The sequence below is a fragment of the Aulonocara sp. 'chitande type north' Nkhata Bay genome, linkage group LG8 (assembly GCF_057382095.1).
Source record: "Aulonocara sp. 'chitande type north' Nkhata Bay isolate Kocher_YH1m ecotype deep benthic linkage group LG8, A_spYH_male_GT1.1, whole genome shotgun sequence".
Classification (NCBI taxonomy): Eukaryota; Metazoa; Chordata; class Actinopteri; order Cichliformes; family Cichlidae; genus Aulonocara; species Aulonocara sp. 'chitande type north' Nkhata Bay.
The window spans coordinates 1,808,930-1,881,018 of NC_141351.1; the positions used below are offsets into that span (position 1 = coordinate 1,808,930).

The following is a 72,089-nucleotide window of genomic DNA, read 5'->3' on the forward strand; positions in this document are numbered from 1 at the left end:
GACATTTGATAAGTTGTCTTTGTACTGTTTTCAATTAAATAAGATACTTGAGTCATTACACTCTGGGGATTTAGTCTCATTATCTTGCCATCGTAGACACATTTTCTGGGACAAAGTTACAAATTGTGCCCCCTGAGAGTTAGTTTGCCTCAAAGGAACATTATACGTTTTCCAAAGCCAATAAACCCATCAAATGGGAGCGGATTTCTGCACTCATTCCCCACTCCCCCTGACAGCCTGAAGGAACAGTGAATACAGCATGTTTAGGATTGATTAATGATATGTGTTGAAGTCGAGGAGTGTAAGCTGAGGCAAAAGGAATAATGACTCTCACAAACCAAGCATCTCCATTAGCTGTGGAGGTAACGATTCAGTGATGCGCTTTAGACGTTATTGTCAGTAAATCACATTTTAAGGAGGATGAGTTTCAACCTCAGCTGGGATTAGTTTATTAGGAAGTGAAAGTCTGACATTCAGCAATGACAAAGTGAAAGACCCGGTTGCAACGTGCAGACTCACGTTGACATTTATGGAGAACAAACATGCAGACACACATACGCTCCGGCATACACGCACTGTCACATCCCAAGTCACCCACAAACAAGCCTTTAGTGGAAATGTACCTTCTCAACCTTGAAAATGATTGTCCGTTGCACCAAATGAGAGACATTAGAGCTGCGAGTCATTTTAAGCATTCGTAATCAGCCACACTGAGCAGACATCATCAGCAGCAAGGGGGAAGAAAAATCATGGAATATATGAGATAACGAGGGCTGTGGTCAGCCAGAGTGATTGGTGATGAGGTGATGAAGGTGGACTGAACGTGCTGAACCACGTCCTCTTCAGTGAGTTGGATGGAGGAGGGGGACAGGACTGTGTGGGGATGTGTGGTACGTCCACAAACCAAATGAGGGCAGCGGGTTGATGGAAGATTCAGGCCATAGTGGTAAACACAGCAAGGTGACCTTTCTCAGCTTAGAGAAATATGTTCATTGTAAAAATGTACACAACCAACAAAATACACGAGGCGACGTTTTATGGGAACAGGGACTGTTTCAATTTTCTAGCATTTTTATTATGTTTGTCTCTTTTTGAGATTACACCTAATGAACCCAGTAATGTACAGTTCATGTGCTGACTCTTTGGGGAGCTATAATACAGTGTGTGTTGCACTATTTTCCCTCACTGATTCATTTGTCCAATACCTGATCTAAATATAGTACAGAAATGGCACAGACTGCTGCTTTCAGTCCAAGTTTTTATTTATATATTTATTTTTATCTGTGCTTTCTATCCCACATAGCATTTCAAGATAAATGAATACCCTCTGATAAATAATACTCTCTGAGATAAATCTGATTAAGAAGTGATCAATTTTAAATAGCTCTGATAGATTATGTGTCTGTTATTAGTAAACCAATAAATTCTTGGAGTTTGGTGTGGATATATACTCTTTTTAGTTTAAATGTTCCCACATTTATGAAATCTTATAATCCTAGAAAGGGACACATGATGTAAGCGTAAGAATAAATCAGTTGCAAATGATAAGGATGGGGCTTTATAGCTCTGAACTGAGCCTCCAGTGCTTCCTCTTATTAAATGCTCTGGTATAAATGTAGATGTTTAAGGATGCAGCCATAGTTAAGCAGGATTTATGCTTTGTCAGAACTCAATGTTGCATGGTCAGGTAGTGCCATAAATCCCCCCACCATTCACATTTTCTTGATTGAATGGGGAGGTCTGTGTTAACCATTTGCTGTAACATTGTACAAGTTAGTTTCATAGTCGGAGGACTGTACTTTTGTGGCTTCATTCACGTGCACAGCCCAGTGTTTTCCTGAAAAATTGTTTGTATCAGTCCGTTTTTGGGGGTTGTGTTGTTTGTTTTTTCAATTCTGCTGACACTGAGTACTGATCCAATTCCTTTGTTAAATGAGCGTGCCGTGAGGAAGAGATGGGGTTACCGTTACCAGAGCCAAAACGTGGAGAGAAACTTAGCTCAATGACAAATACATGCAGGCATCCATTTTCTGCCTCTTATCTGATCTGGGACCAGAGGCAGGGCAACAGTCTAGCAGACTCATGCAGACCTGCCTTTCCCACAAGAAGAGAAAACAAAACTCTTACACTCTGGGAATTGGAGGTCTGTGAGGTGAGACTTCTGTACAGCATCTTAGCTGTTCCTAGGAATGCACTCTTCAGGGCAAAGACCTTTGATGTTGTGCCTGGAATCTCCTGATACTCCTATTACCACTGGTACCAATTGTGTCTCCCGTGTTGTCTCAGTTAGGCAGCCTGGTCTTAGAGTCCTTGTGTACTCTTCTGTCAACCAGGCATGGGTACTTTGGCTGTCTCCACCAATCAACATCTAAAATTACTAAAATACATTTGATAGGGCTCATGAAATGCAGTCTGCGGGTAGAGTGCATTAAGTGGCAATACAAAGCAATAAAGAAAAAGTGGAATTGATTATATGAGAAGTGCTACTTATTATTGATGGTAAATTACAATGTTAAAGACCTGCAGGGGCCAGTTCTGACCATTGCTATAATAATACATTTACATAATGAATATAACAGAGCAAGTATTAGTGCTTTATAGTCAGGGTATAGCAGACTTCCGGACACATTGTTCATCAATTAGCTAACGGACTCCTATAACGCTGCATAGTTTATATGGCCGTAAAAAAACAACCTTTACATTCATTTAGTAGATTGGGTTTTACACTTACTCGTTTATCTGCATGCTGGGGATGATGTGCAGAACAGATTTCCACCATAAATATAAAGATGTCTGTTCCATTTGATTTTTTGATTAAAAAACCCCGACAGGCCTCCGCAGGCAGTGAAATATGCTTCCATGCAAGTAGAGGAATTTAACGATGGAGGCAGGTGAGTCACTTCCTTTCCATGTTTCCTACTTCTCACTCCCCCCCAACACAGTCTCTCAATCTCTCTCTGTCTTTCTTGATTCATGTCTGTGATGAATGATTCTGAGCTGTAACTAACAGACAGACTGTGACAGATGCTGGCAGCCGATTCATCCCTCTACATAATTACTCTCTCACCACCAATAGAGGCCACACATGTAAAGCACATACAGGCACACACCCCTCGCGTATACTCAGCCCTCATGCAGCAATCAATAAGACCCTGTGTGCATACAGAATGCTAACGCTTAAACAGTCTTGTATAAATTTGAAAATGGTTCCAGGATGTTCAAAAATTATAGGATTGCCTGAAAGTCTCAAAAGGCTTTTATGTTTAGCGTAACAGTTGTCCACTTTATTTAAATTACGTGGGCCTGGGCCATAGGTCGGATATAAAAAGATGAATGAAGCCACCATGACATCACCCACTGGCTCATGGACTATTTTCTTAAGACCTTATTTGGACAAGGGGAAATGGAGAGCATTCGCTAGCAGTGGCTAGGTCTCCACAGGCAGTGAAATAGCTAGCTTGGTTGCCAAGGTGCAGCAGTAATTCATGGTAGCATTAAATATTTTCCTAGCTAAAAAAAAGACTTGCATAGATGTGTGTTAGTGTCTTGTAGTGCAGCTGAACAAGATAAAATGGCACTCACCTGTCACTCCAATCAGCCATCCCTGTAAATATCCATAAATTACTGTAAGTATCTTTTTTTTCCTTATGTTGTAAATTTGCCCTGTCACTGTATCTCTTATTTCTTGTTCTTTTATTTTATATTCCTAACTTTGTGTGAATCTGCATCTGGCTGTCACTTTGCTGCTTGAACGCATGAATTTCCTCAGTGAGGGACAATAAAGGATACTTCTATTCTATTCTATTTTATTCTATTCTAATACAATTTACATTCTACATCTGACTGCTTGTTTGTCACAAAGGGTCATCACAACTTTGATTTCGCAGTTTTACACTGGATGCACTTCCTATCACAACTCCGAGGACATTTATGTCTCTGTCCTTTCGCTTCCTAAGGAAAAATGTAAATGACTACACTATGGATCCACATCTTAATACAATTTAAATATGTGTTACTTTATATAAAAATGTATTTACTGTATGTCATAAACAGTGAAATTTGCTTTGAAAAACAATGTTTGTCTCAGGACTCTCCAAAGTTTGAATGACAACAGACAAATTTACCATGATAGAGTCCACTGGTTTCTGAAGTCCCATTTTGAAGCCCCAAGACTGGGAGGAATCTTGGAGTTGTTTTTCAGGATATCACCTTCGATGCACATATTAAACAAATATGTAGGACTGCGTTCTTCCATGTGCAATATCTGTAAAATTAGAAACATCATGTCTCAGAGTGAAACTGAAAAACATTCAAAAAATTTAATGTATTACTTACTTGTAGGTTGGATTAGTGCAATTCATTATCATCAGGATGTCCTAAAAATGCCCTGAAAAGCCTTCAGTTGGTCCAAAATGTTGCAGCAAGAATACTGACATTGACTAGAAAGAACAGGTCCCATCTTATCCTGAAGACCTCATAGTACCGTATCAGCCCAATAGAGCACTTTGCTGTCATACAGCTGGTTTGCTTGTGGTGAAATGGGAGGCAGAGCCTTCAACTTTCAATCCCCTCTTCTGTGGAACCAGCTCCCAGATTGCATTCGGGAGACACACTACATCTCTCCCTCCTTTAAGATTAGGTTTAAAATGTTCCTTCTTGATAAAGCATATAGTTAGGCTGGATGAGGTGACCCTGAATCCTCACTTAGCTACGCTCCAATAGGTCTAGGTTGCTGGGGGATTCCCATGATGCACTGGGTGTTTTTTCTTCACTCACCTTTTTTCACTCTCTATGTGTTTATACATCACTCTACATTGAATCCTTACTTGTTATTATTCTCTGGCTTTCTTCCACACCATGTCTTTTGCCCTCTCTTCTTCCCCTCACCCAAACTGGTCGCAGCAGAAGGCCGCCCCTCCCTGAGTGGTCAAGTCACCAAACCATTTCATCGCACTTTCATAGGACCAGAAGTCTTTTTGCAAACACAACTATTGCCTTCTGGTGACCTTTAGATAGAATCCAGGTTAATGGAGCTTCCACATTGGTTTTCTTTTTTTAAACCAGTTTTACACTGTCTTTGAGACTGACTCCGTTTTGGAGTGAGCCTCAAGTGGCCATTTGATGAACTGTAGGTTCTTTTGGCTTCACTTCTTAACCTGTGAAGCTGCTGCTTGGTCTGATTTCTAGTCATCTTGAGAATTTGTCAGAATATAAGTATCTAATGAAGGTTAAACTATATACAAAAATGTTCCAGATTTTTCCCTTTCTGCCCTGGACCAGGCAAAATTAGTTGCTAAAATCATTACTTATTGACATTATTTTTAAAAGGCTGTCAAGCATGGAAGCACGCACTCTTTTGCTGATTTCTGCTGTAGTCAATTTGGTGGTGTTAGATCGATTAACTGTAAGTGTGCGGTAATATTAATAAGCCAACAGGCCTTGTGTCAGTCTGCTTCCAGACCAAATCTGTCATGCGTCAAATCTCCTAAATATCCTCGTTGGTATTCTTCAGTGTATCGGTATATATATATACACTATATATTGCCTTTCTCTAAATTTGACCTCACTCACCGTTCTTCTCACCCAAGGTGACTATGTAAACCAAGGCAGATGAAACATTTCCAATATTTATCGCTCTGCCTGTGCTGCTCGCCATCACAGATTCAATGTATGGCGCTGCGGGATCATGAAACACCTGACATTTTTTATCTGGCCCCAACAAGGTCACTCCATATGATGAGAATGTGCCGCATTGCTCGACCTTGGAGCTTTTCTTCTCTGGCTCTAGAGAGGAAACGAGTCAAGCAGTAGTCTATGTCCTCTCAGTGAGAAATTCCAGCTGGAGTGATTCCTCTTTCCTTGTCATATGTTAGCAGTATACATCAACCTGAAGGTGACAGAGTGTCTTGAATCAAGATAACAGGTCTGGGGTTACAGGATTAAACACTGGGTGTGGCACATCTATGCACTGTAGACACTGCAACCCACTGTTGATTATCAGTAATTCCCCTTGTAAAGGACACACACAGAGACACAGATTGAGGTTATGTTGGGTGTGACAGAAAGCAGAGTGAGTGCATACATTACTGATATTAATTGTGATGATTCTAGGTCAACCTTTGGAAGAAAAATCATAATGGGGCCTGAAACTACAGTATTGGAGGTCTACACTGTGTCTCTTCTGGGGCTACAGCAGTTTTGCACCAGTTTAGTGTGTATGTTATAGGTCAGAAAATGGGGGAGGGAATGTAAGAAAAGATGGTGACGTGTAATCTCACAGGACAAACACGTGCAGTTCTTTGACAGCCTCCCAAGACTCACACACACACACACACAAACTATTTTGCTCACTCTTTTCGTATCTATAACATAGGCAGAGGAAATTACAGATGGACATCCCGGTGTGCTGACTCTTCTCAGAAAAGCAAGAAGACACAGTCATATAAACATAATATTTGCACAGAGATAAGACCCTGCCCCATATATTAAGTGACTTTGGATAGTCTTGGTATTTTCACACCTACCTACAGCAGCCATTTAACCACTCTCATCAACTCGCTGTGTGTCTCTGTCACTGATTGAAAGCTGTCTTGCCCATCCTGACCTGACACAAGCAGAGCAATTCCCCTAATAGCAATTACATGGAGGTGCTATCTGCCAGTTTGCGGGGTGATAAAAATTTGCTGTCAGCAGTTAGTTTTTTCTTCCTTTCATGGAGGGACCTGCTGTAAAACGTTCAGATGTTATGGCCCCAGAAAAATAAACCACATATTCAAGCAGGAATTAAGATTTTGAAGCTTTCTCCACCGTCTGGGGTTATAGCTTCACATTTTTGTGAAGGGGAAAAAACAAGTTCATTCATGTTTTTAGATACATGGTATAGCCTCTTTTCATTACAACGTGTTCCGTTTCTTCTGTTTCCTAAAATCTGTTGCATTACAGAAGGAGATGTGTTGTGTTGTTTTGCGTGTTGTGTTGTTTAGAACATAAATCTTTCAGTGTTTGGCTTTCTCCTCTGAAGAGCGGACTAGTGGTGGACTAGTTGTGTTTTTTGTTTCCAGCTGTTTGTAGGAGTCTTTCATCTGAGTTTTTAAATAGTCAAGGAATCACAGAATTACCTACAGGATGTATACATACATCCCCAAAGTGAGAACGATAGCTGTAACTTCATTATTTCAATATACCTGGGTTTTTTTCCCTTCACAAAAATGTGAAGCTATAACCCCAGACGGTGGAGAAAGCTTCAAAATCTTTAAAATTCCTGCTTGAATATGTGGTTTATTTTTCTGGGGCCATAACATCTGAACGTTTTACAGCAGGTCCCTCCATGAAAGGAAGAAAAAACTAACTGCTGACAGCAAATTTTTATCACCCCACAAACTGGCAGATAGCACCTCCATGTAATTGCTACTAGGGGAATTGCTCTGCTTGTGTCAGGTCAGGATGGGCAAGACAGCTTTCAATCAGTGACAGAGACACACAGCGAGTTGATGAGTTTCCGTTTTCAGTTTTATTTGTCATATGCAAGTTAGCACAGGGTCAACATCGCAATGAAATGTATTTGACAAGCAGAAGACAGTCACTCAGCAAAATGGTACAGCAGAAGAAAAAATAATAATAAAAAATAAATAGAAAAATAGTAAAGAGCAGAATATTAATAAGATGTAGTAAAAGAAAAAAAGAGAGATTTCCAGTTAACTGACTAAATATATATATGTATATATAAATCTATGTACACACTAGTGATTAAATAAAGAAAATAAAGAATGAGCAACAGTATCGAACAGTACAAAAGTTGGGGGGGGGTTTTGTGGCAGTTGTTACAGTATTGCACTTTTTTTATATATAAATATCAATAAAGTTGAGTGACCAGTGCAGATTGTACAGAGTACTTGTGAAGCTGCAGGGCAGCTTCTGAGGGCTGTGCTGTGTGTGTTTAAGTGTTGTGGTTGAGGTGTCGCATGGCTTGATGGTAGAAACTGTGTTTAAGTCTTGTAGTCCGAGCAGACAGACTCCTGTAATGTCTGCCAGATGGTAACAAGGAGAAGAGCTGATATGCTGGGTGGTTCTGGTCCTTGATGATGCTGTGTGCTTTACGGAGGCATCGCTGAAGATAAATGTCCTGAATGGCAGGAAGCCTCATGCCAGTGATGTGCTCTGCTGCTTTCACCACCCTCTGTAGTGATTTACGGCTGCTGACAGAGCAGCTTCTGTACCAAGATGAGAGTGGTTAAATGGCTGCTGTAGGTAGGTGTGAAAATACCAAGACTATCCAAAGTCACTTAATATATGGGGCAGGGTCTTATCTCTGTGCAAATATTGTGTTTATATGACTGTGTCTTCTTGCTTTTCTGAGAAGAGTCAGCACACTATACTATACTAATTATTCCCACCATAATTAGCTATATAAGTTTGCAGAGACAGTAGGACAGGTCCGACCCCCTAAGGGTTCTTCACCTGACTCCACTCATTCCTTTTGCAAGTGGAGTCAACACATTTTCATCCTAAAACGTACCATACCGATGCTATGTGACAAATCCTCTGTATGTTACGTGTTCAGAAACATGAGAACTGTTTGGAATGAATCTACACATGTACATTTATTTTACTTTCTCATCATGAATCACTTTGGAAAACACTATCTAATATGATTAAGGTTGTGGTTAAGGTTAGGGATAAGGTTATGGTTCGGGTTAGGCTTAATGTAAGGGTTAGGGCTGGAATACACGGCTGGAAAGCGTGTTACCATCGGGAGCATCATTCTATTGGATTCTATCCACAATCCGGGGCATATCTTTGTATCGTTCCTTGATTCTGATTCTGTTGAACAAACCTAATTACAAGAACACAAGCTACTTACTGAAAATGAATGAGTTTCCTCTTTAGGAGTCAAAAAAATATCTTGTTGCATGCTCAGTCATCCAGGTAAGTAAATCTCCAAAAATTGATTCTGTTCATCGGGACGTAACGTTTTCAGTGGGAGAAACGTTTTGTCACTCATCCAAGTTTCGGCTGACTGCAGGAAGCTGACCTGGAAGCTGACCTCCCAGCCCATTGTTCCTTCAGTGGGCTAGTTTCAGTCAATATGCAAATGTACTGTTTATGAGATTGGGGAAAGCTGCAGTCAGCTGAGACTGAAGAAGTCACTTGGACCTTTGGTGAAAAAAAATAGCATTAAATATAATGCAAATACTGCTAATCTAGTCTTAACTATGAGGGAGAGACACTTGAATAATGTAAATGGTGATGAATGCTGGTTGTGGGGGCCCGGGTGCCTAGGGCCCCAAAAGACTCTAGAATCTCTACTGTTTGTTTCCTGTACAATCGACCCCCAGGTTAGGGACCACAACCACGTGCAAATAGTTGAAATTCACAAATGCTTGAGACACGATCCAAAAACACTTATAACTATCTATTTTAACTGGTCAAATACCAAATATACATTAAACCGTCATCCAAAAACAGCTTTGTGTTGGGGAATTTCTGCATTGTTTAGTGGAAGTTTTTTAAGAAAAAAAAACATGTTATTGATATTTTGCTGTGTTTACATTCATGTTAATATTTGAAAATTAGTAATCATAAAAAATGTATTTACTCACAAAAAAATGACATCATTAGCAAATTTTGAGATATGCTTTACAAAAAAGTCAGTGAATAGGTGATTTTTCCATGAATATGGAAAATTTTGATTTTTCTTTTCTTTCCTCCAATTAATCAGAGACAATGATCTGCGAATACTGAATAGTCAGGGGTCAGCTGTGTGGAGATCGGATGATTTAGGAATAGTAAATCACAATCTTTTCTTCTACACCTTACACAGGTTATATATCACAAAAAAGTGAGGTGAATTTTATTGGTTGACTATTCTGTGTCTAATACATTTTCTACTCTGTATCTTATTAGCTACATTCTCACCTGCAATGCTTTTAGTATAAAATGGGTTTGGCAACAAATCAATCCCGATTCAAGCATTTTCCTTATTCATTAGCATTGCAAACTTATGGCTAAATAGGTTTTTATACAGGATATGTGAGCTAGTATTGCTCAGAGATAAAGGAATCTGAGAAAATGTAGCGATTTTAAACCAAATGTTGCCATGGTGATCTAGCCAGATTAGCAGAGCGCCACTACTGTGACACTGAAAACTCTGTGTTTAGGGTCAACATATGTCCCCACCCTATCAGTCTGACTCTGTAGTCCCTGCATCAGGATTTGCTCGTGTTTCCTGTATTTGCTGCTCATTTCTATTTTGTTGTTTTCTTGTCACATTTTGATATATTTTATTTTTTCCTGCCAGGCCATCTTTACATTTTCTCTGAATGAATTCACTGGCCATTTCAGAACAGACACTTTTACCCAGTGTTCTTTCCTGCTGCATCACCAAACCTTTTACACTCTTTTGCTAACCTTCTTCCTCCATCTGTCCTTCGTGTATTCCCTATGGGTCACATGGTGATTCTCCTTGCATTTTTAAAATAATTTTCTCTCCGAACTGCAACAAGCCCTTTGCCTGATCACTTTTATTTTATATCTGCTTTAAAGATAGCTTTAAATCTCACAGAAAAAAAAACATTCTTGAGTCAAGGGGGAAAAAAAGTTTTTATGTACTTCGGTATCTTGTATTTGTTAACAGGTAAGAAAATAATTCTTTATACCAAGAATACCTCAACAGAATAGAAATCTGACATAGTAACAAGAAAGAGTAAAAAAAATGATTCTCAGTCTATTCTGCTGTAACATATGGGGTTTATATTATGTTTCTAGTTTCTGTATTGATGCCAATCAATATCTACTTGACTAATATCATGAAATTCACAATAACATAACATGTCAAATCCGTCTCTTCAAGCCATTGTGTTGTACTTCTTTTGGTAAACTCATTCAATTCAAAATTAACTAGAGGTGCATGGATGAGACTATGCCTGCAAAAAAGCTGACAAAAAGTCTAATTACAAATTTATTTTATATTATCATATGTGCATTAATGACATTATAGTGACATTTCAATATTATGGATGTTGTCAATACGTGGTTGTCATGACATAAAAAGTGTCAAATGTGACAATTTAGTTGGTTTTATAGCAGTTTTTTTAAATACCCACCTCTGCCAAAAGCAGAGGTCAATTTTCAAACACATACAGGGATCCCAATATATGGAAGTTGTTTCTCATTGGTTAATGTGAATCATCTTAAAGATAAAACCATAAAGTACTTAAAGAAGCTGAATATATGATGTGTATTTTTCTGCGTGTCAAAAATAAAGGAGAATTGAGTGAAACAAAGAAAATAAAGTATTTATTGACTGGGAGGGTCAGCCTGGGGGGCAGTATGCGCTACTGTCCAAGGCCGATTGTGCTGTTTTGTTTGGGGTTTTTTGCTCCATTTTGTTTCCATTCCTATTCTTCTGTTTTATCCATAATAGCCAAATAGTTTCAACTCTAAACTCTGACAAATACCACCTCCCCCAACGCTTCGAGAAATGGGCTATAAACCGACACAAAAGTGAGTTATCGAAATAAAGTAATAACATAAAAGCATCCTCTGATCAGACAATGAGTGTAAAAACACTGGCTAAATGACTGTGACATCCATTTTTTCTGAGTGCATGGTACACAGTCGGATCCTGTTGTGTTGTTCATTGGAAACATCAGAAATGATCAAGAGGGAAAAGTAGCCGTTAAAGAAACAAAAATGCTGGGGGGGATTTTTATGACATTTTGTGGCGTGTGGTGATAATTCTTAAAAGGGACCAAGAAGGAACAAATGAGCCCCGAGCTCCGACGCCGAAGAGTTCGTGCGTGAGAGCTAGAGGGGGGAGTGCGCCGGGTGTGTGTGGGAGTGGAGGATGGAAGTGGGGGGAGAAAACCTACAAAATGAGAGTCCGCCGCTGTGGAGGAACAGAAGCGAGAGCGCGCTGAAGAAGCCAGATGTACCGTGATAATTAGCCGAGGATATTAATGGGAATAACGGGATTATGAGGATTTGAGGAGAAGTCACCAGAATCCGGTGTCTCGCAGGGCGAGGGATTAAGTTAGGCGTCTTTACTTCTTCCCTCTGCCGTTATGGGGATAGACCGGCGGCGGAGAGCATCGCTGGCTCTCACCTTGAACTTTCTCGCCTTGTTCCTGGCTGTGTCGGCTCTCACCACCAGCTACTGGTGCGAAGGGACACGGAAAGTGGTGAAGCCGTTCTGCACAGGACCGGTCACCACCAAGCAGTCCTTCTGCATCAGGTTCAACAGCACCAACATCAACGACACGCGGCTGGTGCAGTACATCTGGGAGACCGGGGAGGACAAGTACGTGTTGAGGAAGTTTCACACCGGCATTTGGTTCTCCTGCGAGCAGAACATCAACATGACCGGTAAGTTTGGTTTTCTACAGAAGTAACGGCGGACTGACGGCGGGACCGCTGTGCGCGCTGAGGAGGTGCGTCACGGAGGGAGACGTGCTGCTCCAGCTGCGATGAAATAAAATTAAAAGTCCGGGTTTTAATGCATTGACTTTTACGTTCAGTTCCACATCAACAAGGACTGGATTTGGGGATTAATCACGGAAACTACTGAGAAAATTACATGGAAATGTCACCAGGAAGTCATAATCTGACAATGAGTATTATATTTAACTAACAGGTTTTTGTGCCCATTGTTCAAAGGATATCAGATAGAGAAGTTCATAGACAGATTTATATAAACTCAGGTTCAGGATGTAATGTCAGTACACGCAAAGACATTTAAATTGCAAACACAAATACATGAATAAAACGCTAATTAATCACAATTTAGTAATATTTATGATTAAACAAGCAGACAATGGAATAATCATGTCTGGGAGCCTGAAAAGAGCAAACTAAATATATGTAATGTTGATTAATTGAATTATTCTTGGAATAGTTTTTATGAGCAAAAACATGAACAAATCAAAGTTAAAGGTATATTTCACCCGCTTCAGTGGTTCTTCTATCACTGAGTGTGAAGCACTACGTGTCCGTGTGCAGACCACCATAAATGCATTTGTTGCACTGACAGTAGAATTTCTGGCCAGCACACAGCTATACGCTGCATTTCAGGCAGAAGACTGTGACACCCTAAGAGGGGGTGAGGGGGGTTGGGTGTTCTTGTTACTACATAATCACAGACTGGAACTTTTTCTTTAAAATTTTACATCGTAACTTTATCTTTGTGGAATATGGAGGAAAAACATATGAAGTCTGACATGCTATCAGCTTGGTACATGAAATAAATGTTTAATTTACGTTCTTTTACAGGTGAGAATTGCAGAAATTTCCTTTATGTTGCACCATCAAACGAAAGAGGTAAGTTTTTTTGGTTTTTGTTTGTTTTTGGGGTTCTTTTACATATAAAATGTTACTGCAAATAAAGACTTTTTCAGGGACATGGCAAAATTCTCAGTCAATCAGAGCCTTTATCAGTTTTGTCATCTCAAGGCTTAAAATAACCCAAAGATCTCTGTCATCTGTATGGCTGCTTTCTTGTGACTCTAAATAAGCAGATGAATCTGAAGTGGACGTTTCAGTAATTTTGTCAGTGTGATGAAATGCTGGCCAAAGTCATTTGGTTCTCCACTGACCCTCTTTCAGATATTTTTTTTCTAGACATTTGTTTAAGCGTCTTTAGGCCTCCAAGTGATGTATTAAGTTTTTTCTTCATCTTCTTCTTCATCAGCACTGACTTCCTGTCATTTGAAAGTGAGTCAGGTTCCACCCCAGATTTTTTTCTCACATAATTATCCTATATTGGAAAAAAAAAAATCAACAGCTATTGGTGACACCATGGAGTTGTGGATGACCTAATCACTTGTGCTGCTGCTAGGCAATAAGAAACCAAAACAGTAAATCAATCAGATCCACGTGGTTTTCTCCCAGTTAATTAGTGCCCCGAACGCTGCTGTTGTGCTAAAATCTGCCTCTCGTTGCATTCTCGGTGTTTAGCACACAGAGTACAAATGAAAGAGGATCTTGGTCTCTGGGTCTGACAAAGTCAGTGGGGAAGTGCGTTAAACATGCATTTTTCTGATGGTCAATCTCATATTCTCGTACTATTTCAAAATGGGGATTAAGCCACATCTGGGTCTTGGGTGGAGGTTGGAAACAGTCATCATGATGTCACGCACTGGTTGATGAACTACCATAGCCACAAAATAATCTTTCTGTTAACTTCCTGCTTTTGTTTTTCCAACCCAATATGAAAAACAAGGGGTGAGTGTGGATGAGAGCCCACAGACACTAACCCCCCTTGAAACAGCAACTTGTCAATCAGAAAATAGCCACACCCTAAATCATAATAATGTTTTGATCCCAAATGAGACTGACATAGAAAAATGAACAAAACCTATATAGCACATTAAACTTCATGATTAAGATCATGAAGTCATTAGGAAACTAATAACTGATGTCATTTTTAAGTAAACCAAGCAGAAGAGAAAAATATCTGTGCTATATTTCCTGGCACCAACAGTGCCATTAATTAAGCAGATCCTCCCGTGGGTCACATTCACAGGGTCAAAAATGTTTCCCAAAATCTCAACTCCTAAATTTTAATTAGAGCTAGCACGTAGTGAATATATTATGTATATTATGTTTGATACTCAGTTTTTCTTATTCATTTTTTCTCAGTCAGAATTTTATAGTAAAAGTTCAGTTTATTTTGTCAGGAGGCAGTACGACATGACAGAGAAGATACGTATTGTACCAGACTTAGCAAAACAAAAAAATTATTTTTTTATCATAAAAAAATGGGAATATTTTCTAGACCATCAGCGGGGAAGAGAGGGGAAAATGTAAATCCAAAGCCTGATTCTTCCACTGAGCCCAACCTGCTTCTTTATTTCCAGAAAAAACTGACAACAAGGTTTTTTGGGAGGGTTTCACTCAGTTGTAGTTGCTGTCAGAAATCTTCCTTTTTGTGTCATTTATAGACAGAGGTGGGTAGAGTAGCCAAAAAATTGTACTCAAGTAAAAGTAGCACTACCTCAACATAGTTTTACTAAAAATAAAAAGTAGCCATCCAAGAAATTACTCAAGTAAGAGTAAAAGAGTATTTAGTGAAAAAGGCTATTTGAATACTGAGTAACTGATCATAACATCTGATTTAATTTTTAAAAATGAGATAAATGGTAAATGGCCTGTATTTATATAGCGCTTTACTAGTCTCTAAGGACCCCAAAACGCTTTACACATCCAGTCATCCACCCATTCACACACTGGTGATGGCAAGTTAGATAATCAGACAGACAAAAATATAAAGTTTAGTGCAAATTTTAAAGACTGAAAAGCAAAAAAACATGAACATAACATGATTACAAAATAATAAATCTAAGCAGAAGAAACACTTTTCTAATTCATTATTGAACTAATATTTAGAGAAGGTGATATAAATATATGTTAGAATAGTATAATACTACAGGTAAAATACTTCCAGTGACAGTATATGGTGTTACTTTATTTCTCCAAATGGCACAACAGACTCAGCAGATAGAACAACATTAAAACAACAAATAAGAAGTCTCACTTCGACATAAACTGTAGATTTGTGTCTGTGTCTCGTGCATTTTTGGTTAAAACGTTTATTATTCATTCAGTGAAGTTACTCACACTGAGTAACCAGACTTTTTTCTCAAGAGTATCAATACTTCATAACAATGTTACTCAAGTAACAGTAAAAAGTACAGTGTAGTAAAACTACTCCTAAAAGTATTTTTTTCCCAAAAACGTACTCAAGTAAATTTAACTGAGTAAATGTAATTAGTTACTACCCACCGCAGTTTATAGCTCACTCCTCCACTAAAACCAGATCCCCAAAAATGCCTTATTTCAGTATATTTCAGTAACACAAAGAACTGTAGTGCCTAAAAACTACAGCGTACATCTGTTTTAGAAAAATATTGCTGTCTTAAAATAAGAAAAAACAATTAACTGACACCTGTTTTGAAAGACTGAGGTTAACTCCCTCAGACAATGGCAGGCTAACACTTTGTTTCATTCAGTTGTTTTATACAAAAAGAAGAAAATTCAATAAAAATGCCATCTTTATCCTTTAATCCCTCCTACACACATGTGCTTCTTTCTTTTCTTTAACTATGCAAACAATTAACTGTGTGCAGACATGTAAAATGCTGCATAACAAGATGTGGGCAGCAAATTAGTAATCTGTAACCAGGCAACTCCATATGAGCCTCGCCGCAAAGACAAAATAGATCCTCGTATAAAGAGATCTTCAGCGACTGAAACAATAACTTGGATGCCAGACTCTTTAAACAGAAGCCTGTACCGTTGTCCCTGTACAACAGGTTTAGAGCATCCATCTCTTTGCAAACCATTTGCCAGCATCATGATTAAAATACTAGGATTTAGCAAAACAAAGAAACATTTCTATGGAAGGGGCTTAATTGCAGTGTTTTAAAGCCTCTATCTTTTCCACCTGCCTAAATTAAACTGAAGAAATCTTTTACTGAAGTCAATTTAAAGCAAGCAAGAAAAAGAATTTTTAGCTGAAGGACGTATTTCTGTCCACAATTCATTCAGGGATATTTTGGGTAACAGGCATGTTACGTTTATTACACACCTTATGATTAATTAACCACACACTAACTGCCTGCCCTTGGGTGATATATGCAATTACACTACAGCGTACACTGACAGGTTTTTAAATCCGCTGATATTTTGTTCTAACACGTATATAGACTCCAGCTCAGAATGCTCTGCGTCTCTGGGTAGATCATGCTCTGTATCCTCTCCCTGACTGTGAAGGTTAATGATACGGGGGATGGGGTTGCCGGTGCACCTTTCTCCACTCACTCTTCCCCGCTTCCTCTGCCTTTTCACGTCTCTGCTCCCTTCCTTCACCCTTGCTCACCCATATTCTCCCTCACGCCCCAATTTCCCTTCTCTCTCCCCACGACGTCACACTTCAACACCACCATCCACACAACTTGATTTTTTGTCTTCTTCCTCTTGGCCATTACTTTGCTATAACAAACTGTTTTCACAGGTGTGCTGTGGCTGTGCATAGTTGCAGAGTGCCTCTACATTCTCCTGCTGGCCACCGGAGGCATCCTTATGTCCATAGAAGTGTGTCACATCGGCAACGTCATCGACGGGCTCAAGCTCAACGCCTTTGCTGCCATATTCACTGTGCTGTCAGGTGAGAAGCATTAATATAATTACCATCTTTGCCATCAAGTTAGTGAAAAGCATCAAATCAAATAGTTGTGATTCAATGAGCGCTATTTTTGTTCATGTTTGTTTTGTGCTCTCCAATGAAAAGATTACAGATACTGTGATTGTTGTCAGTATCTTTTTCCACTTTAGATGAGAAGAGCTTTTATTTGGACATATTACTAACTATACTATATATAACTATATGTTGCTGCCATTAGTGAGTCTTATAGCCTCCCAAAAGTCAACTGGAAAACCTTGAAACTAGGTTAACTGGCTTCCAAAGTTAGAACTCATTGTTGTTCTCTTGCGTTAAAGGGAGGATTTTCAGTAAAGCCAATCATATGTGGGTAGCAGATACTGAGTATCTTCTTCTGCTTTCTACGTGTTTGTAACCAAAACCTGCTCAGACAGCGTTGGTCAGTAAAATAAAGTATTGAAATTTAAATCAGAAAGATGCTGCTTCCAGGAGTCTTTGTCTTCCATTTGTCACATATAAACTGAAATGTTGCTTCCATTACTATTACTCCAGTTCATAACCGATAGTGTTCCATTGTTTGATTTTCATATCCAGTTATGCTTTTATTGCAACTATTTTAGATATGTGTCGTACTTAAAAAAAAGAAGAAGAAGCTATTGCTAATCCAGTGCTTTCCAGATGATTTTTTTGCAGGATGGGCCAAAGTCTTACAGTACTTTTCTGCATTCATTCAACTCATTCAATGTTTAATTGAGTCATTTTGACCAGTTCTCCAGCAACACTGGCTGAAATGCAGCCACAGCCTCTACCATGTTTTACAATTGACTTTAGACAGTCACTGTTGTACCTCTCACCTGATCTCTTCCATGCATATTGATGAGGATATACATTGGCAGTTCTTCCCATCTAGTTCACAAGCTCCCGAAAGAGTGTAACAATATGCCCTGAGGGGGGGGAAAGAGGTGTTTTAGAATTTACCCCCTCCAGGTAAAAAGTAGTAAGACAGATCAAGGACATTGGAGGAAATCTGGAGCTTTAGATGAAAACCAAAGCAGACAATTCAGATTTTTTATACTTAGCTCTGCATTAAGGGGTTGTGATGTCATCTTTGTACACGGGATGATGAAAGAATCTGAGATGATGGAGGAGCTGTCAGCCATGCACTCAATGTAAGGGACAAGGACAGGGCATGATTAGTTCCTGGAGGCAACTGCATGCTTGGGTAGGCTGGGGCTCAAATGGGAGGCGTTAGAACTGATGGCTGTCCTGTTTTTCTCTACTTCAGACTTTCCAAAAACCTGTGAATTGTGGTGGATCGTGGTCTCTTTGGTGTTCTGGTTTGATTATTGCTAAGAGACTTGACAGCCAGGTTTGTTATCAAATGCGCTGATAACTTGCAATATGAAGAAGAGCATATGAATTTGAATTCGAGCCATTTTTCAGTCAGTTGTAGTTTTTGTCGTGGTTTAAGCCATGCTCTCCTTTTTACAACTCACTAAACTATTAAGTTTATATTTATTTAAGGAGGAGGAAGTTAGCCTACCTTGCAAGTTTTTGCAAAAACAGAATATTTATGGATTGCTATAGTGCTGAAATGTGGAAAACTATCAAGAACCACATTTTGTTTTTTGTGGACAAGGGCCTTTCCCTTATTTTTGCACGCGATTACATTGGATAGCATGAGAATCTGAAACTCCAAAGTGAAACTTTCTTAACCTCCCTAAATGGCAAGGTTACTATTAAATTTTATTAGGTCCTGTTGAGGCATTGGCAGCTCCTGTGCACTCAAGAATGTATTTTTCAGCATTATGTAACGCACAAAAAGACAGCATCCTGTAACTTCACCTGATTTTGGTAACATACCGATGCACCAAATGAATAGTGACAGTATTGCATTGATGTTAGGCTCCTTGTCCATGAAGTCACCGCATTCTTTGCTAATATAAAACTGAAAAGTCATGCCCTGTAGAGGACCCCAAAATAAAAATTAACATTTACTGCAGGAACGTTTATCCAAGCTTTAAATACACTTTTGCTAAGTACTGTAAGAAAACTATAGCAAACGCTTGAGATATATACTGATTTTATTCCGTTTCTGTTTAACTTTAAAACCACTGAGTCCTTAGTTCTGCTTCCTTGTTGGCATTTATCCAGTCATATATTCAGGCCAGTTGTAGCCTCTCAGCCCTGAAAAGATTTCCAGCCGGTTTGCAGTCTGCCTCCCTCTCTCGGTGGAGGAATTAACAATGACCTTCTCTCTAATCCACTCTGTGAAAATGATCCCGACCACCACACTCTGGGCAGTGATTCAGCAATGAAAGATACTCGACTCCACGACAGTGACTCACAGCTTTTTGCTGCTTTGACAGGTGAAATTCAGAAAATGTGTTTTTTAAAAAACAGAAAAGGCTACAGGCTGAAGAATCGTACAACCTGTAAAACCGAGGTCCACACTTTGACCAATTTATTTAATGCTTAAAGGTTGTAACATATGTGTGTACTGTATCTATTCTTTAACTACAGGCAGTTCTAGTTAGACTATAGAAAAGACGCTTGTAGGCCTGGAGTAAAACTGATGCTATACTTGATCCACGGCTCACCCAAAATATGTTAGCATTTTGTGAAACACACTTACCAGCTTTTGTTATGTCAGTGACATGAGAGAATCAGTACTCTTCTCATCTCTGGCTAGAGACACATATTGTTTAGCATTGCTTAATTTAAAGACCTGAGGCAGCAGAGAACAGCTAGTCTGGCTTTATTGAAATATGTCTAAAACATGATAACGTCATAAATTAGCATGATGTGTTGGATTTGTTTAATCCATTCATAAACCGAAATGCAGTAATGTGCAAAAGTCTTGAGCCTTCTCATTTCTTTATATATTATGAGGAAAACGGGAAATACATGCAGAGACTGAAACATGCAGTCCTACAGCATATATGTAAAAAAAAAAAAAGAAAAATCCCCCGCTTGCCCCTGTGGGCGGTCAATCCTTCAAGCTCGGGTCCTCTACCAGAGGCCTGGGAGCTTGAGGGTCCTGCGCAGTATCTTAGCTATTCCTAGGACTGCTCTCTTCTGGAAAGAGATCTCCAATGTTGTTCCCGGGATCTGCTGGAGCCACTCGCCTAGCTTGGGAGTCACCGCACCTGGTGCTCCGATTACCACGGGGACCACCGTTACCTTCACCCTCCATATTTTCTCGAGCTCTTCTCTGAGCCCTTGGTATTTCTCGAGCTTCTTGTGTTCCTTCTTTCTGATGTTGCTGTCATTGAGAACTGCTACATCGATCACTACGGCCGTCTTCTTCTGTTTGTCTACCACCACTATGTCCAGTTGGTTAGCCACCACCATTTCGTCCATCTGTACTGGATATCAGCCACTTACTCTATCTGCCGGTGGTACATACTGTGCAGGGGCCTGTCCTTCCATGATGGTTCCTCGCCTTCCTCTTTCTTGGGTTTCTACTGCCTGAGGTATTCACTGAGCACGTGGTCGCTTGGGGCCATCTTCCTGATGTGTATATATATATATATATATATATATATATATATATATATATATATATATATATGTGTGTACTGTATGATAACAATATATAAACAGTCTGAACTGTTTTTCAAGCTTTCTTCTAAATGAAATAGACTTGAAGTAGACTTCAGGATAGTTTTCCAGGCTCCTTGATGGACATTCAAAGCACTTCTTTGGATGCTGGTTGCCTCTTTTTCAGTTCTCTGTCAAAATGATCCCACACTGCTTCAATATCAATGTTGAGATTCAGGCACTGGGAAGGCAAATCCATGACTGATAGTGTTCATTTTGTGCTTTTCTGTTCTGTGTTTCATTGTCATGCTGAAAAAAGCATGACAAAAAACCAATCAGATACTTTCCAAATCGTTTTGCATGGTGGATTAAACTCCGATGGCACTTTTCTGTGTTCATAATTTTATCAGTTTTATCAAGATCCCCAACACAGAACCATGACAAAGCCTGCCCTGTGTTTCATAGATGGTTGTACTTCTCTCCTGACCTTCCCAGAACCACACTGACAACGATTTAGATTCTTGTAATTTTTTAAAGTGATCCTGAGCTATAGTTTTCCAGGCTTTCTGAAGGTCTTTCAAAGTTTTCCTGTGGACATTGGCTGCTTTTTCACTCATTGTCATTCTAGTCTACTTTCTGTTTTTTAAGCCACTTAACATCACTATGACTCACTTAAACATATAAGCTGGTCAGATCCACAATAACATTTTCTGCTTGCATCAAGCTTGTAACTTTGCAGACATCTTGAAACCTAATTTAATTAATTAGCTAAATTAACTGTAATTTCAGTGGTCACTGGAACATAAATACTGCATGTATAGAATCACCAGTAAAACCAGAATAAAAGGTGTTTTAAAATGCTTTTAATGCCCAATACTGACTTTCCTACTGTAGGAAAGAAAAACTGTTCATTTTGGTAAAAGGTCACGACAAGGAGAGTCTCTATCAAGAACAATGTGGATACAGAGCAGTGTCCGAAAGCATTACAAAAAATGGAAATATTACGTTTGCTCAAACCCAACGAAACTTTACTTCTTTGATCTAACTCTAAGACAAGACATTGCTTTGATTGATGCTTTTCTTCAAATAGTCTGTTTTAGTGAAATGTATTTTGTTGGAAATTGGTGCAAGAATGAGGTTTTTGTCTCTGCTTGGATCAAATTTTCTGTCATATTTGTCTTTTTCAAAGAATCCGGCTTTATGTCTGTGTAGGAAAGCCCCTGATCAGAAGGCAAAGTTTTTAAAAACTTTAAGAGACCAAGAAGATTAGAGAAATTCATTCAAGAGACATATATGGATATGTGGTGAGCCTGAGGCTGCATATTGATTAGTTTGACGTTAGAGTTGGATTCCCCCTAGTCTGACTGTTGCTTTGATTTTAGTACAGAGTAACCCAAGTTCTCTTTTGATCCTGTTGGCATATGAGGCAATGACGGAGCTATAGTCTTACTAGTTAAGTGTCCTCAAAACTTCATATCGTGTATCAGGTGCCTTCTTAATCCTATATGACTTTTTTTGCAGATGAATACACTGGGAATGACCTACTTTTTCCTTAAACTGGAATATTTACAAAAAAAAGAAGTAAAAAGCAAATTGAAAGTTCTCATTCAAATAGATTTGTATAAAAGTGATATGGGTAATGCATCATATTTATCGTCATGACATCAGCACCACCCCACCCTGCTTGTAATCACAATTACTTCAAACCTACATTGCCATTACATTCAAATCACCACAAACTGTATATAAAAGATGGATGCAAGTGTCTTAAACATGCATTATTTCTAATGGCCAGCAGGGAGGGATGTTCAAAAAGGCATCAAGCTACATGGAAGTCTATGGAAAAACAGCCTTCAGCTCCTTTGACCTTAGTAAGACTTTTCCTGATCAGTTCAGATCAGTACCTTACATATTCCTCTGGTTATCAGTTTTATCACTCCTCATTTTAAAATCACCAAGATGGCAACAGTACTAACACTCTGCTCAAGCCTTTAAAGTTTGAGTTCAGGTGACCATCAAATGCACCTCCAAACCTATTGTCAGTTTAAAAAACTGGTGAAGGTTTAAAACGCTGTAGCAAGGATGTTATAAGATGGAAAAGATAACTAAGATTTACCTGATTTTTTTATTTGTCACTTGTTAATCATATTGACAGTTTGCTTTTGTGTCGTTGTGGATTGTGCATCACTGTGAATTGTGAGACTTTATTATCTCCTTTCCAAATGGGAATCTCTGAGACTGACAAATGAAGCTAATCAGAAGTGCCAAAATCTGCAGTTCCTTTAATGGCCAACTGAAGCTAGATCCATATGTGAGTCAGTCCCCCAGACTCCAGTGTTGAAATGCCCAAGTAATTGGCATTTAAAAAGCCATTACTTTACAGTAAATGGATGTAGACGATGCTGGATGATTTTATTTTATCTTCTATTTATTTCTGGTGCATTTTACTGGCAGGGGCAGGCTGAAGGTTGACACCTTTTCCAGGGTCTGTCTATCACAGCAGAAAAACTACTGACCATCACTCAGTCATCCTGTTGTGGTCTTGTGATATTTTCATTTTCACCTGATAGGTGCTGAACCTAGCATGCTCTCCTGCAACTAAACTCAGGAGTCGTGTTTTCACACACTTACCCAGTGTTTTGCCAGCTGTAACGTTCAGTAAGATAGCGAGTGAACTCTCAACCCAGGCCGTATGTGTCATGTTTTATTTATATATGGCTCGCTGTCTGAAGAAGTGAGCTGTTTGCATAAATAGAGGGGGTGAAATCTGTGAGGCTGGTACTCAAGTGTGAGTGTAGTTTTTATTTCTCTAAAACACAAAATCATTTAGAATTTTTTTACGGCTTTTGTTGCAGTTCGTCGGCTCTCAAACATCAACGGTTTAGTGTCCTTGTAACAGTTTGTTTCTCTTTTTAATGGGCTGAATATGTTATGTTAATGAGGTCTGAGCTGAAATTTTATTACACCTGTCAGTTATGTGACGTATGATGAGGCGTGTGAGGTGATGATGAAAAACAGACGTATTGGGGAAGTAAAAGAAAGAGAGGCTTACTTTGATGTGAGGAATGAACTTAAGTTGAGCTGAATTCGGGTAATTAATGTGAGCAATGTGAGTAAAAACTTCAGTTTTTGTGCTGAGTGTGTGTTAAAAAAAATAAAAACTGTGGTTTTAATAGCGGGTGCCTGCGGAACTGCCAATTTGTTCCAATAGTAAGAGTGGTCATGCTAACTGTACTGTGTGTGACAGAGACTGCTGCTCGCTAGTGTATAAAGAGCCTGAGGGGACAGAAGGAAATACTGAGCAATCTGGAGCTATTTTAGGTGATACTTAACAATCTGAGAAAAATGTGACATGTTTCTCATAAACAAAACCAAAAAAGCATTTGTATTCCTTTAATTATATTTCGCATTACTTTTAGAAAATCTTTTTAAACATTGCAGTTTATTAAAAAAACAAAACGGTTATGCACCATTTAAATACAGCTTATTAATACAATTTTTCTTGATATGAAAGAATCTTTTCTGACTTTTTCAAAAAAGCAAGTTTCTCCAAACTCTCTATTCTCCATTTGTGTTACACTCTAACTTGCCAACTGTCAGCTATTTTCTGCCTTTTTCATGCTGCCCAAACAAAAAGAGCCTCAAAGTTTCATTCTAATGAGAAAGCTATACACAAGACAAACTCTGAAACTCTGGCTTTTTCCACTGGACCATATAGATGAAAGGAGTTCAAAACATAGACTTGCCTTCAGTTGATAAGAGCACATAAAAAGACCTCTCTGAAAACTACAAAAACACCTTTGAAAATGTTCAAGTTTATAAATATGAAATAAAATATCCATAAAAATTAAACTCTACTTCAAAGAACACATGCTCTGGCGGATTAGATTAACAACACTTACCGGTAATACGCGTGTTCTCAATTTTAACAACTTTTTTTTTTTCCACCTTCCAGCACCTTGTCTTAATACCTGCAGCTTAAAGCAACTGATCTCCAAAGCAAGAGAAACGTGGCACAGCAGCAGCAACAAGTTTACTTATCTCTGACATGGAGACAAACATCTGCTAGATAACCACACTTTCTGTTTCTATTTCTTAAATTAGTGTGTGCCTAGTGTACTAAAGTGTGCATGGATGTGTTGCTTGACTACTTAAGGCACAATGAACCTGTAGTTATTTAAGAAACTACCAAAATATAACAAGAAGTAACAATTTGATTTTATGTTGGAGGACTGCAGATGTTTTATATGTACAGAACAAATATTTCAGTGTCAGTGGAGTAAAGCAATCGTTATGTTAGAGAAATCATCTGCTCACCAAGTATGTGTAACCTAGTGACAAGCCTGTGAATGCTGGCTAGTAGCACAGTAACACAGCAGTACTTGTTTTTTTCAGTCCTGTATGCTGGGCTGCATATTGTATGCTTACAAGTGTACTAATCTATCCTTAGATGCTGAAGAAAAACAGGACGCCTACAAGCTCAGGAGAAGCTATATTAGCACAGTAAAAAAAATATGCATAGAAGATGCACCTAGTGCAGCTGCTGTGATAGTGTAGGTAAGTAGAAATGCACAGATCAACCAGCCAAAGATCAGAATCAAACGAGTTCCAGGATTCTCAGCCCTGACTGACCAGTCAGCCTCATGTATGACATATTATGAGTCGTCCTGTTTCATGCCTGTGAAAAATCCACAGTGGTGCAGGGAAATGGTTGTGTGCACACTCACAGGCATACACTAATGCCACATTCCTTAATAAGTTGGAATTTCTTAGTGTCACAATTTGAATCTTGAATGCCCCCTCAACTTGGATTTCCCACTTGGAAGGTTGGAGTAGCCCTACCAACCCTCGAGGTAACGGTCCAAGATGGCAGCACTGAACATGAGCAAAAGTAAAACTGTAAAACCTGTCCTGCCAATGTTGTGTATGTGTGACTGACTAAACAAGCCATATGCAGAGCACTGACCAGGCTCTATACATGAATGTGCTCCAGCTGTTTTAAAAGCAAAAAAGTTTTATGTTGTATTGATACATGAATGGCTCTAACTAGCTTATCTACCTAGCAAATCCTGTTTTTCTTTTTTGGAAGGCCAAGTTCAGAGGTATTTGGACCGCAGCAAAACATGCACTATGACTAAAGACACAACCCACTATGAAAACATACAAAACACCTTGAAACAAAATTATTTGTTTACATTGTAAAGAAGCTAACAAAGACAACAACCCAGTTTTAACCAACATAATTTAATATAAAAAGAGCAGCTTAGAAAGGCAGCTTCTCAGAAGTAAAGATGAGGAGAACCATCCATCCATTTGCTTCTGCTTATCCTTTTTCAGGGTCGCTGGAGCCTATCCCAGCTGTCTTAGGGCAAGAGGCAGGGTACACCCTGGACAGGTCGCCAGTCTGTCGCAGCGCTAACACATAGGCACAGACAATCATTCGCACTCACATTCACTCCTATGGGCAATTTAGAGTTTCCATTGAACCTAACCCCCCTAAGTGCATGTCTTTGGACTGTGGGAGGAAGCAGAGAGAACCCACACAAACACAGGGAGAACATGCGAACTCGACAAAAGAAGACCCCGTCCTGATCCTGATGGTAGAATTAAACTCAGGACCTTCTTGCTGTGCGGCAGCAAAGCTGACCACCATGTCACCATGCTGCCCCAGTCCCACTGTTCAAGAACATGTGTCTATAAGTTGTGGGAAAATTTCATAATAATGATCTTCAGTGTAATTGTGAAGCCTGTGAATGCTCTCTTCTTGTAGTCAGAGGAATTGAAATTTGAAATTAGTGTTTTCTTTTTTTTTTGCACACATCCTCCTGACTTTTTCGGTGAAGTCCTTGCACATTTCAGCAAGCCATATTTCTCATGAACCACATACTGCAGATATTAAAACAGCGTTGGTTTGTAGTAGAAGAGTGAAGTTGTTCAGACCTTCAACCTATAAACATTTGAAGCATTGCAAAATGAAAAATAAAACAAAGAAGACCCAACACTGTTGACTAGGTAGAATACTATATCAGACAGTATTAGGGCAGTGGTGTTAAAAAAGGGGTACTACACAGTAGTAAACATGTCCCTGTACCACACTGTTAGACGTGTTGCTGCCATTAAATTACAATAAGCTAATATTATTTATCAGTTTAAACAATTGGGTTTATTCTTTTCTTACTTACACTTTATACACTATTCCAACTTTTTGGTATTGTGGTTCTATTATTTACTAATATTCCAATACGAGGGAATATGTTGCACAATATCTCTCAACAATAAATGTTTTTCGGTCTGTACTAAAATAATTCTGCTGTGTTCTTGTATGAAATCACACTGTGACATCCTGTTTCTGATGTTCTGACCAGATACTCAGAAAAAGACTGTTCTTCAGCCAACTGGAATTAGACGAGGCATAATGCCCCACAAGAGAGAGAAAAACAATTCATTGCTCTTCGTGTGTTTGTAACTTTGAGTAAAGCATATTGTTTGTGTATAATCTTTCACATGAGAGCATTGCAGATTAATGACATGCCCCTACTTGCAGTTTGGTGTTGTTGCTGTGCATAATGTATAGCTACAATTTGATAGGTCTGACATGCCGAAAAATGAAAAGTGTAAAGTTTGACATATCCTGTGACCGGTATTGTATTAGCCACAAAAAACACATGTATTTTTTCTTTTTTCATATCCGCTTTGTCGTATGACAGATTTCTCATGCAGTTCTAAACGCAGGATTAAAAGCTCAACCACCTTTTGTACACTGGATGAATAGTCATTTTCCAAACAGCGTGATAAAGGACAAATAATCCTTAGTGTCAGACTTCAGTTGTAGCTTGTGCACAATGACAAAACAGATTAAAAAAATCTAGGTGCCCCCTGTTGACTGTGAGAGAGCTTTGCAGCACAGATTAGGCTAAACTGCTTTCTCGATGTTGTACGGCTGAACTGGATCAAAAGCGTCACATCTCTGAGGCTGCTTGTATATGTTAAGTGCTTTGACACTAAAAATAAATAACCTTGCAATGGCATGTATTGACTTCTTTTGGAAAAAAGTGACCTTGTATTAGGAGAACAAGCATAATTTCCAGATGACAGAACGTGCTGAGACTCGGGACTGCAATTTGTTCCACTCATCCTGATGCACGGCTGCCTCTGATCTGCATAACATTATGATAATGTAGCACTGTCATATCTTTAGGAATAAACATGAGCTCTGATAGGGATGAGATGAGAATTTAGGTGTTTGGTACTGAATCTGGTGCACTCATGTTCGGCCCAGGGATTTGTGGAGGGGGGGGGGCTTATGTGGTAATCGGATTGGTAGGCTACAGGCAAAATCCAGCACAAAAAAATCAGGTGCAAAGATGAAAATAATAAATGAAGCGAAGCACAGAAAACCAAGCAAGAGGCAGACGAGGGGAAGAGATGGGAAGAATATGAAAGGACAAAGAGTATACCGGATAAGTGGAAGATGCTGCTAATCTCTACTTTACGTTTTGCACCCAGTTCTTGGTATATATGGATTGGACTCAGTTGATGGCTGCTGAAACCTCCAACAAACAATAGTTGTCCTATTACAGGATGAAAGCACGCCTGTTGAGCATGAGATTTCTTCACATAATGAAAAGGGTGTAAATAAATAGGAGATGTCTTGTAATGTCTGGGCTATCTTTTATTCTAGCTTCTCCAGCTCAGTACAATCTCCCATCAGTGTTATCCAGCTTGCTGAAAGTCAGAGTGTGCTTTTTGTTTCCATCTTTTCCATTCATAAAGAGAAAAAAATATTAAATATGATTTACACAAAGATAGGAAATTTTAACACCTTTGCTGTTTTCCATTTTTTACACAAAATCAGATTGGAATATTTTTCACAGTTGTTCTTTCTCACATTTGCCACAGCAGACAATTTTATCCTGCAGATATGTTTGCACTACTGTAAATAAACTATGCCTGAAGTACACAGGAAGCTGAACTGGTAGATGTAACAGGAAATGGTACCAAGATGCTAAACAGCTTATATTCTAATACATTTAACACTGCAAATGTGGGAGAAGTACAAATGGCAGCAAGCATGTCATTCGTTGGTGTTGTCTATATCTGTTAGTTTTTTCTAATTTCTAGTTTTAATCTCAATTTTTGGCATTTATCCTGCAAACATGCCCAGATAATAAAGAGCTGCTTAAAAAGAACAGAGCAAAAAAAAGCAGTATGAATAAATAATATATGCATAATAGCGAAAGACTCTTTCGTGGCTAGAGTTTTCATTATTACCATCATAAAAGGTGAAACACTGTACTGCGCTATTAATGAACCGTTTGTTTTTTAATAAAATAAAAACTAAAGAGTAAATTTGTTTAGAACGAACAAAAAAGTATGTTTGTGGCAGGCACTGCTGCATCCAGTTAATGGTTCCTCTGAGTATAAAGCTTTATTATCTCTAATTAGTAGTACATTCAAAAACTTCATAATTTTAACAAAGTTGAAAAAAGTTAAGTTAGTTAGGAAAGCTTGTGCATGTTCTTATCCATCATTTTCCTTTCGTATTTTCATGTATTCTACATGGATCTTAAGCTAGTTGGAAAGCTAACTTGCTGCCCAAGATGCATAGTTTTACTTTTACTTGCTCAGTATCGCAAGTAAAAGTACAGAATGTTACTGTTTGGGTTTTTAAAATCATTTGGCTAGAAAAAAAAGCTACAGCTACATAAAAACTTCAGCCAGTTCACAAAGTAAGCTAACTGTCGCTTGTTTGCTAACTACAGCTCATGTGCTAGCAGTAGCAACAGCATTGCTAATATATTTTTTTTCCTTGTTTAGTCTAGTGTGTGTGTGTGTGTGTGTGTGTGTGTGTGTGTGTGTGTGTGTGTGTGTGTGTGTGTGCGTGTGTGTGTGTGCGTGTGTTATTGTATTGCAATGACTCACACGTATCTTTGAGACGAATGTGACCCTGAGGACACTTTGACAAGGCAGTTTTGAGTCCTTTCATAGGTTGCTATATATAGTTCTGTCTGTGGATGTATTTTATCAAATTAATAATATCAGTATTATAGGAGGGCTGATATTAAAAGCTAATATTAGCTTTTTTGATAATCTGCTAGCGACAGCATTTATAATGGCCAATAAATGAAAATTTTAAACTCGAAAAAAGATGTAGGAGAAACACTCCAATCCACCAGGGGTCGAATGTTGGGTGTTTTTAACAGTAAATTATAGGGAAATCTATTTTCCTGTCGTGTGTCTAAAAGAAAAAATATCGCCTGATATATCAGAATATTGGAATGCTAAATCACCACATCTATATCATTGGGGTGCATTGCATCTGTGCTAGATGCTTTTCTGAATGTTTACTGGTGTGCAGTTAGGATTAAAGGCAGGTGAGAATAAGGCAGTGCTGGGAGAAATTCAGCTCTACCCTCCTACCATTACCTGAGGTCTGAGGTCTGGGTTTCTCTGCTCCACTGCTGCCAACACAACCCAGCCACAGATAAGCAGCCAAAACTGGATGGATGAATGTTTCTACAAAATATGTTTTTCACCAGCGTGTTGCTGGTGTAACTCAACTGTTTGATTCAAATGTAGTGTAAAAATTACAATTAGTTAAAAACCTTTGTTGTTTTCCTTGTAAATTGCATATTGGCCTTGAGCTGAGCATGCCTAGCAACAGAAGCTTAAAGGGAACAGGGTTTAGGGAAAAATGAATTGTCTCTCTGTTTTCCCCTTGACTCTCGTGGTCTTCATCTCACAAACAGTGGCACGCTGAGATTGGCTGTAATTACCATATTTATGCCTTCATTTCTTTCATTGCATTAGTTGATCCTATTCCCAAGCAGAAGCCTGCTTACGTGCAAAAGTAAATAACTCCACCAACACTGCTGTATTCTGAAATTTACTGCAAGATTTATTAGCAGCAGCAGCACTGTGAATGGTATTGTTTTCACCTCGTGAGTCAGCTTGTCATCATGGGAAATTGTGGGCCTGGATATACCTACTTTAGCAGGAGCTGCTCACAGAGGCTGTTTTGGGAGCAGTAGCTGTGCCATGTTTTCAAATAAAACGGTAAAATACACCCAGTTTATAATTAACTAATAGTTAATGAAAAATAGTACATTAATTACTCACTAACATAACAAAAAGCTCTCTTCAATGAATGGTTTAAAACACCGACAAAGTGCAGACACAAGGATGGCAAAAGTGAAAGGCAAAGTTACTAGATACTAGTTAGGTCTGCTATAATATATGGTTGGAGATGGTGGCACTAACAAAAAGACAAAAGTGGGAGCTGGTGGCGGAGTTGAAGATGTTAAATTTTTCATTGGAAATGATGGACAAGATTAGAAATGAGTACATCAGACAGACAGTTTGGGATTCATGGATGTAGAGAAGGAGGATATGATGTGTTTGGTGTGACAGAGCGAATCTTATGAGCTTAAGAGATGCACTCAGTGGCCACTTTGTTAAGGTAAAAATACTAATCCATCACTGTAACAGGGACCCAGTGGTTTCAGGTAAGTAGGCATGGTGAAGATGTCCTGCTGATATTCAAACCGAGCATCAGAATGGAGAAGAACGTTGACTTAAGTGGCTTTGACGGTGGGAGGGTTGTTGTTGCCAGGCAAGCTGGTCTGCCTGGCAACAACCTGGTCCTTTCAGAAACTTATGATCTACTGGGTGCTTCCCACATAATCACCTCCAGGGTGTACAGAGAATTGTCAGAAACTGGGAGAAAATGTGTTGTTGATGTCAGAGGTCAGAAGAGAATGCCAGAATACTTTGAGCTGATAAGAAAGCAACAAAGCTCCCTTGGTTACATCTGCAGTACGCAGAAGTGCATCTCTGAATGAACCAGGTGAAGCAGATGGGTGCAGCAGCAGAAGACCACGCGATGTACCAGCTAAGAACAAGAAACAGTGGCACCTGCTGGGTCATAGGCTAGCCAAGATTGAACAACCGCGTGTGATTTAAATGCCGCAGCTTATGTAATATTTTTTAAAAACTTTTTTATCAGAGTTCTCCGTGTTGTTCCCAGTTCCTTGGTGCGCTGCTACTTCTTCTGGTTATTAAGGAATAAATGAGAAAATAATAATGCAGTAGACAAAGAAAAGTTGGTACACCTGAAAGTTGCATTTCACTGTTTATTTCTCACAGTTTTAGTTTTATTTTGTGCTCCACTTGGACTTTTCTGATTGATTTTTCAGCTGTTAGTGAAGTCTTGTCTATTTTTCTTTATGTATTTATTTCGTTTTAAGAATGTGTGAAATAAGTAAAGAAACAGAGAATCAGTGCCTAGTCTGGCCACATAGTTAGAATTTCAGCTCCTGTAATATTTCTCTCTGTATGTGATCATTTGCCAACCCTAAAAGAAATACATTCTGTAGATAGCAGCACTACTCGGTGTGACTCGCTTAAACAGTGACTCACTGTAGCTCAGTACCCCTTGCAGTAAAATGAATAGTGAAGGAAACATGCAGATTCAGCAAATACAGAGTATGACTAATCAGTCCATGTGACAGTGTTATTGAATTATTAGACCATTAATACTCATTTTTAATAATATTTTAGTTAGTTCTGTGGTTTCATATCCTGGGATTGGTCAAAGGATATGTTAAATAGCTGAGAGGTAGTTAGAGAAAATTCTTCTGCTCTATTTTATTGCGTTCTTAGAGGTTTAAACTTTGTGTAATAGCAGTGTTTGACATGTATATGGTTGCAAACAGCTGCTCGTGTATGCGTCGTCATGTGTTACATTGTGCAATACTGCCATCAAGTGGTGGCTATCAAGAAATACACTTAGCAGGTTCTTTGGCTGCCAGTGTGGGTAAATCTTATTGATTTATCAGTGTTTGTGTACGTGTGTGTGTCCAGGTCTGTTGGGGATGGTAGCCCACATGATGTTCACCACAGCCTTCCAGCTGACAGTCAGTCTGGGCCCAGAGGACTGGAAACCTCAGACGTGGGACTATAGCTGGTCATACATGTGAGTGATGTTGGTTCTTTTTATTTTGCTCCCAAGCAGCCAGACATTCGTGTCATTTTTAAAGTGCTCTTGAACAATAATTCTCCAGGCTTTCTGGAAGTCTTTCAAAGTTTTTGTTCGGACATATAATCTAAAAATCAACAAGGTTTGTGAGTCACTCCAAGCCGAGTTTGGAGAATTTTTCTGAGCATTAAATTCTGACGTCTTTTTTAAATTTATTTGTAGCAAAATCGGTGAACTGACTGTAACTCAACAATGATTCCTTCTAATCATAGTTTTGTACAGATAGCACATCTATAAATTACACATTGTCATGCAGCCATGTGCGTGTTGCACATAAAAACAAAGCAACCCCTTTGTTTACTTGTCAAATAATTATTATTACTTGATCGTGACAAAAAAAATTACCTTGACAGTATTTTATGTTGTCACAAAGTAACTGTTTTCCCAAGATATCAAAATAATATGACAACCTGTTTTCAGTAGTCTGAATTTTGGAGGAAAGAGGCTTTTTGTGTTTTGATCATTAAATAAAAGAGACTTTCTATCAAGATAAAGTTTTCAAAATCATATTTTCATGTTTCTATGAATGCTTTCACTTGAGGATGCATTTGTCATACCTAGTCTGCTATCAGTATTTAACCTCTTAAGCCCCAACTCCCCCTGATACGGGGGCAAAAGGTAGGCTTGGGGCTTAAGAGGTTAAAGTAAGGAGGTGGAGGTGCCAGAGTTGAAGAATGTGACATTTTTATTGGGAGTGGCCACGATTTAAATGTTAGTATATCAAAGGATTAGCTCAGGTTCTGTAAAGGATAGAAAACTGAACAAAGGGTGTTGAATATGGAGCAAATGAAGGAGTTCATGGTGTTTTCGTTTCTTTCCTTAGTTTGGCATGGAGCTCCTTCACGGCCTGCATGGCATCCTCAGTCACCACCATCAACCGCTACACCAAAACCATCCTGGAGTTCAAGCACAAGCGCAGGAACATTGAGAAGAACCTGAAGATCAAGCAGAAGCTGTTGGAGCTGGACTCTCCGGAGCAGGTGTGGGACATGTACATCAGCTCTGTGCCGAGCACTGCCGAGGAACTGCTCGACCTGTCGTCAGGTGGACGCAAGCTGTCCAACACCTCCATCTTCTTAGACCTCAATGACCTGCCAGATCCACAGGGAGAGGAATACTGCTAGACAAGCAGCGTGTAGCATTTTGAAACATGATTCTGTCACTGTCATGTCCAGTGTCTTACAAGGATGTAAATACTTTAAGGATAATGAGATCATGATTGAGACCTCTGGGGATTTTAAGTGATTAGCCAAAATGTTCAACATTTAGCATCGTAAATCACAGCACTAATTTGGAAGCATATTTCTGGTCACCTGATAAACATAACTCATGTTTGGTCTTCACCATTCCTGAGAACTACAACAGGATGTTTAATTTCAGGTTTTTCACTGTGTTCAACAGATACTTGCTGACGGGTGATGACAGCCATGAACCCAAAACCATAAAAGCACAGCAGGATATTACATATTTTCAGCATAATAACTTCATATTTAAGGCAGAAGATTTAAAGGTTTGGGGGTTTTTTACACATCCTTAAAAAAATCCAGTTTTAGTTTTATATTCATGCGTCATTAGCAAGGTTACAACAATTATTGTTATTAGCAGGAAGACTATTTACCTTACTTTGAATAAAAAGTCAATTAAAAAAAACTAACTTGCATTTTCAGATCATCATATCATCTTTTGTTAGAAAATAATTTAGCCCTTCACAAAAAGCAGGGAAGGTATTTACTCGGAACTTATTCTGTATATTTGTGTACTGTAAAATTCAAAATGAAGGTTTGCCGTCTCCTCAGCAATGATCTCAGTGATTACAGTGATTGTTTATTACCTCAGAACTCATCAAATGTACATGGAAATTTGATTTGGAAACTTATCCTGATTCTGATAAAAGTCAGAACATGATATATAAAAGACTCTACAGGGACCCAGTTGGTTCAGGCCAACTGTTTAAAGCTAATCAAGCCTCCTATAACCTACATAGCTGTCCCGTTAAAACTGGGTTATAGCCTTATCCAGATTTCTGAAACCAAAACATATACAAAACATAACTGGGATACTTCTGCATACACCGATGCTCAAATGGTACATGTAGCTTCTTCCATGTCTAGTACTTCTAGTCGCTGAGCCCACCACAGTGGTTCTTCCCCGTTCATAAAAGATAGACATACCCATCATAATGTTTTGAAATCCTAAGTGTTCCGGCCGTCTCCATCAGGGGGCGTAACAAGCATGGTTCAGATCTGATGAGAACCTGAAGACACTGGATGAAGGTTAGCTGTGCACCAAAGCATATAAATATCATCATCTATTGAAACTAGCAACATTACAGAAATGTTTGCTCTAGTTGTAAATCATCTGAGAAATAGGATACATTTTTCTCATTGGCTGTACAGAGGCCACTCTTCAGTCGTTCTTATTTTCCATGTAGGAGTCACCCCATGGTGGCCGTTAGCATAAATGAGAATAGGTGAAGCTGAGGAACCTAACAAAAGCCAAGAGAAAAGCTCCATAGAAAGGACAGTGATCTGATCGCTTCTTCAACATCTCCAATTAGTTCAGTGAGGCGTAAAGAGTCTTGGGTTGCTGAATTTTAAAGTTTAACTATTGATGAAGGTGTACAAAGTTGCTAAAGCTGCGTGTGTCCATGACTCACTCAGCTGTAAATAGACATTGCTGGACCGACAGTATCCATATATTGATACACTGCCTCACACCTAACCAATCATGTAAACCAAATGGGATTTAGTGGCATCAAACACACTGCATTAGGTCTTTAGAACCGAGAAGTACGACCACGATCGAGGAACTGTAGCAGCATTGCTCTGTCTAACACATGGAAACAAAAGATGATTTTAAGGTGTATAGCAAGAAGGTTCTGGGGGTGGAGGATGCCTGCAGGCCACGCTGAGTGCCTTTACTTCCAGTAGCATGCCTCCACTCACGCAGCATGCTCTGTGCTCACAACATATGAATAAGGGCAGTGGTGTTTCTCTGAAAAAGTGACTGCTTTAGAGGAAACATGTATCTGTCTGTGCAAACTGCCAAAACCCATCAGCGAGAGAACCGCGCGTCTTTTGAAGCTCTCTGTGTTAATATTTACTTGATGATGGGGGTGTTTTTCTTGTATTGACACACTGGGATTGTTGCTACTTACTGTCATTTAAGTGCATTTCAAAGTATATCTTTGCGTACCTTATTTATTTGTTCAGTTTAAAGTGAAATGTAAACGTAGATGACTTGACAGCTTATTCTTCTTGAGTTTAAATTATCTTTGACTCTCCTGGGTTGCAGTATACGCTGAAGCATGGATTGTTGTGTTTTTACGAGTATGTCATGACTTATTTACAGTGGCATTTTTTGTGCAGTGTTCATTAGTTGCTTTTTTGTGGATAATTGTTTTAAGCTTAATATGTTAATATGAATAATACGTTTTTATGAAAAGATTTAATTTGAGGCAATCAAGGAGCATATGTGATAATAAAGAAGTTGTTTTTATCATATTTTCTGCTGGGCTTCAACCCCACAGTTCCTTGCTTTCACCACAAGATGGCGGTGTTGCCTAACTTTGAAATTAGCAGAAATTGGTGAGCCAACGCACCCCCATACACACGCATACATAAATATGTTTTTTAATCAAAAGATTGAACTCAGTCACCCTTGTAGTCCATCTCAGTAACCACACTCGTGAGTGTTCAGACATTAAAGTATTGTTTCACTTTATTACAGATACCACCAGACTTTTTGAATCTTACCACCGAGGCAATCTGCAGCCTTTACATTTGCAAAGCAATTGCACTAATGCCATTCAATAGAAATTCAATCATTTGTCATCCGAGCTCAGTAAGAGCTTATAGCAACAGAAAACAATGAGCAAGAAGAGCTGTGGGAAAGAAATCTTTGCTGAAAAATAGGTGTCTTTTTTATGCTTTCATACAAGTGCAAATACATGCAAACTGAAAACTGACAACCCTGTAAGCAGAAGCGGAAAAGCTTCGTACATCAAAGTCCACTGAAATGGCTCATCGGCGGGTCGAACCTCTGCATTCATTTAACTTCTTGTTTCTGTTGTCCTCCAGTGGTTCCCTTTACCTTGTTCAAGGTGCAGCACAGGATGCTGGTTTTGCAGCGGGATACCAACTTAAATCCTTCACATAAATGTGCCAAGCGGCAAGTGATCCACACCGCTTCCCCTACATCCATTTATCCGCATTCATTATTCAAGAATACAAAACCACTCAGTCAAATCTGAGCTCATACAAAGATTCTCTTGCTCACCCTTCTGCTGCTCGCCGCATGAAAGATTCATCCCACTTTATTTCAGAAACAATGCTTGGAGGATGGTGCTCAACATGTAGGCACTGATTGCTCTTAAATTCTTAACCAGCAAGATTAGAAAACAAACAGGTCGAAAGAGAAAGTTATGGAAATTGAGGAGGGTGAAAATGCATCAGATCTTGAGTTCCTTGTACAGTCTACTGAGCACCGGGATTAAACTGCAGAGACACTAAAAGCTACGGTGTTTTCACTGTTCTACAATTATACAGCCACAACTTACAGCAACCACATTCTCATGACCACCTTTACACATAAATGTTAACCACTTTGAGCAATCTGTCGTATAGAAAAAGACACGGCTGTCTTTCAAACATAAGGTGATTGATTGGTAGAGTTGAATGGATTGACACAGGGTTTTTATTAACAAAGTCTCTGCAATGCTGCTTGGCTGGTCATAAGCAGATAACTGGCTCTCTCTTCTGCACTCTGAGTCGCTGCATTTGTCTCAATCAGATGGCATGTTAACACAGGCGTCTATTCAAAACAGTGCCAACAAAAAGCCCCAAATTCCACCCCGTCAAAGGGTCACTGCCATCCAAAATCCTGTCCTGCCATCTGATAGAAGCGCTGGTTGTGAGGCTTGTAGAAATCCCTCAGTCTCTGAATCGCCTCTGGGTTGATGGAGGCGTGCGTCCTCCCTTTTGTCTTGCCCAGGCAGTGCGGTTTACTACTTCCCTCCGGCTTCTTGAGGCATGGGAAGCCTTTAGTTTTGTTGAAGTAGAAATGCTTGTCTGTGACAATCCTCTGGAGGCCCAGAAATTCCTGGACTTTGCCCAGTTCCCCGGCTGGGTCTGAGATGAGCCTTTCCCCGCTGACCAGATGGATCTGATTTCTGGGGAACCAGGCCAGCCAACGCTCCATGTGTTGGGCATACAGACCGATCCACAGCGGGCTCCACAGAGAGTCGATCTGACCTAGAGACAAAGGCACGGGAGGCAGAGAGAGCAATGCATGTGATTTATGTCATCTTTACTCCTAGATAAGGATGGTCAGATGATGAGGATTTCGCCCACTGTGTTCACTTTTTGACCCCACACCAATCATCTATATCACTAGAACCAAGATGAATGCTGATATCTTGTAAACACCAAGCATCCCAAGCTCCTAGTAAGGAAACAGGAAACTTCTCATTGTCAAAATGTTGGATGTAAAACACTTTGGCAGGTGTAAATAAATGCTAATTGATACAACTATTAAATGCAGCTTGTGGCAGCATTTGCAAATGCCTACAGATAGTGGAGCTGTCTGGAAATTAAACTAATCTCTGACTCATAAAGTTAGAGATGCTATGCATAGCTGACTGGGCAAACTGAAAAAAAAAACCCATAATAGAAAAAAATGAAAACATCTTCATGAGAAGTACAATCAAATCCTCGCATTTAGTTGTATCTGTACCTGTGGTTTGGTTCTTGAAGGCTAGACTCTCAAAGGCGGGGATGTTTGGGGTCTTGGAGATGATCTGTGTGTAGTCAGATATGGCTCGGGTCACAGGGTCACGGACGACTACGATCAGCTTCACATCTTTAGACATGGCATGGACTCGCGCTGGTGTTTCCACGGTAACAAAGTAACGAGGCGTCTTCTCCATAACAATCTGGCCATCCAGGGCTTTGGGCATTATACTTCTGCACATGAAAGTAAGCAGATGAATTTACACAAGTCAGAAACATAAATCCTTGCAAAAGATTGAGGCTGGTATGAAATGCGTGTATATGGAGGAACTACTCCACTGGAAGAATGATGGATCGATGTTTTTAATGTTAGTACATTTTCTTCATTATCCACCATGTGAGATTTTGTCTAACATGTGACTATTTAAAGAGTAAAAATAAAGGTTTTAAATGACTAGTTCAGCATTTGAAATTATATCCTGAAAACATGTATCTGCACATATGGGTACATATAGGTATTTTCTTGAAAATCAGTACAGTAATCACAAAGGTCTCTACACATTCCCTCATATGACCCTATTAATCATTTTGACACACATCGCATCAGAGTGTCCGAGCAAGATTTCTTCTGTGAACCAGACAAAGAGGCAGGTACGTAAAACAGATTTCCTTGAATGCACCTCACTCTGTTCACCTCCACCTCCGCAGCAGAAGCCCAGCAGATGGGACTCATTTAGAGATAAAAGACTCCAGAGGCCCCAAAGGACTGTCTGGGGATTCAGGGACATCTGCTAACACACCTGCCACACACCTGACTGGCTGACCAAACACAAGCAGCCACAGTGGAACGATCATAAGCAGCTCTGAATCAGCATTTCAGCTGGTGTTACGTTGTAAGCTAAAGAGCTGATTCTAAATAGGTAGTTAAGGCAAACACAGGGTTTCAGCGTATTTAGGAAAACCTCATTTGTTTCCAAAAAGACCCCAATGGACAAGGTGTCCTGTTATAATTTAATCTTCGCATGAAATGTAAAGACAGCCTCTCTATATTTGATGATACTGAATATTAGTAGACCTTAAATGGTCTCATTTAGCAGTAAGATGACTGACAGCCAGTTTCCATGATAAAAACATCACAACAAATTTGGCAAAGATAAAAATGATTTAACCTTTTTATGTCTTTTTATTTCCATTATCAATTATTCAGTTAGTTATTTTGGGCACCTTTGAGAAATAGAACAGCCAATCAGACAAAAGCTGTTTTAAAGCTAAAAAGGCTTGTTTCAGATAAGGGATGAACTAAGAGACTGCACAAAGGGCCAGTATTCAGTAAATTTGGATAATTTTTGAAATGATGATGCAAAGCTACTCAAGAAGAATCCAAGAATAAAAATGCAAACAATAGAAACAGATTTATTAGAAGTAATAATAAAAAAAATAGATAAATAATAATAAATAAATAGAAATAAATAATAAATAAAGATGGGAAGTTGTTATGGCTAATCCTACTGTATATCACCTTAAATTAGGATTCTGTATTCTCTTAACAAAACTTTTCTTGTAGCTTTAGTTGAGATTCAGAATGAAGAATTATGTTCATAATTTGACTGCTACTACAGTTTTTTACAGACGCTAGGACACATTTCACAATACTTAGGTCACTTTTGCAAAACACTTCACACAATCCTCCTAACTGACCGTCAGCTTGGCAAAGCAGTTCATTTCACATTCAAAATGCACTACAACTACCAAAACACTTCATTCAGGTCTCAAATAAACTCATTCTTCCAGAACACTAGCAAAGGTTGACAGCCGACAAACACACTTTGTCACCCACAAAACAATGACCTAAAAAACACTAACAACATGTAGCATTACACAGTGTTTTCTTGTGTAAAACAAGGACACATCTCTGTTTATAATTTCAATATATGTTACTGGAATGAATCAGACATCATGCAGAATTCGTTACAGTTTTTTACAGACGCTAGGACACATTTCTCAATACTTAGGTCACGTTTGCAAAACTCCTCACACAGTGAGCACAACAGAAGTCTATGTGGGCTAAACTGAGGACCAGTTATCATTGTTTTGGCACAAAATGCATTCAATGACTACATCTCTCAAATTTCATGAATTATCTTCTCACTCAGACACAACAACTGCCAAAAATCTTTGTACGTACAGGACATTTTGCATGTGCTTACATACTGTTTTCAAAACTGTTAAACTTATGGCCAAAACAATAACACAATGCAAAACTTAAAAAGACAGCAAAATCCAACAGCAATATTTTATTGAAACATATTTTAAATCTAAAAATGCAGTTTAACCAGCCACAGCTGATTCTCATTGTAGATGAACATCTACACAAGTGTTACTCCTTCAATTTTTCAACTCCTTCAATTCTGGCAGCCAGAAGATTCTTTCCTAGGTGTATTGCCCAAGATGACATGAGATGTGATGTGGATGAGAACCTGTGGCCAAATGGAGAAGACCGAGTAGATTAGCATTACTATTGTATGTGTATCAGTGGATGGTGTGTATACAAATTCTTGTATTTTGGGATTACTTAGTGCAAAAAAATAAAAATACATCGTAATTTTCTGCTTCTGACGTTTGTACCTATTAAAAAGGAGTTCTTTGTTCCCACTGTTGCCAAATCCTTAAGTAAAATTCTAATTGATGTGTTTCTGTCACTGGTTCATCCCTCTCTGTCAAAATGGAAACAAATCTGTGTGTGTGTGTGTGTGTGTGTGTGTGTGTGTGTGTGTGTGTGTGTGTGTGTGTGTGTGTGTGTGTGTGTGTGTGTGTGTGTGTGAGTGAGTGAGATGCAAACTCCTATTTAAAGGCTGTATCAGAAAACAGAATCAATAAAAATGTTCTCATAAATGACACCTTAATAATAAGAAGAAGATACTTTTTTACAAAAAGAGGATAAAGAGAAAGAGAAACACTGCTGATCAATTGATGTTCTACCTGTCAGCTCAGTCAGGCTTCAGTCGCACCTGCAACCTGTCAATACATCCACCTACTACCCACCACACGGCCCTACTTCTAGGAGTTTCACAAACACACTCAGAGCGATTTCATTTGATCTGATCAGTGTGAGGCAGTGCTCACCACCACTTAGCCTGAAGACTTCCCTTTTAACTCCAATACCCTAGACAGGAGGAGCCGTACAGTCTGTTACATGGCCCCATAAACACACACACACACACACATTCTGCAAAACACAAACATACACTCATTATTCACTCATTAGTCAAGCATTTGCTGTCGTGCTTCTGGTCTCCCTGTGGACCAATTTCTCACAGTCTAACACACACACACAGAAAAAGACACATTTAAAAAAGAAACATCCTACACACACACACACACACACACACACACACACACACACACACACACACACACACACACACACAAATGCTCTGAAGACATAAATGGTGGGTGTAGTGGATTTTTACCAGACCCTTTAAAAGATCGTGTGTGTGTGTGTGTGTGTGTGTGTGTGTGTGTGTGTGTGTGTGTGTGTGTGTGTGTGTGTGTGTGTGTGTGTGTGTGTGCCAGAGCATTTGCTAGAGTGTTTTAAATGAAAGGGGTGGGTGACTGATGAAGGAATGATGGGAGTGGATACAAACGCACCTCCATTAGCAATCTGTCTGTGAATAGCCTGAGAGCCAAGAGCCCCATACCATTACCTAAGCACAAAGAGCTAATTACTGCTCCTAAGAGCACCATCAAAAGATAAGATGTATTCCAAATATGCTTCTGCTATGAGGTTAGCAAAGACACACTAATTGATTGACAAAATAGCCATTAGTTTTTTCTGATAACTAAATATGGCTTCATCGTACTTTTGGCATAGGGAACTTTGTGCTCTTGGAGGTATAAGAATAAAGGTATGCAACATTTCGTCCAGATCAGAAACAATGTCACTGGTTGAAGTGGTGCTGACGGGGCAGGATCAAAAAAGAGTAATTTTGCTAGGAAAAAATAGTGTGTGGTGTTTTATATTTACTTGTTATTGGTATGAAAAATAAATGAGTAATCAGAAGGAAATGATGTGGTCACAGTTCCTCCAAGACAGTAACAACAGTAACAAACTAAATTAAATATTACAAGTGTATTTTTAAAAAGTCCGCTTTTTACATGTAGTTCTGCATGACTATTCGTGAAGAACATTATGTGAAGAAATATTATTCCCAATTAAGTATAACTTAAGAAACCTGAACTTCACTAAAGTGCGTGACCAAAACCCAAAGTAGACCAAATGAACAGCCTCGGGGGGTCACCAACTGGTGAATAAATAGGAATACTGCATCACAAACGTTCCCAGAGTAATGCCAACATTAACATGTTATGATGGCATTACTTTTGTACAGTGACACAAAGTGGTATCTTTTTATGGTCTGTCCCCACATTAGTAGTATTAACCTCTTGTGTTCACTGGCAGATGAACACAAGAGGTGTGTTCACCTTAATAAATTGGCAGCTTAATAAATTGGCAGTTTTGAAGCTCCTGTTTTAGCTGCATCCTTTTACCGCTCATTGCTCATTTTCTCCTGAGCGCGAGATCAAACATCCAGGAAGATGAACACGTGGATTATCCGTCCGCTTACAATGAGCCCCTTTTCCTTTGAGGAATCACTCTTTTGTCTCCTGATTTCCAATATTTCTGCACACCTCCCTGGTGAATTACTGCAGGCCAGCCAAGGCCAATGGCTGCTGATCCTGTAGGGGCTTAGGGGTTACCACGTATAGGTGGGTGCGAATGGTGCTTAGCCAGTGACAGTAGGGATGACATGACCTGGGGTGAATGTTATGATGGGGTGGGAAGTGAGGGGGTGCTGGTGTGAATGTAAAGGGATGGAGTACAACTGGTAATGCAGCGTTGAGCCTCAGCTGGGACCAAGAGAAGCAGGTGGAGACTAAAGGAGCCAGGACCCTCTAGAGGCTCATCAGTAGCATACTGTTTCATGTGATGTGTGTGTGTTAATAAATGTGAAGCAATTGCATTCTTCATCATGTATAGCAGGAAATATGCAGCAAAGAATCTGAGGATTTGAGGGTGTGCTGGATCAAAGAATGAAAAAGTGGTCTGTTAATCTTTGATGTTTGATCCAAGGAGGAAACAATAGCCATTTAAAGAGCAGCAACATATTGGCGGAATTCATTATACACACCTGGCTGCCTGCTTATGAGTCAAATATGAGATTTGGGTGTGTATTTTTGTGTTTGTACATATGCATGACTGTGTTTTTGAGGGACCATTCATCCATTTCCTCTGTATGGGGGACCATTAAGTGGTCGGTCTATTGTGGATGTGCCCTGTCCACTTCCAGGAGACATCCATCATAGAGGGGCCCCAGACCACCCCCAGCCTTTGCTTTCCAAACCCCGGGGGAGTGCCCTAATGAGAGCCAGATCGCCCCACCCGTCTAGGCCTTATGGTGATTACCTCCTGTACAGTACGAGGAACAGAGAGATCACACCTGAACCCCAGTTACACAAAGCCACCAAAATCAAGTATAGCTTTAATTACTTCATACTTTAGTGTGTTGTTTCATAACAACTTATCAAAATTATACACACACATGTGCGCACAAATGTGTGTGTGTGTGTGTGTGTGTGTGTGTGTGTGTGTGTGTGTGTGTGTGTGTGTGTGTGTGTGTGTGTGTGTGTGTGGAATATCACCAAAGAATATCAATAAATCAGATCAGATTCATCTAAAAATTTCGGTTTCATGTTTCTCTCTAACTCCTGCTGGACATCAAATGTTTAGGCAACTGTTCTTGTGTTATTTACATGATAATTATTTTCTATTACACATACACAAAAAACAAAAGTAACACCATGTGTTGTGTCATTGCAAGAAAAACTCAGCAGTGTATTGGTATGAATTTAAAAGCATCCCTTAACGAGTTCAGGATTAATTGCAAATGCACCGGTGCCATCAGAGCAGCTGATCCTGGATTGCAATTAAAAGTCCCAGTAGGTCTCCCACAGCATTAGAAAACCTCTCAGTCAGTGTAGTTTTAACAGCTTACTATGAAATCAAACCCCTGATATCAGTGCTGGTGAAAAAAAAATACCAATTTGGGGGGGAAAGTAAAATAATGGAGCATTAAAACATTATTTTTTATTTATTTATTTATGGAATAAATTTCAACAAATAGTTTTATGTTTTAAAAAGGTTTCAGTGAAATTGGTCTTATTTAAATACAAAAAAATACATAAAGATTTATGCCTTTAAATATCTTAAAATGTTATTGGCTTATTTGATCCTAAGCATAAATTTCAAGTCGAGGTAGTGAAAAATAAATTATCTGTGAGGCTCAGGAAGAATCTAACATTCACCGCTGAAGACTAAACTTAAAGTAACTACAAATAAAGCAGAACTTTAGGATTTCACACTGCTCCAAGAACTTAATAAAAGTTTTTTGGGTGTTTTTTTAATCAATTTTCAGGAACTTGTAGATTTATGCCAAGGTAAGTTGGTGTGTCCGGAACAAAGAGGCTGCCTCCACATCTGAAAAAAGATGCTAACACTGACGTGCCAGAATCTGCAGCTCCTCTAGTGGTCACATGAGGCTGTCTCAGATAGCAGTTAGATAAACCCCTCCCATGAAATCACATGTTAAAATGCCCAACTTTACAGTATTAAAAAACTTTTTTCAACCATGGTACCAATAAATAAATAAATAATTAAACAGCTCTCCACGTTATAATAGCTGTAGTCTGGGTGATCTCTCCTTTACACTTTTAAACTGCAGCTGTCTGCCTCAGCTCTGCTAATTTGAATTATTGACTTTGACCTTCGTGTCTATTTGCACTGCACCTGACTGCTTGTGAATGCTTAACAGATAACACTTTCTCAGCCAAATACAGCCAGTTTTACTCCAGAAATCGACCATTTCTGCAATCAAAACACTAATGATCTATCTTTTATATACAGTTAGCTGGCTAGCTAGTAGGCTAGCTAGCTAGACAGGTAGTAGCCTCCATGACACCTGCCACTGGTTGTTGTAAAGCCCTGAGCTGCACGCTTCTCACCATCGTAGTGTTGTGAAACTGGATATGCTCAGAAATGTGTTTACTAAGCTCACAGAGCAGATATCTGAGGACCATTTTACAACAGACTGTTGCAGCAAAACTGGAGTTTTTTTAGCAATCAAAAAGTGTCACAGGTGCAGTTTTTTCACGCATAGGCTATATGTTGGCTTTACTTTACAAATATGGAAGCTACATTCATCGTCTATACTATCTATGGCTATCCATGGGCTTCCAACCACAAAGCATAAAGCTGCTTTTTATTAAAAGAGTCACATTTTTTACTGCCAGTAAATCAGAATCAATAATATATTGATAAATCTCACTGTACCTCAGGAACGAAATACAACCAGCTCAGCTGTCTGGAGGACAGAATGTCTATAGCCAAACCCAAAGATACACACACACACACAAACACGCAGACACACACGAGCCCAGCTCTGATAACAGTCCCTTGGGTTGAAGCAAAGGTCAGCAGAGATGTGTGAGGCTGCGGTAACACTGGCTTCACCCTTTAACCTCCAGCTCACCCAAGCCTTATCTCTTCCTCATCCACTTTACCCCTCACCCCCTCCTTTTTTTGCTCTCCATCCGCCAGTCATGCCATCTTTCAATAAGAAAGCATCATGAGGGAGAATGTGAATTGCTAGCTGAGCAATTTTAATGGATTCATCCGGAGTTGCTTGGAGAGAAAAAAGCTGTGAGTAACATGACCCCTGTGTGCCTATGCGAGAAAGGGAGGGAGGGGGGTGGTTATGCCAATGTAGGAGAAAGCTTCCTGCTAATTGTAACAGAAGCCGAGCTGACCAAAGCTAACTGCTCTAACGCTGGAGTCAACCCAAGGTCAGAGCGAGGAGATAGCGCTATCGATCCCAGGCAGCACAGTAAGGAGGAAACTTCCAGTCCATCTCAGGGCCCATCGCAGCGCTCTTCCAGATCCAATCTCTGCTTCAACGCCATTAGTGGATCTTTGTCAAGGACTCTGATCTCAATAGTCCTGGGGAAGCTAAATGTTATTTTACTCCCAAATGGAAGAGGGGGTGATTCTAAAGAAGATACACTATATCTCATCCTCTTTAATTTAAACTGAAAAAAAAACCAAAACAAAAGTATCTACACAAAAATGTCATGTTGACAAAGTAAGCACTGAAGCTGACCCTCCATTAACCATCTGTTAGAAAAAGTGCATTTTTGCCTTATGCCTCATTCTCATTTATTACAACATGAGTCTTATTTCCAAAAGTTGATGCTGAGTCTTATTTGTATTCTCTAAGCTATAGTTCATTTGCAAAACATTGTAAAGCTATAATTATTGATATTTTGGAACATGGCACAGAATATGAGCAGCCTGACAAACCTACAGGTTAGCTCCCAAAAGGCTGATTCTGTTCGTCTGCACGTGGCGTTTTCAGTGGGAGAAATGTTTGTCATCATCCAGGTGACTTCTTCAGTCTCAGCTGACTGCAGGTTTCTCCAACATTATAAACAGCATATTTGCTTAATGACTGAAGCTGGTACAACTGAGGGAACAATGGGCTGTGAGGTCAGTTTCTTGATCTTTACTATGATCATTGATCAACAACTACTGATCAAAGACCATTGATCAATGGCCATGAATACCATTCACAGAGAGCTGTGTCTAGCTACAGGTTAGCCAGACTTTTTTAAAGGGAAAGTAAACAGTAAAATTATTATCCAGCCTTAATGTTATCACAACTAAGCTTTGTCTTGAAAATCTGCATTTTTGAGTAGGCTATTTATGTTTATACATGTTGCTAGCTTGTATGTTTGCATTATACAGGGAGTGCAGAATTATTAGGCAAATGAGTATTTTGTCCACATCATCCTCTTCATGCATGTTGTCTTACTCCAAGCTGTATAGGCTCGAAAGCCTACTACCAATTAAGCATATTAGGTGATGTGCATCTCTGTAATGAGAAGGGGTGTGGTCTAATGACATCAACACCCTATATCAGGTGTGCATAATTATTAGGCAACTTCCTTTCCTTTGGCAAAATGGGTCAAAAGAAGGACTTGACGGGCTCAGAAAAGTCAAAAATAGTGAGATATCTTGCAGAGGGATGCAGCAGTCTCAAAATTGCAAAGCTTCTGAAGCGTGATCATCGAACAATCAAGCGTTTCATTCAAAATAGTCAACAGGGAGCGTGTGGAAAAACCAAGGCGCCAAATAACTGCCCATGAACTGAGAAAAGTCAAGCGTGCAGCTGCCAAGATGCCACTTGCCACCAGTTTGGCCATATTTCAGAGCTGCAACATCACTGGAGTGCCCAAAAGCACAAGGTGTGCAATACTCAGAGACATGGCCAAGGTAAGAAAGGATGAAAGACGACCACCACTGAACAAGACACACAAGCTGAAACGTCAAGACTGGGCCAAGAAATATCTCAAGACTGGTTTTTCTAAGGTTTTATGGACTGATGAAATGAGAGTGAGTCTTGATGGGCCAGATGGATGGGCCCGTGGCTGGATTGGTAAAGGGCAGAGAGCTCCAGTCCCACTCAGACGCCAGCAAGGTGGAGGTGGAGTACTGGTTTGGGCTGGTATCATCAAAGATGAGCTTGTGGGGCCTTTTCGGGTTGAGGATGGAGTCAAGCTCAACTCCCAGTCCTACTGCCAGTTTCTGGAAGACACCTTCTTCAAGCAGTGGTACAGGAAGAAGTCTGCATCCTTCAAGAAAAACATGATTTTCATGCAGGACAATGCTCCATCACACGCGTCCAAGTACTCCACAGCGTGGCTGCAAGAAAGGGTATAAAAGAAGAAAAACTAATGACATGGCCACCTTGTTCACCTGATCTGAACCCCATTGAGAACCTGTGGTCCATCATCAAATGTGAGATTTACAAGGAGGGAAAACAGTACACCTCTCTGAACAGTGTCTGGGAGGCTGTGGTTGCTGCTGCACGCAATGTTGATGGTGAACAGATCAAAACACTGACAGAATCCATGGATGGCAGGCTTTTGAGTGTCCTTGCAAAGAAAGGTGGCTATATTGGTCGCTGATTTGTTTTTGTTTTGTTTTTGAATGTCAGAAATGTATATTTGTGAATGTGGAGATGTTATATTGGTTTCACTGGTAAAAATAAATCATTGAAATGGGTATATATTTGTTTTTTGTTAAGTTGCCTAATAATTATGCACAGTAATAGTCACCTGCACACACAGATATCCCCCTAAAATAGCTAAAACTAAAAACAAACTAAAAACTACTTCCAAAAACATTCAGCTTTGATATTAATGAGTTTTTTGGGTTCATTGAGAACATGGTTGTTGTTCAATAATAAAATTATTCCTCAAAAATACAACTTGCCTAATAATTCTGCACTCCCTGTACAAACTCCATCTTTGGTTCAAGTATTTAATCGGGAAAAAAAATAACAATAATAAGACTACTTGTAAGCTAACCCCCCTCAAAAATATGCTAATTCGTTTTTGCATGTCATGTTCTGGCATTTACATCTCACACATAAATTATAGAAGAGAAGCAAAACGAAATCAACTACATTTTGTTTTTAAAAAAAAAATAGGATGCCTTTTTAAAGATATTTTGTAATTTATGTATTAAGTTCCTTCAAACTTGCACAGAAACAAGAATAACTTTACTTTCAATTGTCAAGAAATACATAATAATAATAACGATTGCGTGACCAGTAGCTAAGCAAGCAATTTGTGGTCACTCCAGAAGTAAGTCTCATAACTTGGCAGCCATCTTTAATACTTCTATGCACCCATTTACTCAGTTTGTTTTTGAGCATTGTCTATAATAGCTTTAACTTCACTGACACATAAAAAAATGTATGAAAGACCAGTCAAATCTGAAAAAAAAACTTTGGTCACTTTGCCCCAAAATAAAGTTTTTAAAGCTTTTGGCAATATTTACTTCTTTGTTAGAATTCATCTATCCATCCTTGTGGTTGTGGGGGGCTGGAGCCTATCCCAGCTACCATAGGGCAAGAAGTAGGGTACACTCTATGTGTTAGGCTCCCAGCCAGGGCTAACACATTGAGACAGACAACCATTTGCTTATGGGCCATTTAGAATGACCAGTTAACCTAACCCGACTAATTGCATGTCTTTGTACCGTGGGAGGAAGCTGGAATACTTGGAGAGAACACACATAAAACACAGAGAACATGCAAACTCCACACAGAACAGTGGAGTCAAACTCAGGACCTTCTTGCTGTGAGGCAACAGGGCTAACTTCCACACTACCATGCTGCCCGGTGTTACAGCAGATATCAAATAAATGTAATGTTTTTGAGCGCTGTGTTTCTCTTATGATGCCGAAAAGTTTCCTCTACAGCTCAGCTTTGACCTTCATGATAGATTGGCTTTTGTTTTGTGAGAAATAGCTCAGCAGTGTGATTAAACTGTCCTCTTTGCAGTGATAGGACTAATAGGAGGTCCCAGACTCTGACTAGAAAGGCTTTTGTTCACATGATTATACATATATATATATATATATATATATATATATATATATATATATATATATATATATATATATATATATATATATATATATATATATATATATATATATATATAGTATAACTTCTTGAACTGCAGTCTTTTTTAAATCAACATTAGAAAATACAAATAAAAACAATAGTAATTTAAGAATTTTTTCAATAACCACAAACAAAGGGGTCCATGTCCTTTGTCCTTTGTGAACTGCTTGTTATGAAGTGGTGTGAGCACATCATTAACTCTCAGCGTAAAGTGACCTAGAGTCAGAGGTCAATTGACAGAGCTGACAGTGATGTCAAGTGGCCCAACATGCAGCGAGGCCCATCTGGTCTGAGGGTAAGATGTGACAATCTGGTGTCACATACACATAATCTTGTGGCACACACAGACACATACACACTCTCACACAGAGCAGACATGTAGGCAGACAGATGAGGCCTCTGTGGCTTTCTCAGTACTTCCAGATTTGTGGAATTTTCTCATTATGTTTACATCCCACAGTTTTTGACATGATGGTGGCTGTGGTGTGTTTTCCTGTCTTTGCATGTGATCACATCAATGTAAAAACACTCCCCAGGAAGCAGATATTACTTCTCTCACTTTATCTCTCTGAGTCATAGGTTAAATTGCTGCTGACGTATCAAACAGGCTCCCAGATCCAGGCCAATGAGAGCCATTATTGAGCCCCTGTAATATACTGTAAGCTGGTTAACAGCATGCAACACTGTATCCAGATTTGGATACAGTTTTAATCTGTCATATTTGGAGCAGTTTGCGGGTCTGTGGGTGCACAGGCTTACAGTAGGCACAGTTCGAAAAGCAGAATGAAAATCAAAAATGTGTAATCCAGCATCTGTTGGGAACTTTTTTTCCCTCAAAGTCCCCTCTACCAGGTCTAAGTAACTTGAATTGGACCTAGAAGAGAGAGAGAGAGAGAGAGAGAGAGAGAGAGAGAGAGAGAGAGAGAGAGAGAGAGAGAGAGTGTGTGTGTGTGTGTGTGTGTGTGTGTGTGTGTGTGTGTGTGTGTGTGTGTGTGTGTGTGTGTGTGTGTTTCCGAGTTGTCATGAAACAGCCCAAGAACTGAGCCACATGACAACAGTAACATCTGGCTCTGGCTCCAGAGATGATTACTTTGCTGCTCTGTGAGAAGTCAGTCTGGGAGGCCTCTGCTCTCTTTCTCTGCAGCCCTACAAACAAACAGGCACGTATGCACGCACACAGCAAGTATGGCAAGTACACACGTGTACGCATGCACAGATTGGTATAGCCAGATGGCAAATTCTCTTTGACTGTCACCTAAACCTCTTCGGAATAGCAGTAGATGTGTTTGGGTACACAAGATGAAGCTGGCGGTTACTAATTGGCTCTCGAATGTAATACAGAAACCTAATACTGGAATCATTTGTGTCATTTAAATGACAAGAATTATTAGGGCACTGTAGCATTTTGGTTTTCTCTTTTAAAAAATACAGATTTCTGTAAGACACATCTTCTTAGGATAAACTTTGTAAAGGAAAAATAAAACAAAGAGCAACTCGTGCAAAAACTAAAGTACTTTCAGCACTTCTGGTGAGCTGGATTCTGTGCGTAAAGTGCGCGTACCTGTACCAGTCCAATCCCCGTGCGTAATGCCGGTCGAAGAAGTGCGGCTCAGACCCCAGGGCGCGGATGTCTGGATGGAGCCGCAGAAACTCCAGCAGTGCTCGGGTGCCTCCTTTTTTAACCCCTATAATCAGCGCCTGGGGTAACCTCCGAGTGGCTGTCCACTCTTTCCCGGAGCTGTTCGCCTCCAGCTCGGGATGCTCGCTGCCGAATGCGCCTTCTCCAGCTGCGGTGACACTCTCTTTGGCAAAACTGGTTCCGTTTCTCTCGTACGGCCATCCTGACCCCGACACGAGGAATTCGCTCGTGGGCGACTTTATTTCAGAGTTTTCTGTCAGTTCCGACTCGCAGCATCCAGTGAGAAAGTAGACCAACGCAAAGCAGAGGATGCTCAGCGAGGACGCGATGGTGAGCCGGTGGAAAAGCCGCCGCAGGTCCGTGTTCGGAGGGTGGTGGTGATGATGGTGGTTGTAGTGGTGGTGGTGGTAAAAAGTTGCCATTCCTCACAGGCCCATGTGTGATAATGGGCCATTCTACCACAAGTTCAGCTCACATCCTAACGCCATGAACATCCCGTGAACTCTTGGAGAGTCTCTGTCAGTCCGCTCCGCTGCTCTCCTGCTCGTTCACGTCGCGTGTTTGGAGCATATTGAGAACTCTTCGAACCATAAAGCCGCTCAAACTCAGTAAATCACTGGAACTAGTGTTTACGTGACATCCAGGATATGCGCCCACTTACTCACCCACCCTGGCAACCTAGGGGAACTAATAACGCTCTGATGTCAGAGCCTCGCTGCAGCGGGTCTCTCTCTCTCTCTCTCTCTCTCTCTCGCTCTCTCTCTCTCTCCCCACTTCACTGGATTACTCTGCGTCTCTCTACCACGGCTTATCCTGAGGGGATTCACGTCCACAGTTTTCTCTCTCTCTCTCTTTTCCCTCAGATATCTTTGATTGCGGGGTTATGGCTTGGGGCTCTTTTAATTACAGTATTATTTATTTGGTGAAGACTTATAGAAGTTATTAAAGAAAAAGATCACCTCACATGTTCAGTAATCATTATTATCAAAAGAAATGATTAATTTCTGGGACTTTATGCTACAAATCAGCGCATCAAGCATTATCATCTCTCTCCATTGCATATTTGTATAGATGGAAAACTCTTCTGATGGATCCCCAAAGAAGTATTGGTGTCATTTGGATCTGGATTTATCGTACTTAGAGCTGAAACTCTGCTCTGTAAAACCTATGGCATAATTGGCTTAAGGGTCAGACAGTTTTAGATGTAGTACAGCCGCCAATAGTTAGCTGACTGACCTCAAATGACAGACTGTTAGCCCACAGTGAATCATTCAGAAATGCCTTGAAACCTTGTTTTCTGTGTAGGATGCAGTGATTCTGTTCTGATCCCTTACATGATAAACTCCCAAACTATTGACAAATGGTATTGATACATGAATCGAAAAGCGTACTTATTTTTGATCCAGGAAAAAGGTTTGCATGTCAAAAGTGAACGCTTTATCACTGGCATCAGGAGTGTGTTGAGTTGCAGTCTCCTGTTAGGGAGCTCTGCAATGTTGGCTTTTATTATTGCAGAGTGCGGAGCTAAGGTAGGGGTAATAGCTCATAGGAGACTCATTATTCCCCCTCCCAACCACACTTGCACAGCGCGTGTGCACACATGCACACACACACATACACGCACACGTTCACTTACCCACACAAATAAGCACATACTTCATGTTCCATTTGGCTTACCCCTGTCATTATCCCATAGCAGATGTGACCCATGCCATAAAACCACTGCATTGTCCTGCATAGATTAATAAAAGCCACCATCTATTTACAGCAAGATAAACTTTATGTTATTTAGCCATAATCATACTTCTATTTATTATAGTGATACATTTATTCATAAGAAAGTATTGTGAAAAGCTGAAGTGCCGTGAAAAAGTATTGCCCCATTCGTGATTTTTTAGGATTTTTTTGTGGTTTTTGCATATTTGCCTCATTTAAATGTATCAGATCATAAAACAAATTTTAATATTAGACAAAGATAACCCAAGCAAATATAAAATGTTGGGGTTTTTTTTAAGTGATCATTTCATTTATTTAGGGGAAAAAATGTCCAAACCCACCTGGCCCTATGTGAGAAAGTAAATGCCAACCTAACTGGCTGTGCTACGAAAAACAATGAAGTATTTGCAGTGACTGGCAGTGAGTGTCTGACATCACTGGGGAGGAATCTTTGGTCCATGCTTTTGTTGAATTGTTTTAATTTACCCACACTGGAGGGTTTTAAAAGCACGAATGACCAGTTTAAGGTCAAGTCAAAGTATTTCAATCTGATTTAAGTCTGGATTTTGACTAGACCACTCCAGTCTTTTTTTTTTTTTTTTTTTTGGGGGGGGGGGGGGGGGGGGGGGGATCGAAGGTCATCTGGATTTTCTGTTAGCGAGCAGAATTCATGGTTCCACCAATTCCAACAAGTGATCTGAAGAAGCAAAGCAGCTCCAGACCTTTACACTATCACCACCACATTTCACTGAGATCATCAATGCCTTTTTTTTGTCTTTTGTCCTGTCTTCCTTCTCTCACCCCAACTGGTCACAGCAGATGGCCCCGCCCCTCCCTGAGCCTGGTTCTGCTGGAGGTTTCTTCCTGTTAAAAGGGAGTTTTTCCTTCCTACTGTCGCCAGAGTGCTTGCTCAAAGGGAGTCATATGATTGTTGGGTTTTTCTCTGTGTGTATTATTGTAGGGTCTACCTTTCAATATAAAGGCGACTGTTGTTGTGATTTCGTGCTGTATACATAAAATTGAATTGAATTGAATTGAGTTGAATAAACTTGTGGGAAGGTTTCTAGTGTTACAAATTTTGTTAAGGTGTGGATAATCACTGTTACTGGGGTTCACTGGAGTCCCAAAGACTTAGAAAGGGCCAGATAGCTTTTTTCGTTTAATGAGTCTAATCGTCATTTAAAAACTGCATTTTGTATTTACTGGATTTTTGTCTGATATTTAATTAAATCAGAAAGGGGGGGATGCTTTTTCATAGATCTGCATATATACTTTACTATATGTGCTTTTCATGTGATGATGAAAGAGAAAATTTAATCTACTCTTAGCTACTCTATTGTTCTGCTCCTTCCTGTCTCACTAACACTTTATTGACAAGTTGCCATCAGACTGCTTAAATCAATGCCCCAGTGAGTCAAAAGAGTTCAAATGTGGGAAACACAGTGCACCTGTGGATGTTCAAAAACCAAAAAATAAAATCATTCCTTCCTTTTGTCAACCACTATTTATTCCCTAAATACACCTGTGGAGAATGGTATCCTATCCTATACATCCTATACATCCTATACATCTCGCTCTGTAAATGCTCACTCTTACCCCACTCTTCCAACCTTACTCTCTTCATCATGAAGGGCATATGGACTCTTCTTGTCCCTGTCAGTTCCCTGGTAAATCTGGGAAAGCTCTGAGAGGTGGTGGGCAGGGATCATAGCTGCAGTTTGTGGTGTACAGAGCAGCTTTATTGCTTAACCACGTCTTGAGCCCTGAATCAGGGTCATGATGAAAGCCACCAGCTGTAACATACTACAAATACTCCATGATGCCAATGGAGTCTCCGCAAACATGCCCTGTATCATCTTGTGGAGCTTATAAGCATCCATCAGGTCCAACTGGAGAAGAAAGGTCTGCGTTCCTAACTGTGGTGTTTTAGGCTCCATTGCCACAGTCTTTGTTTCATTTGACACATATTTGAATTTTACGCTGATTTGGTGCCACTGTGGAAGTTTGGGAATCAAACATGACTGACTCTGGAATCATTTTGTTTTAAAGAAAACCATGGAAAACAAAATCTGTGGTCTGTATCTGCAAATCATTGCTACATTTCCCTTCCTTGAGCTACTGATGCAAATCAAAATGGTAAATGGCCTGTATTTATATAGCGCTTTACATATCCAGTCATCCACCCATTCACACACTGGTGATGGCAAGCTACATTGTAGCCACAGCCACCCTGGGGCGCACTGACAGAGGCGAGGCTGCCGGACACTGGCGCCACCAGGCCCTCTGACCACCACCAGTAGGCAACGGGTGAAGTGTCTTGCCCAAGGACACAACGACCGAGACTGTCCGAGCCGGGGCTCAAACCGGCAACCTTCCGATTACAAGGCGAACTCCCAACTCTTGCGCCACGATCACCCCAATTAGTCTTTGTGTAAATCCATAGAAGTGATTCTAGATGAGGAACTGGCACTGTGTTGGTGGGAAAAGAAGTAATAGCAAGTATTTTGCGCCACACCTGTTTTGGGATGGTGCAAAATGGTCTAGGCAAGGACATGCATCCCCTACTCCATCTGATCCAGTTTTGCCAGAAGTCAGAGCTTACTCTGACTTACTCTACCCATAAAAATTATGGGCAATCTGCAGCAAACTGTTCAAGTGAGAATGCAATCACTTGTTTGAACAGCTTTTGATTGGGGCAAAGTACTTACATGAAGTAGTTTCCATTCCCTAGATTGTGTTGTTTTCAGATATCTCGTACTTGTCAATGTGAAAGTACCTGATATACATAAAGTCAAAGCCTTAGGCACATCCTAGCCACTGTTACTTATTATCACTTATTTTTGGGAGTGTTCCCAAAGATCACTGGGACAAATGTTAGATTCATTTTGAAAACATCAAGTGTGGCTGACCCTTTCAGCAATCAGACAACATTACTCACACTGATTTTATTCTTGGGCTCCTGTATGGGCCTCTCCAGCCACAGCAGCTATGGCAAAAAAAATGAAACAAGGGTGACACAAGTAAAGCCAGACCTGCCCCAAATGAGCCCAACAAATACAATCGCATCAACATTGGTTTTGCAGATACTACTTATCACCTCTTATGCGCTTTTCTTATGTATAAAAAGAAACAGGACATTGAAAAATATCAATTACTTTAACCTTTTGGTGAGACCATCAAAAATATCCCTACTCTGATAAATTTCCAAAACCACCCAACCCCTAAGTGTCAGTTCAGTAAAAACTCCATCCACTGCTCAATTGACCCTGAAATAAGAGAGTCATTAAATGCCCCAATTACTCAATAACACTTATACCAAAGTCACCCTTAAGTGTTCCTTTCTTTCTAACTACACATAAAAAACACGTACACTAAGGCTCCATAGAGATGATCAACTATACTTTGTATATCCTATTATTTCCTGTTTATTTTATTCTCCAGCCTTTCTCCATGGATCAAGATGCAAGGTCATCAGGTGAGGCTGTGTGTCTTTTGTCTGCAGTCGCCCTGCAGATTGTTCTGTGATGAAGTGGTCGTCTATAAAGTGTGACCCTGAGGTCAGGGCTGAAACCTAGGCAGGGATTCATTATCCGAAATGGGAACAGAGCAAGGTGATTAATACATTCTGTATCCCAATGTATAAAATGGGGAGTGTTTATTTAAAAAACATAAATATATGAACGCGAGCCACTCTGTACTTTTGTTGATGTTTTACGTTTCTTTGACTTGACGGTGTAATTAATTTCAGAAGGTTAAGAGGTGGTTTTGTGCAACACGAGCTCGTCTTGAATCAATGCATTTGTCACCAACCCTGAATTTAGTATAATTCCTATACAGTCAGTCTGACTGCATCTTTCATCTTCACCTGCCCTGATTGACAGTCTAATTAGAGGTAAAGTAATGGTAAATGTAATCAGGGCTAAATTACAGCCATAACTCACTCAGTGGAGAGCCTCATACCTGCAAGCCAGTCACAGTCACAAACTAACAAACTGACCTCACCATCCATTTCAAACATAAGGACCTGGTATTAACATCTCTCAGCACCACAGGCCGTGCTGAAGTGGTTTTTGTGGAGTGCTTACAAGGTCGCCGCACCCACATTACCAAAAAAGAGAGAAGAGCATATTTTCTCACTTAATGGCATCGAGAATGAGACAAAATGTGTTTTGGGGGGATTTGGTTGACCATACTCTTTAAAACCCATCTGCCATTAGTGCGTGACACGAGTCATTGTATGTTTTTATTGTGTCAATCCAGTTTGAAACGTCCTATTTTCAAAGGGTAGTAATCTTTCTGTGAAACTACAAGCATAAATTACAAAGACAAACAGGGGGGTGTGAGGGGAAGGTTTTCATACAGTACAATACATACAAAAGGAACACTGATTTTCAGAAGTAAAAATAAAAAAGTACTTTGTACAACTGAAGACATATTTCATGTGGGTTTTTTTGAGACAGACTTTTATTTTGGGGGGCAGGGCAAGGGTTTGACCTATACTGCAGCCAGCCACCAGGGACTTGGAGACATATCCATGGAGAAACTACGGAGGCTGAAAAATGAAGCACAAGTGCCAAAAACTGGAGTTTCTCTAGTGGCTGGCACCAAAAGTAAGTCGGTCACATACACACCAGTGTTAAAATAGCAAGAAAAACATTATGATCATGTTTATAGGTACAAGAAAATACATTTAGATGTGTGTGACTGGTTACTTTAGGGGGAGGGGGAGCCCTCACTCCCCATACTTTAAAATCACTGAACCTGACCTTTCCACCACATGGGTGCCACCCAGTGTTGCCAACTTAAAGACTTTGTCGCTATATTTAGCGAGTTTTCAGACCCCCTTAGCAACTTTTTTTCTAAAAAGCGACTAGCGACAAATCTGGCGACTTTTCTGGTGTTATTGGAGACTTATTTATGATGACTTTTTGACATGAAAGCACATGAGCAAAGCCCCCCCCACACACACACACACACACACACACACTGTAATGCAGGGTGGGAGCTGCAGTAAATGTACTTTTTTTTTTGACTAAAATAAATCAATGCACTAAAAAATATCATTCCCATCATTGCAAACTTAGAAATCAGATGCCCTTGATGAGCCTTAAGTCCGTCTTGTACATCCGATATGACTGAAGCTGTCTGGTGAGGCTTGCTGTGTCCATTTTTATTTTAATGGTTAAAAATGTTCTTCTTTTGCCATTACTTTTTATGGATCACAAGGTATAAAACTATAAAACAGACACACACACACACACATTCACACACACAAAATAACTTGTAGTTCTAAATGTATTTTAAATGCTTTTATGGTGTTTTTTACTCACTTTATGTCTCTTCCGTGATGTTATTTCTCTCTCCTACAGCGTCTGTTACAATTACATAGGCATGACCAATTATGCAAATTAGGCGATGACATCATTTAGCGACTTTTAGGACAGCCAATAGCGATTTTCCTTACTGAGGAATTGGCAACACTGGTGCCACCTAAACAGTTTGCTAGCTAAGCTTGCAAGCTAACCAAGCTTGCAAGCATTAGCACACTCTGCACCTTGTATCCAAATACAGTAGGGCTAACTTCTGACTCCAAAAAAGTACCAAAAACTACAGCAGCGGTTATATTCCTAAATTCAGGCTTCTAAATGTAGCGAGTATGACCATGTTTTATATGCAGTCTATGATAAATAAGAATCCATCCAACACAGAAACTAGCTGCCTAGCAGACTAAGTGCAATGAAAAAAAGTTGCACAAATACATATAGTGTGACTACAGTGGAGAGTTTTGACTGTTTATCACTCAGTTTTACTTCACTATAAAGAAGATGACTGTATATTATGACTTCTGATGTCTCAACAGCAGGCGTTATGCTAAAGGAGCATTAAGAGCACTGACAAGATTGTATGAGATTAGTCCACATTAGGCATACAGTACGGTTGAGCCTGTGAAGAACTTGTTTGACAGAGACCCCCATAAACTGAGCTAGCCAACCTCTTATTTGCTGCCTAGAAACGTGAATTGAGTAAAATCAAATAATAGTTTAGCTTTTCTAGATGTTTCTAATACTATTGCATCAAAGTAATTCAGTTCTGACCTGCTTTTGTTCTAGTAAATGTGTGTGAGTGTAAAAATGCTACTTGGTTCAGAATGAATAAGTATTATGATCACTGCACATATAGTACCTACAGTTCTTTTGAAGCTCTTGGTGTCCTGTTGGTGTCTCTAAATTAGAGGACTGCTGGGCCAATGAGTCCTGCCAGAGCCACACCCTGATCAGAGGGCTGCACCTCCTGCTCTCCCAGCACCTTTTCCACCTGTCATTTGATTCACATGCTGGCCAAGAAACCACACAGTGCCCTGGTGAAGAGCGAGTAAGTGTGTGTGTGAGTGTGTGATTGACCCATAGGGTGAACAGAGATCAGAGGTAGGTGCCAGATCAGATCAGATCAGATCAAGGCTTTCCAAGTAGGATAAGCTCTACTTATGCTGCTTTCAGAAGGGTCGTGTGTGTGTGTGTGTGTGTGTGTGTGTGTGTGTGTGTGTGTGTGTGTGTGTGTGTGTGTGTGTGTGTGTGTGTGTGAGAGAGAGAGAGAAGTTGTGAGGAAGTGAGCAAAATGAAAAAGAACTGGATAAAATGTCTATAAAATGGTTTCTTTTCCGTCACCAGAGGATTTGTTTTCCTTTTTGTCAAAGAACAAAATATAATACTGCAATCACTTATAAAAAGTAGTTCTTCATTTTATACATTTTATACAGTGTTCTCGTTTTTATGTTTTTTTGTTGCTTTTCTTTTCAGTTGGTAAAGGCATAAAATGAGAGAGCTCGCTGGCTCTAGGTTGGGCGAGGCAGGGCAATGTTGGCAGAGTTCAGTCCATGCCGAGGTCTATGCCAGGGGGTCGCTCATGTCCTCGTCAACCTGGGAGAGGAGCTCCTTCTTTTCATCAGTGCTCGCCAGAGAATTGCGGCTGTTGTGGGCACCCATGTACAGGGTGGCATACACTGGGTTCGTGAAGTTGGTGGGCTGCGGAGTGAAGAAAATTTCTCAGTGACTCAGGCAAAAGAAATGAAAAGATTTGGTATATTGTGAAAGAAGCAGTATTTTTCTTATTCAAATAGGCTCAGCTCGCATAAATAACAAGATGTTTCCCAGCTCAGTGCTGAAACCCTGGCAGACATTTGTGGTTTGTTATGTTTTCTGTGTTTGGTTATTTGTTTCTGAAAGTCTGGGCACTAATCATCTGCCCCCAACAAACCAGTAGGTGTATTTCCAGTGAAGAACTTGCAACTTCTTTTTAAGCACTCAGGACTTTATGGACAATTCCTCATTTGATGTTTTATGATTGTGGTGAAAAGTGTTTGAATATAGTGACCATGAGGGCTCCAGCATAAAAGCTTTATTCAGCTGCTCCCCTTATTCACAGTGGATTTCCGTTCCTGACACCCCCAAGGGATTTTTGTCTCCAGCTGGGATTAAACTGGAGATTTTTTCACTTCTTAGGTGAATGTAAAAGAAATGGTATTTATATAGTGCCTTGTGCTTTTATCTGCTGAATGCATTCACACACACAGAGGTAACTCAGGGTTCAGTATCTTGCCCAAGCATTGATCTGTATACAAACCGCTCGAGCCACAACGTGTAAACCATGAGACTATGGAGCCACTCATCAGAACTAAAGTATATGATTCACATAATTCTAACAATATTCATTCCAAAATTCATTACAGATGCCAGAAGTAAATACCATAACGACACCCACTGGTTTCCTAGTCTTGCTTTAAAGCTTTTGCATTTGGACTGTGGTGATCTCGATGGCAAAAAACTGGATATAAATGTAGAAAAGTGATTACAGATCAGTCAAGACAGAAAACTGTTTTTCACTAGACGTCCAAAGGACAGGAATATATTGAGAAACCCAGCTACTTTCATCCAGTGTTCTTTAGATCACAAAGAAGGGTCTATTTACTGTCTATAATGACTCCACAACCAAAACCAATTCATTAAAAAAAAAAAACTCACAAAAGGACTCATAAATGTGGAAATATCTGCATGGTTAGCCACTACCAGGCATTTTCAGATATTTTGTAATGAAACGGCTTTTTTAAGCTTTGTTACCTTGTCTGGGTCTAAAGCAAAGTCGGAGTCCAGAAGTTCCCCAGCATCATCATCAGGATCTCCTTCATAGATCTTATAGGCAGGGTTTCCAATCTCAACATTCATGGCCCCGTTGGTCATTCGGTGGTGCTGGAAGCCCTTGGCACTGCAGAGAAACAGATCAACAATTATCTTAGAAGCAGATTCAGACCCTTGTTTAAAAGAATTGATGTGCTAACCTCAGAAGAAAGCTAGAGTGACTAAAAGGTGTCTTATCATAAACCCATATCATAAATTCACTCAGCACTGGCTATGTACAATTGACAAGAACAAGACAACATATATCAAAGGTTTTCAAGTGAGCTTTTGTGTCAAAAGGCCATTTGATCAAACCTATCGAATATACTGCAGCATGTCCATTGCGGAGAATGCTGGATTAGATTGCAAATATTCGGCTGTTTGCAAGCATATAAACATTTTTCAGAGATGCACAGTTATACATTTTACTCTGCAAGCACATTGCCTGAGCCTAATATTTACAAATGTAAACAGGGAAAGGCATGGAGGACAATGGGAGGACGTCAAAAGTTCAACTACTCGTGCATCACCAGAGCTATTCCAGAGTGAGTAGGCCCCCTGTGTTGTTGGGTGGGAAACCCCATGGAAGCCAAACAGAAGATGGCAAGCGAGGACAATGCGTTGGAGGTCTGTAAGCAGGTTCCACCATTCTCGCAGAAGCCTTAACACTTACATCACCACGGACTGCCATTTGGCTTTTTCTACCTTTAAAACCCGGAGAGCAGCCAAATGGGTTTTAGCTAAGCTTTAGCTTCAGCCAAGTGGAAGCTAAATTGGCTAGTCATTCATATGTATATTAGGTTGTTAGCTGGGAATTCTGGAGGGAGGGGAGTGGGGGTGTGTGGATGAGGGGGTGGGGGAGCTGCTAAAAGCTGTGAACTTCCTTTTGTGTTTCATCTTGATGCATTCTCAATCATCCAGGGAAATAAATCTCCAAAAGTCACCAACTTGGAGTGTTTCAGTTTGCCGTCTTAGGGAGAAATCAACACATATGGGTGTAGGTCCTTTGTTGCTGAGATTTATTGATAAAAACAGTACAAAAAACCAACCATTTGTACACATATTTACAAATAATAATAAAAAGTGAGTGAGTACATTTCAACATTATACCAGTGGTCTGATTGATGCCACAATGGAGCAAATCGAGCAAAGACTGATAAGTTCGCTGCAATTTCCAGTGTGTGGGGATCATTGGTCACCAACTGCATCACGTGCTACAACCCTGGTCTACATATCACCTTTGATGAACAGCTTTTCCCATCAAAGACTCGGTGCTGTTTCCTGCAGTATATTGCAAGTAAACCTGACAAGTTTGGGATCAAGTTTTGGGTGGCTTGCGACCTAAAATCCAAGTACATTTGCAATGTCTTCCCATATCTTGGCAAGGACCCCAATCGTCCCACTGGGGAGAGACTTTCTGAAAATGTAGTAATGAGGCTGATGGAACCATTCCTAGTCATTCATATGTAAATGTGGTGGAGCTTGCAAGAGAGTTGGCTCACTCTCATGTAGCTGAGAAGAAGGCAAGAAAAGAACAGTTGCTTCGGACACAACCCTCCACACCTAGTCCTGGAAAAAGAGCCATGTGTCAGGTCAAACACAAATGCAACGACAATCATGCCACTGTGCGATGTGTTCACTGTGCCAGGATTGTGAGTGATTGCTGAAAATGTTGAAATGTACTGTACCGGTCCGTTGCCATGGGTTACCTGACCGTTGCCATGGGTTAACTGTCCGTTGCCATGGGTTAACTGTCCGTTGCCATGCGTTTACATGTGTTGTTATGGGTTAACTGTCCGTTGCCATGCGTTTACATGCGTTGTTATGGGTTAACTGTCCGTTGCCATGCGTTAACTGTCCGTTGCCATGCGTTTACATGCGTTGTTATGTTTTAACTGTCCGTTGCCATGGGTTACCGGTCCGTTGCCATGGTAACCGGTCCGTTGCCATGGTAACCGGTCTGTTGCCATGGGTTACCTGACCGTTGCCATGGGTTAACTGTCCGTTGCCATGGGTTAACTGTCCGTTGCCATGCGTTTACATGTGTTGTTATGGGTTAACTGTCCGTTGCCATGCGTTTACATGCGTTGTTATGTTTTAACTGTCCGTTGCCATGGGTTACCGGTCCGTTGCCATGGTAACCGGTCCGTTGCCATGGTAACCGGTCCGTTGCCATGGGTTACCTGACCGTTGCCATGGGTTAACTGTCCGTTGCCATGGGTTAACTGTCCGTTGCCATGCGTTTACATGTGTTGTTATGGGTTAACTGTCCGTTGCCATGCGTTTACATGCGTTGTTATGGGTTAACTGTCCGTTGCCATGGGTTAACTGTCCGTTGCCATGCGTTAACTGTCCGTTGCCATGCGTTTACATGTGTTGTTATGGGTTAACTGTCCGTTGCCATGCGTTTACATGCGTTGTTATGGGTTAACTGTCCGTTACCATGCGTTAACTGTCCGTTGCCATGCGTTTACATGCGTTGTTATGTTTTAACTGTCCGTTGCCATGGGTTACCGGTCCGTTGCCATGGTAACCGGTCCGTTGCCATGGTAACCGGTCCGTTGCCATGGTAACCGGTCCGTTGCCATGGGTTACCTGACCGTTGCCATGGGTTAACTGTCCGTTGCCATGCGTTAACTGTCCGTTGCCATGCGTTTACATGTGTTGTTATGGGTTAACTGTCCGTTGCCATGCGTTTACATGCGTTGTTATGGGTTAACTGTCCGTTACCATGCGTTAACTGTCCGTTGCCATGCGTTTACATGCGTTGTTATGTTTTAACTGTCCGTTGCCATGGGTTACCGGTCCGTTGCCATGGTAACCGGTCCGTTGCCATGGTAACCGGTCCGTTGCCATGGGTTACCTGACCGTTGCCATGGGTTAACTGTCCGTTGCCATGGGTTAACTGTCCGTTGCCATGCGTTTACATGTGTTGTTATGGGTTAACTGTCCGTTGCCATGCGTTTACATGCGTTGTTATGTTTTAACTGTCCGTTGCCATGGGTTACCGGTCCGTTGCCATGGTAACCGGTCCGTTGCCATGGTAACCGGTCCGTTGCCATGGGTTACCTGACCGTTGCCATGGGTTAACTGTCCGTTGCCATGGGTTAACTGTCCGTTGCCATAAGTTTACATGTGTTGTTATGGGTTAACTGTCCGTTGCCATGCGTTTACATGCGTTGTTATGTTTTAACTGTCCGTTGCCATGGGTAACCGGTCCGTTGCCATGGTAACCGGTCCGTTGCCATGGTAACCGGTCCATTGCCATGGGTTACCTGACCGTTGCCATGGGTTAACTGTCCGTTGCCATGGGTTAACTGTCCGTTGCCATGCGTTTACATGTGTTGTTATGGGTTAACTGTCCGTTGCCATGGGTTAACTGTCCGTTGCCATGCGTTAACTGTCCGTTGCCATGCGTTTACATATGTTGTTATGGGTTAACTGTCCGTTGCCATGCGTTTACATGTGTTGTTATGGGTTAACTGTCCGTTGCCATGCGTTAACTGTCCGTTGCCATGCGTTTACATGCGTTGTTATGTTTTAACTGTCCGTTGCCATGGGTTACCGGTCCGTTGTCATGGTAACCGGTCCGTTGCCATGGTAACCGGTCCGTTGCCATGGTAACCGGTCCGTTGCCATGGGTTACCTGACCGTTGCCATGGGTTAACTGTCCGTTGCCATGCGTTTACATGTGTTGTTATGGGTTAACTGTCCGTTGCCATGCGTTTACATGCGTTGTTATGTTTTAACTGTCCGTTGCCATGGGTTACCGGTCCGTTGCCATGGTAACCCGTCCGTTGCCATGGTAACCGGTCCGTTGCCATGGTAACCGGTCCGTTGCCATGGTAACCGGTCCGTTGCCATGGGTTACCTGACCGTTGCCATGGGTTAACTGTCCGTTGCCATGGGTTAACTGTCCGTTGCCATGCGTTTACATGTGTTGTTATGGGTTAACTGTCCGTTGCCATGCGTTTACATGTGTTGTTATGGGTTAACTGTCCGTTGCCATGCGTTTACATGCGTTGTTATGGGTTAACTGTCCGTTACCATGCGTTAACTGTCCGTTGCCATGCGTTTACATGCGTTGTTATGTTTTAACTGTCCGTTGCCATGGGTTACCGGTCCGTTGCCATGGTAACCGGTCCGTTGCCATGGTAACCGGTCCGTTGCCATGGGTTACCTGACCGTTGCCATGGGTTAACTGTCCGTTGCCATGGGTTAACTGTCCGTTGCCATGCGTTTACATGTGTTGTTATGGGTTAACTGTCCGTTGCCATGCGTTTACATGCGTTGTTATGTTTTAACTGTCCGTTGCCATGGGTTACCGGTCCGTTGCCATGGTAACCGGTCCGTTGCCATGGTAACCGGTCCGTTGCCATGGGTTACCTGACCGTTGCCATGGGTTAACTGTCCGTTGCCATGGGTTAACTGTCCGTTGCCATAAGTTTACATGTGTTGTTATGGGTTAACTGTCCGTTGCCATGCGTTTACATGCGTTGTTATGTTTTAACTGTCCGTTGCCATGGGTAACCGGTCCGTTGCCATGGTAACCGGTCCGTTGCCATGGTAACCGGTCCGTTGCCATGGGTTACCTGACCGTTGCCATGGGTTAACTGTCCGTTGCCATGGGTTAACTGTCCGTTGCCATGCGTTTACATGTGTTGTTATGGGTTAACTGTCCGTTGCCATGGGTTAACTGTCCGTTGCCATGCGTTAACTGTCCGTTGCCATGCGTTTACATATGTTGTTATGGGTTAACTGTCCGTTGCCATGCGTTTACATGTGTTGTTATGGGTTAACTGTCCGTTGCCATGCGTTAACTGTCCGTTGCCATGCGTTTACATGCGTTGTTATGTTTTAACTGTCCGTTGCCATGGGTTACCGGTCCGTTGTCATGGTAACCGGTCCGTTGCCATGGTAACCGGTCCGTTGCCATGGTAACTGGTCCGTTGCCATGGGTTACCTGACCGTTGCCATGGGTTAACTGTCCGTTGCCATGGGTTAACTGTCCGTTGCCATGCGTTTACATGTGTTGTTATGGGTTAACTGTCCGTTGCCATGCGTTTACATGCGTTGTTATGTTTTAACTGTCCGTTGCCATGGGTTACCGGTCCGTTGCCATGGTAACCGGTCCGTTGCCATGGTAACCGGTCCGTTGCCATGGTAACCGGTCCGTTGCCATGGTAACCGGTCCGTTGCCATGGGTTAACTGTCCGTTGCCATGGGTTAACTGTCCGTTGCCATGCGTTTACATGTGTTGTTATGGGTTAACTGTCCGTTGCCATGCGTTTACATGCGTTGTTATGGGTTAACTGTCCGTTGCCATGGGTTAACTGTCCGTTGCCATGCGTTAACTGTCCGTTGCCATGCGTTTACATGCGTTGTTATGGGTTAACTGTCCGTTGCCATGGGTTATCTGTCCGTTGCCATGCGTTTACATGCGTTGTTATGGGTTAACTGTCCGTTGCCATGCGTTTACATGCGTTGTTATGGGTTAACTGTCCGTTGCCATGCATTAACTGTCCGTTGCCATGCGTTTACATGCGTTGTTATGTTTTAACTGTCCGTTGCCATGGGTTACCGGTCCGTTGCCATGGTAACCGGTCCGTTGCCATGGTAACCGGTCCGTTGCCATGGGTTACCTGACCGTTGCCATGGGTTAACTGTCCGTTGCCATGGGTTTACATGCGTTGTTATGGGTTAACTGTCCATTGCCATGGGTTAACTGTCCGTTGCCATGCGTTTACATGCGTTGTTATGTTTTAACTGTCCGTTGCCATGGGTTACCGGTCCGTTGCCATGGTAACCCGTCCGTTGCCATGGTAACCGGTCCGTTGCCATGGGTTACCTGACCGTTGCCATGGGTTAACTGTCCGTTGCCATGGGTTAACTGTCCGTTGCCATGCGTTTACATGTGTTGTTATGGGTTAACTGTCCGTTGCCATGCGTTTACATGCGTTGTTATGTTTTAACTGTCCGTTGCCATGGGTTACCGGTCCGTTGCCATGGTAACCGGTCCGTTGCCATGGTAACCGGTCCGTTGCCATGGGTTACCTGACCGTTGCCATGGGTTAACTGTCCGTTGCCATGGGTTTACATGCGTTGTTATGGGTTAACTGTCCATTGCCATGGGTTAACTGTCCGTTGCCATGCGTTTACATGCGTTGTTATGTTTTAACTGTCCGTTGCCATGGGTTACCGGTCCGTTGCCATGGTAACCCGTCCGTTGCCATGGTAACCGGTCCGTTGCCATGGTAACCGGTCCGTTGCCATGGGTTACCTGACCGTTGCCATGGGTTAACTGTCCGTTGCCATGGGTTAACTGTCCGTTGCCATGCGTTTACATGTGTTGTTATGGGTTAACTGTCCGTTGCCATGCGTTTACATGCGTTGTTATGTTTTAACTGTCCGTTGCCATGGGTTACCGGTCCGTTGCCATGGTAACCCGTCCGTTGCCATGGTAACCGGTCCGTTGCCATGGTAACCGGTCCGTTGCCATGGGTTACCTGACCGTTGCCATGGGTTAACTGTCCGTTGCCATGGGTTAACTGTCCGTTGCCATGCGTTTACATGTGTTGTTATGGGTTAACTGTCCGTTGCCATGCGTTTACATGCGTTGTTATGTTTTAACTGTCCGTTGCCATGGGTTACCGGTCCGTTGCCATGGTAACCGGTCCGTTGCCATGGTAACCGGTCCGTTGCCATGGGTTACCTGACCGTTGCCATGGGTTAACTGTCCGTTGCCATGGGTTAACTGTCCGTTGCCATGCGTTTACATGTGTTGTTATGGGTTAACTGTCCGTTGCCATGCGTTTACATGCGTTGTTATGTTTTAACTGTCCGTTGCCATGGGTTACCGGTCCGTTGCCATGGTAACCGGTCCGTTGCCATGGTAACCGGTCCGTTGCCATGGGTTACCTGACCGTTGCCATGGGTTAACTGTCCGTTGCCATGGGTTTACATGCGTTGTTATGGGTTAACTGTCCATTGCCATGGGTTAACTGTCCGTTGCCATGCGTTTACATGCGTTGTTATGTTTTAACTGTCCGTTGCCATGGGTTACCGGTCCGTTGCCATGGTAACCGGTCCGTTGCCATGGTAACCGGTCCGTTGCCATGGGTTACCTGACCGTTGCCATGGGTTAACTGTCCGTTGCCATGGGTTAACTGTCCGTTGCCATGCGTTTACATGTGTTGTTATGGGTTAACTGTCCGTTGCCATGCGTTTACATGCGTTGTTATGTTTTAACTGTCCGTTGCCATGGGTTACCGGTCCGTTGCCATGGTAACCGGTCCGTTGCCATGGTAACCGGTCCGTTGCCATGGGTTACCTGACCGTTGCCATGGGTTAACTGTCCGTTGCCATGGGTTAACTGTCCGTTGCCATGCGTTTACATGTGTTGTTATGGGTTAACTGTCCGTTGCCATGGGTTAACTGTCCGTTGCCATGCGTTAACTGTCCGTTGCCATGCGTTTACATATGTTGTTATGGGTTAACTGTCCGTTGCCATGCGTTTACATGTGTTGTTATGGGTTAACTGTCCGTTGCCATGCGTTAACTGTCCGTTGCCATGCGTTTACATGCGTTGTTATGTTTTAACTGTCCGTTGCCATGGGTTACCGGTCCGTTGCCATGGTAACCGGTCCGTTGCCATGGTAACCGGTCCGTTGCCATGGGTTACCTGACCGTTGCCATGGGTTAACTGTCCGTTGCCATGGGTTAACTGTCCGTTGCCATGCGTTTACATGTGTTGTTATGGGTTAACTGTCCGTTGCCATGCGTTTACATGCGTTGTTATGTTTTAACTGTCCGTTGCCATGGGTTACCGGTCCGTTGCCATGGTAACCCGTCCGTTGCCATGGTAACCGGTCCGTTGCCATGGTAACCGGTCCGTTGCCATGGTAACCGGTCCGTTGCCATGGGTTACCTGACCGTTGCCATGGGTTAACTGTCCGTTGCCATGGGTTAACTGTCCGTTGCCATGCGTTTACATGTGTTGTTATGGGTTAACTGTCCGTTGCCATGCGTTTACATGCGTTGTTATGGGTTAACTGTCCGTTGCCATGGGTTAACTGTCCGTTGCCATGCGTTAACTGTCCGTTGCCATGCGTTTACATGCGTTGTTATGGGTTAACTGTCCGTTGCCATGGGTTATCTGTCCGTTGCCATGCGTTTACATGCGTTGTTATGGGTTAACTGTCCGTTGCCATGCGTTTACATGCGTTGTTATGGGTTAACTGTCCGTTGCCATGCATTAACTGTCCGTTGCCATGCGTTTACATGCGTTGTTATGTTTTAACTGTCCGTTGCCATGGGTTACCGGTCCGTTGCCATGGTAACCGGTCCGTTGCCATGGTAACCGGTCCGTTGCCATGGGTTACCTGACCGTTGCCATGGGTTAACTGTCCGTTGCCATGGGTTTACATGCGTTGTTATGGGTTAACTGTCCATTGCCATGGGTTAACTGTCCGTTGCCATGCGTTTACATGCGTTGTTATGTTTTAACTGTCCGTTGCCATGGGTTACCGGTCCGTTGCCATGGTAACCCGTCCGTTGCCATGGTAACCGGTCCGTTGCCATGGGTTACCTGACCGTTGCCATGGGTTAACTGTCCGTTGCCATGGGTTAACTGTCCGTTGCCATGCGTTTACATGTGTTGTTATGGGTTAACTGTCCGTTGCCATGCGTTTACATGCGTTGTTATGTTTTAACTGTCCGTTGCCATGGGTTACCGGTCCGTTGCCATGGTAACCGGTCCGTTGCCATGGTAACCGGTCCGTTGCCATGGGTTACCTGACCGTTGCCATGGGTTAACTGTCCGTTGCCATGGGTTAACTGTCCGTTGCCATAAGTTTACATGTGTTGTTATGGGTTAACTGTCCGTTGCCATGCGTTTACATGCGTTGTTATGTTTTAACTGTCCGTTGCCATGGGTAACCGGTCCGTTGCCATGGTAACCGGTCCGTTGCCATGGTAACCGGTCCGTTGCCATGGGTTACCTGACCGTTGCCATGGGTTAACTGTCCGTTGCCATGGGTTAACTGTCTGTTGCCATGCGTTTACATGTGTTGTTATGGGTTAACTGTCCGTTGCCATGGGTTAACTGTCCGTTGCCATGCGTTAACTGTCCGTTGCCATGCGTTTACATATGTTGTTATGGGTTAACTGTCCGTTGCCCTACGTTTACATGTGTTGTTATGGGTTAACTGTCCGTTGCCATGCGTTAACTGTCCGTTGCCATGCGTTTACATGCGTTGTTATATTTTAACTGTCCGTTGCCATGGGTTACCGGTCCGTTGTCATGGTAACCGGTCCGTTGCCATGGGTTACCGGTCCATTGCCATGGTAACCGGTCCGTTGCCATGGGTTACCTGACCGTTGCCATGGGTTAACTGTCCGTTGCCATGGGTTAACTGTCCGTTGCCATGCGTTTACATGTGTTGTTATGGGTTAACTGTCCGTTGCCATGCGTTTACATGCGTTGTTATGTTTTAACTGTCCGTTGCCATGGGTTACCGGTCCGTTGTCATGGTAACCCGTCCGTTGCCATGGTAACCGGTCCGTTGCCATGGTAACCGGTCCGTTGCCATGGGTTACCTGACCGTTGCCATGGGTTAACTGTCCGTTGCCATGGGTTAACTGTCCGTTGCCATGCGTTTACATGTGTTGTTATGGGTTAACTGTCCGTTGCCATGCGTTTACATGCGTTGTTATGGGTTAACTGTCCGTTGCCATGGGTTAACTGTCCGTTGCCATGCGTTAACTGTCCGTTGCCATGCGTTTACATGCGTTGTTATGGGTTAACTGTCCGTTGCCATGGGTTATCTGTCCGTTGCCATGCGTTTACATGCGTTGTTATGGGTTAACTGTCCGTTGCCATGCGTTTACATGCGTTGTTATGGGTTAACTGTCCGTTGCCATGCATTAACTGTCCGTTGCCATGCGTTTACATGCGTTGTTATGTTTTAACTGTCCGTTGCCATGGGTTACCGGTCCGTTGCCATGGTAACCGGTCCGTTGCCATGGTAACCGGTCCGTTGCCATGGGTTACCTGACCGTTGCCATGGGTTAACTGTCCGTTGCCATGGGTTTACATGCGTTGTTATGGGTTAACTGTCCATTGCCATGGGTTAACTGTCCGTTGCCATGCGTTTACATGCGTTGTTATGTTTTAACTGTCCGTTGCCATGGGTTACCGGTCCGTTGCCATGGTAACCCGTCCGTTGCCATGGTAACCGGTCCGTTGCCATGGTAACCGGTCCGTTGCCATGGGTTACCTGACCGTTGCCATGGGTTAACTGTCCGTTGCCATGGGTTAACTGTCCGTTGCCATGCGTTTACATGTGTTGTTATGGGTTAACTGTCCGTTGCCATGCGTTTACATGCGTTGTTATGTTTTAACTGTCCGTTGCCATGGGTTACCGGTCCGTTGCCATGGTAACCCGTCCGTTGCCATGGTAACCGGTCCGTTGCCATGGTAACCGGTCCGTTGCCATGGGTTACCTGACCGT

At 41.2% G+C, this 72,089-nt stretch overlaps 3 protein-coding genes across 4 annotated transcripts; 1 reads left to right on the forward strand and 2 right to left on the reverse strand.

Annotated features, from left to right (window-relative positions):
- Positions 1 to 11,893: 11,893 nt before the first annotated feature.
- On the forward strand, positions 11,894 to 36,238 carry gsg1l2b (gsg1-like 2b). Its single transcript, XM_086304975.1, has 5 exons — positions 11,894 to 12,363; positions 13,267 to 13,314; positions 17,009 to 17,161; positions 32,561 to 32,672; positions 33,559 to 36,238. Exons 1-5 carry the CDS (start codon positions 12,063 to 12,065, stop codon positions 33,857 to 33,859), a joined length of 915 nt encoding a protein of 304 aa, XP_086161101.1. The 5' UTR covers positions 11,894 to 12,062; the 3' UTR covers positions 33,860 to 36,238.
- A 76-nt stretch (positions 36,239 to 36,314) lies between these two features.
- On the reverse strand, positions 36,315 to 52,442 carry hs3st3l (heparan sulfate (glucosamine) 3-O-sulfotransferase 3-like). The gene is made up of 3 exons (XM_086304974.1): positions 51,614 to 52,442; positions 38,469 to 38,698; positions 36,315 to 37,987 (listed from the first exon to the last, which is right to left on the reverse strand). The coding sequence occupies exons 1-3, from the start codon at positions 52,111 to 52,113 to the stop codon at positions 37,599 to 37,601; spliced, it is 1,119 nt and encodes a 372-aa protein (XP_086161100.1). The 5' UTR covers positions 52,114 to 52,442; the 3' UTR covers positions 36,315 to 37,598.
- Positions 52,443 to 59,896: 7,454 nt separating this feature from the next.
- On the reverse strand, positions 59,897 to 62,241 carry LOC147322803 (low-density lipoprotein receptor-related protein 1-like). 2 transcript variants are annotated; one of them, XM_086304977.1, is made up of 3 exons: positions 62,109 to 62,241; positions 61,522 to 61,666; positions 59,897 to 60,429 (listed from the first exon to the last, which is right to left on the reverse strand). In XM_086304977.1, the coding sequence occupies exons 2-3, from the start codon at positions 61,639 to 61,641 to the stop codon at positions 60,292 to 60,294; spliced, it is 258 nt and encodes an 85-aa protein (XP_086161103.1). In that variant the 5' UTR covers positions 61,642 to 61,666; positions 62,109 to 62,241; the 3' UTR covers positions 59,897 to 60,291. The 2 variants fall into 2 exon arrangements, with proteins under 2 accessions (XP_086161103.1, XP_086161102.1); XM_086304976.1 differs by lacking the exon at positions 62,109 to 62,241 and having other exon boundaries at positions 61,522 to 61,850.
- Positions 62,242 to 72,089: the final 9,848 nt, after the last annotated feature.

What these genes read in the sequence shown, in the direction of transcription:
- gsg1l2b (XM_086304975.1), top strand. Translation starts at nt 12,063, where the DNA reads ATGGGGATAGACCGGCGGCGGAGAGCATCGCTGGCTCTCACCTTGAAC. An exon ending in CATATTCACTGTGCTGTCAG is followed by an intron (nt 17,162 to 32,560) that starts GTGAGAAGCATT and finishes GTGTGTGTCCAG; the next exon opens with GTCTGTTGGGGATGGTAGCC. An exon ending in GACTATAGCTGGTCATACAT is followed by an intron (nt 32,673 to 33,558) that starts GTGAGTGATGTT and finishes TTCTTTCCTTAG; the next exon opens with TTTGGCATGGAGCTCCTTCA.
- hs3st3l (XM_086304974.1), bottom strand. Translation starts at nt 52,113, where the DNA reads ATGGCAACTTTTTACCACCACCACCACTACAACCACCATCATCACCAC. An exon ending in CGGGGATTGGACTGGTACAG is followed by an intron (nt 38,699 to 51,613) that starts GTACGCGCACTT and finishes TTTCATGTGCAG; the next exon opens with AAGTATAATGCCCAAAGCCC. An exon ending in CTTCAAGAACCAAACCACAG is followed by an intron (nt 37,988 to 38,468) that starts GTACAGATACAA and finishes CTTTGTCTCTAG; the next exon opens with GTCAGATCGACTCTCTGTGG.
- LOC147322803 (XM_086304977.1), bottom strand. Translation starts at nt 61,641, where the DNA reads ATGACCAACGGGGCCATGAATGTTGAGATTGGAAACCCTGCCTATAAG. An exon ending in TTGCTTTAGACCCAGACAAG is followed by an intron (nt 60,430 to 61,521) that starts GTAACAAAGCTT and finishes TTCACTCCGCAG; the next exon opens with CCCACCAACTTCACGAACCC.